The sequence below is a fragment of the Ipomoea triloba genome, chromosome 10 (genome assembly GCF_003576645.1).
Source record: "Ipomoea triloba cultivar NCNSP0323 chromosome 10, ASM357664v1".
NCBI lineage: Eukaryota > Viridiplantae > Streptophyta > Magnoliopsida > Solanales > Convolvulaceae > Ipomoea > Ipomoea triloba.
Genome location: NC_044925.1, coordinates 2683878 through 2745324, shown reverse-complemented (window position 1 = coordinate 2745324; position 61447 = coordinate 2683878). Strand labels below are relative to the sequence as shown.

General features: G+C 34.3%; 7 protein-coding genes across 10 annotated transcripts; 3 read left to right on the top strand and 4 right to left on the bottom strand.

Annotated features, from left to right (window-relative positions):
* Window positions 1–93: 93 nt before the first annotated feature.
* LOC116032032 lies at window positions 94–2368 on the bottom strand. Its single transcript, XM_031274419.1, has 2 exons — window positions 1759–2368; window positions 94–473 (listed from the first exon to the last, which is right to left on the bottom strand). The coding sequence occupies exons 1-2, from the start codon at window positions 2073–2075 to the stop codon at window positions 269–271; spliced, it is 522 nt and encodes a 173-aa protein (XP_031130279.1). The 5' UTR covers window positions 2076–2368; the 3' UTR covers window positions 94–268.
* A 2431-nt stretch (window positions 2369–4799) lies between these two features.
* On the bottom strand, window positions 4800–11846 carry LOC116032844. Of its 4 annotated transcripts, none has more exons than XM_031275573.1 (8): window positions 11354–11846; window positions 8929–9048; window positions 7820–7948; window positions 6212–6556; window positions 6080–6126; window positions 5643–5705; window positions 5332–5461; window positions 4800–5145 (listed from the first exon to the last, which is right to left on the bottom strand). In XM_031275573.1, the coding sequence occupies exons 3-8, from the start codon at window positions 7929–7931 to the stop codon at window positions 5123–5125; spliced, it is 720 nt and encodes a 239-aa protein (XP_031131433.1). In that variant the 5' UTR covers window positions 7932–7948; window positions 8929–9048; window positions 11354–11846; the 3' UTR covers window positions 4800–5122. The 4 variants fall into 4 exon arrangements, with proteins under 4 accessions (XP_031131433.1, XP_031131434.1, XP_031131435.1 ...); XM_031275574.1 differs by having other exon boundaries at window positions 8929–9044; XM_031275575.1 differs by having other exon boundaries at window positions 11405–11846.
* A 10959-nt stretch (window positions 11847–22805) lies between these two features.
* Window positions 22806–26619, top strand: LOC116032850 (putative disease resistance protein RGA3). Its single transcript, XM_031275584.1, has one exon. The coding sequence runs from the start codon at window positions 22841–22843 to the stop codon at window positions 26267–26269; it is 3429 nt and encodes a 1142-aa protein (XP_031131444.1). The 5' UTR covers window positions 22806–22840; the 3' UTR covers window positions 26270–26619.
* A 14257-nt stretch (window positions 26620–40876) lies between these two features.
* Window positions 40877–42050, top strand: LOC116032312 (E3 ubiquitin-protein ligase RING1-like). The gene is made up of 2 exons (XM_031274809.1): window positions 40877–41181; window positions 41591–42050. Exons 1-2 carry the CDS (start codon window positions 40877–40879, stop codon window positions 42048–42050), a joined length of 765 nt encoding a protein of 254 aa, XP_031130669.1.
* A 4375-nt stretch (window positions 42051–46425) lies between these two features.
* LOC116031793 (probable LRR receptor-like serine/threonine-protein kinase At5g45780) lies at window positions 46426–47509 on the bottom strand. The gene is made up of 2 exons (XM_031274100.1): window positions 47050–47509; window positions 46426–46919 (listed from the first exon to the last, which is right to left on the bottom strand). Exons 1-2 carry the CDS (start codon window positions 47479–47481, stop codon window positions 46587–46589), a joined length of 765 nt encoding a protein of 254 aa, XP_031129960.1. The 5' UTR covers window positions 47482–47509; the 3' UTR covers window positions 46426–46586.
* Window positions 47492–47926, bottom strand: LOC116031794 (probable LRR receptor-like serine/threonine-protein kinase At5g45780). The gene has a single exon (XM_031274101.1). It carries the CDS (start codon window positions 47924–47926, stop codon window positions 47519–47521), a length of 408 nt encoding a protein of 135 aa, XP_031129961.1. The 3' UTR covers window positions 47492–47518.
* A 2209-nt stretch (window positions 47927–50135) lies between these two features.
* On the top strand, window positions 50136–54085 carry LOC116031789 (disease resistance protein RGA2-like). The gene has a single exon (XM_031274094.1). It carries the CDS (start codon window positions 50168–50170, stop codon window positions 53744–53746), a length of 3579 nt encoding a protein of 1192 aa, XP_031129954.1. The 5' UTR covers window positions 50136–50167; the 3' UTR covers window positions 53747–54085.
* Window positions 54086–61447: the final 7362 nt, after the last annotated feature.

The window sequence follows — 61447 nt, the reverse complement described above, 5'->3', positions numbered from 1 at the left end:
ATATATATATATATATATATATATATATATATATATATATATATATATATATATATATATATATATATATGAGATATTGAAGAATTTTGCATGTTTTTCATGTAAAGACAATATTTCAACTTTTGATGGACCAGACAATAGTGTAATCAACATTGTACATCACTGTGTGTGTGTTTATGTATATATTCAAGTGGAGGCTACAACTTACACTTACAGAGAATCAAACTCAAGCTAAGAATGCTTTGCATCTTCGATCTATCACTTAATGTCAAAAGATATCCACTCGTAAAAACCAAGGAAGTAACAACGTTATAACCAGGCAGGCCATCAAGAAGTTGCAGAATGGCTGTCCATTCCAGCAACTCTTACCGCTTTCTGCAGCGCTAGCTCCCCCGTCGTTCCACTCTTCCATGAACCTCGCATCGCCCACGCCTCTCACGTTTTTCACCGTCTCCCCACATATTTCGCATAACCTGCACCCAAGATCATATAAGTGGACACCAAAACACAATCATTTGTTGCTTTAATCCAGATTGCTAAGTACAAAAGCTCAGCTGTTGAGGTTATTCGGAACAAGTGTTACACTTCTCGTTACTCCTTATTCGACATAAATTTCGTTAAGTTTGTACTAGTCGAGCAAGCATCAAGCCATGAACCAAAAACAGAAACGATGTTTATTGTCAACAAGCAAAAACCAGCAAATTGTTCGGTTTTTAGTGATCAGAATGTGAAATACACAATTATTTCAAAAAAAAAAAAGAATGTGAAATACACAACACGACACAGTTGCCCTACAAGGGTTGCTAGAGACTACATGACACTATCATACTTCAAACATCTTTATTCTCAAATAATATAAATCATGCCCAAGAACGCAATGTATACAACTTTTGTTAAATTATATTACAGCTGACTCATTGGAAGGCCCAAAGGATCCAAGAAGTTATATATGGTTCTGTCAAAGCAGCTGTTTCATGGTAACCAAATAACAACAAACAACAGCAAACTAACAATGTTTTCGATTCTAAACAAAACAGTGACTGTTTTAGTTCTTTCCCTTCCAAATTATATGACTGTGAAAGGGTGAAGATAGCTAGAACCTGCAATCATCTCTGCTATGAGGTTACCACTAATCAAGTGTTGTTTCAGCATTTTCTAAAAGTCATTATGCTTCAAACAATGGCAAATTAACTATCTTTAACCAAAAGTCTAAATCAAACTGATAGACAGATAACAAAAGCAGCCATAATTATTGAATATATTTTGGGTGATAAGGAACCCGCAGTCACTATCAGAAGGTGTGCTGTACACTCCACCCTATAACTGCAGTCACTATCAAAAGGTGTGCAGTACACTCCACCCTATAACTATAGGCCCTAGTTGACAAAAAACCACAAGAAGATAATTCAACCTAGACTGTCCATAGCTGACTCGAAAGCCAATAGGCAACTCCCATAGGGAGTCGGAAACATGCACGATTAAACCATACCTTCTGATCGTAGTTGACAAAGGACCACAAGGAGGTAAATCAGGGTACACATACACCACTCCCATTGAGAGTCGAAGATATACATTAGGTAAACTTCACCTTGTGATCCAAGTCAGCAAAGGACACGAGGAAAGGAAAGAAACTAACCTAGTTTGTCCATAGCTGAACCTCAACAGCTTGGTTGGGGTTGACCAATTATTGAATAAATTTGCAGTAACACATAAATGATGATGAATGTTGTGAAATTAAGAATCTAAATACATATATACCTGTTTCCTTTGAGCTTAAACCATGCCTCTGCGCAATGCAAATGGGCAAATCCAAGCTCCCCTTTACAATTACAACCCAGCTCAATAATCAAATCCTTTGAATTCTTCATATCTTTCGCATTCAAATGGCATATTCTGCACACCCTTTCCAAATCCTCCCCACAACAAAATCCCTCCTCCTCATCATCACCTCGCCTCACTGAATTCTCATCCTTTTCATCAACTTCAATCGCGATTCTCGTCTCGCCCACACTTTGCGCAGTCGAACCCAGTTCCGGATTAGCTTCTACCCGATTACCGGATCCTTGATGATCCATACCCGAGCCGAATTAAAGCTCGCATCAGACACCCAGAGAACAGAGTGGGGGACAGGATTTAATCAAATTTGGGAAAAGATTTAAAGGAATCTAGGCATAAATAAATACATGTAGATAGATAGATTCAAGATTACTTGAAACTCAAGGCACTTGGGGGTGGGGGGCAGTGAAATGAAAGGAAGAAGTGGGGGATAGAATCCAGTGATCCAGAATAGTGGAAAGGGATGGATCTGAAGGTGGATACATGTATCTTGTTGTCAGGGTGGGTACTGGGTTATACACTTTTGCCATGTTTTTGGACTGCTATCAAACTCAGAAAGAACCAAAATTCAAGAAAATGAATAAATTATGTTTAAAAAGTGAATAAAGAAATCCGCAGTCACGTATCTATTTCCAATAGTGACTTATATGGTAATAGGTACAAAAAACATAATAGTCTTCTTACTGAAATACAAAGAGTCAGTATCGTCCCATATAAGAGTGCAACTGGATGCCTTTAGACCACAAGATTTTGACACAATTAAGTTATTTTTCTTGCAAGGAGAGAATAATTTTTACTAAAAGATATTAATAATGGCTATTATGATGACGAGGGAAACTCGTAACCACTATCTAAAGGTATACATTAGACAAATTTTAATGGATTCCACAGGAGAAGGTGTTAACAAGAATCAAATTTCATAATTTTTAAGTATGATAATCATGTTCTACCTACTAGGTCACCTCTTTCTGGAAAATATTAGACTATTTTTGTCATTTACTCTATAGAACATAGTGCAAAACATGAGTGCAAGGAGTATTTTTCTTCTCCTTTTATTTTTTGGTCCTTTCACATTTAAATAAAAATGAATTCAAGTTATTTTCCTTTTGACTTAATTGTAGAAAAAATACAAACAATTATACATTGTAAAAATTATATCAAAACCTTTAAAACTTGGTGAAAAAAATTTAAACATTTAGTGACAATTATAATTTCTAACCCAAGACTAACTCAAATTTATTGAGTTTGCACATAAATTAGTTTTAAAAATTTTGAACATAATTTTATTTTAAAAAACATATTGCATAAAAATGTTTACTTGAAGAAGTAAAAGTTCAAAATTAAACTCTTCAAATAAATATTTTACAATATAAAAGTACCTATGAATATTATAGTTATAAGTTAAATATTTAAATCAAGAGAATTGAATTATTTTTAAAATTATATACTTTAATTGGGAATAATTGTCACAAAACACAAAAATGCATTTTTTAAATCAAATTTTAAATCTTTGGATATAATTGGCTCAAGACATAAATATAAGAATTTTTTTCAGCAAGTTTTAAAAATTTGAATATAATTATTACAAAATATAAAGGTTTTGATTTTCTTTTTCCGCCAATAAATCTTTTTTTTTTATCAATTCATTTTGGTTCATCCAAACGTGCTGTTAGATTTGAGGTTCAAAGGCTTCGATCACCCCACGTTGTTGAATCGAATCACTGTGTTTTGGTCAACCCTTTGGTCTTCTGTGGACTATACATATTACATAGTACTTTGCTGCGTTGCCAGCAGTTTCTCCACACATTTAGGTCTCCTCCTAATATTAATTGCATACGTCCGCAATAATTTGACTATTTTCCCTTTGTCGCTTATCTACCTATATTTTAATGATTTCCTTATTCATAATATTATTTATTTCAAATGGAATAGAATGAGTATGACTCGGCCAAACATTATACAGTAACTTTTTACATAAATTCACGAATTGTTTCAAGTCTTTCTGTTGAACGGTCCGAGTCATCCAAACTAATCCTCACTAGTCATTTGTGGGAACCGAATCCGAATTATCCCGGAGTTTCTTCCCCACAAGGAAGCTCATTTGCCACTTGAACTACCCTTTTGAGTTATTATAACTTTTTACATTAACTGTCCATACAACTTTTTTCTTTTGATGCAGAAAAGAACTGTGCAATGCGTAAACCCCGTTTAGTGATGTTGTTAGTCAACAAAAAATCACAAGAAGATAAATTAGCCTAAATTATCTATAAGGGTCACACTTGTGTGAGACCGTCTCACGGACCCTTGTTCGTGAGACGGGTCGGGTCGGGTCAAAGCACCATGCAAATGTCATATTTATATGCTCAAATATAACACTAATCAAGAATACAATTTTTGTTACTTATAAGAGAAAAAGTAATACATTTTTCATAATAAGTAATGTTGACAAGTGCCCCTTACTTATAAGGGTAAATATAATACTTTTGAGAAAGAATGTAATACTTTTAAATCGAAATGTAAAAATATTGTATTTTCCCTTAAAAGTATTATATTTACCCGTATAAGTAACAAAAATTTTATTCCTGATTAGTATTACATTTGAGCATATAAGTATGACATTTGTACATATAAGTGTTACATTTGCATCTTGACCTGACCCGATCCATCTCATGGTGAGACAATCTCACACAAGTTTTTGCCTATCTATAATTTACCAGTTCAAAGCCATTCCCGCTATGAGATAAACTTGAAATCTTGTGATTACCTCAAGACTTAATAGCCTAACTAACTTAACTGAACTTATACTTAAAACTATTAAATAGTATAAAAGTAATACATGTATGTCCAATTTTTACGTGTTACTTACGCGACATGTTCTATTTTATCCAGAAAAACAACAAGTCACAATTTTTATTACTCTCGTTTCTTTTTATTAATAAAATTTAAGACAAGAGTGAGTTTACTTCCCATGACTCCATATATCAATATCATACGGAGTAAATTTTAGTACAAGTAAGCTTGAGTACTTAGGCACAACATTTCAATGTTCTACAAGAACAATATTTACCAGAGCAATACATTAAAGCAGACATGAGACGCAAAAACAAGGCATAATATTTGCTTCAACGCATTAACTGAAAGTAAGAAATATGTTGCTTCAAAGCAAAAAAGCAAACATGAGACGCTAACAACTTAATTACAACACAGAAATCAGCCGTGGATTCATCAAATACAATGGCAGTAACTTCTTCCACCAATATAATGCCTACAATAACGGAGCCATAATCTAAGCTGAACCATCTTCTGATTCTGCAACATTAACTGATATGTTAGAACCGCAACAGCATAAACAGAATTCAATATAACACTTCATGGTAAATAGAGAACAGTACAGTTATCATTTCACCACTTAAAGAATATAAGGTTAGTTTCTGGAATTAAGGTTAGTATCTTGACAAGCCATACAAGATCGTAATCAGAAGAGTGCGTACGTACCGTGTATTGCTTCCATGTCTTCCTTGTAAACGCCAAGGGGTGAGCCATGTACAGACAGAAGCATCTCCCCGTGTTTGGGCTGCCTCAAAGTTTTCGGTGTCATCCCAACAGATAACCGGTGGCTATTTGCCTGAAATTAAAATGAAGGGTAAAGATGATTCCATTAAGATCTGCAATGTTTCTAACTTTCTATAGTATTTATCGTATCTAACTGATTTACTCTATAGCAGATACTACTCCATATTATACTTGAGTGTTTAAAAAGGAAAAGTACAGCAAACAACAATACAGAGATAGTGCAAAATACATACACCCGGAGTTTGGAGAAGATCCTGCTGCTCAAACAGTTGAGTCTCTGATGGCTCTTCTAGTACCTAGAAATGATAGTTTGAGAGCATGAGCAAAACGCGATAATTTATGTATAATCTTAGAAGCAGATGGATCATCAATACGAGTGAAAACCTATAACCTATCCTGTATGTCTATCATCCATAAGATGAAGCGCAATATAGTTCTGCAGCAGTGAGATGAACATTTGGAAAGCTACAACATGCTGAACTCATCTACAGAAGATCTATGAGCTATGTGGGTGCATGATCATCCAAGAAAGAAAACATAGGAAAAACACGTGAATTAAATGAGATAAAGAACAAAGATGATTGCTATAAATAACTAGAGTTAAAAGTAGAAAATTAGCAAAGGAAAATGGAAGCTACTGCAAAAGGTAATACTTAAGATACAAACATACAAATCCCTTAATTTGGAGATTCTCAGCACCGAAGATACTTGTTTTCACTGCCACCAGTAAATAAAATATATTAGGTGATTTGGAACCCAAATTTAATTTTTCTTATGTAAGAATTATCAACAACACTTATACCAGATTTATTCGAAAACTCAAATCCACCAATAGGTGGCATTGCTGCAGAACAACTGGGATAAACCATGGATAACCGTTGTAGAAGAGAAGCATGTATATTTCTTCCATCTAGTTGGTCCATGCTTAAATTACCATCATCTTTTTTCCATTGCACTTCATACATACCATCGTTCTCATTCCTTACAACCACCAGATTTGGGAGGTTTTCTCTGAAAAATTGCAACACAGGAACTTGCAGCTGTTCCTTGCTAAAGTTAGAGCGTAGCAACCGTAACATAGTACGTAATTGTTCAATCTGCACATCACGAAGAGCCCTGATTGCTGCACTCTGATGTTCAACAAAATCTGAAAATAAATACGGTGCAAGAGAAACTTCAGTAAAGTACAATCTCATTGAACACTAAAAATTTGAGGAAAGAATTGACAATGGCATGCAGGATGGTGCACAGCAAAATTAAAAGGTGTTTATGTCTCATCAGGGTGATTAATTGCAAATTATTAATTAAGTGTGCCAGCAACTAGAAAATTGAGCCATACATGACCCAGAACACAAGGTGAAGAATTTGAGTTTACACTCAAGGAAATTTAATTAATAAACAGTAAACTGGTGATGAATAATAGCACTGAAACATAAATGATTACATATAGTCTGCTCTGGATCTTTTAAAGCCATACAGTATGCATTAGCACTTAGCAGCTAAGATCAAACCCAAGATAATAATAGTTCAGTAGTACTAATGTTTCAAATTTGTTTCTCAATGCAAAGTTAGAGGATGGAAGCATAATAATGCCCACTGTAACAATCCAACATTATAATTAGACCTTGACACCTAGATGAATTCCAAACTGGTATGAAACTATGAACTGCCAAGAAACATGTTACAGACTATATTAGAGACAGGGATTACTTAAGTTGAGTTTATATCAAACTTTAGATGGTTTGGAACTGTGATTTCAAAAGCCACCTACTACTTAACGGAACAATTTTGTCATTTATCATGTGCCCGAGTGTATTAGTAAATGTATGTCATAATCCAGTTGTATTCTTCTTTTTTTTTTAAAGGAAAATTAGGATTTAAATAACAATAATCAATTTCCAAAAGCAAATATGAAAAGCTATATTACTATATTAGCAAGAATTCTCACACCTAAAAGTTAAGCACAATAAGCTACTAGAAAAGTATAAATTATACCACCATCTTCAGACACTAGTTCGATATAATTGTTCTTTGGATCAAAGCTCAAAATACAAAATTGAACAAAATGAAAACAACTATTTATGTTATGCAGCACCCCACATTACAACCACAGGAGCATTCCATGCCAACCAACCACCCTAATTTTCTCAATACACAAAGTTTTCCTTATCCCCACAGCAAAGCGGAGTTTCATACAGAAGGCCAAATGGTAGTTCTAAGCATCTGCATCTCTATTGCAATATCTAGTGAGCACACAGATGGACTAACAAAAGCCTTTTTTTTCTGCTTATCCAAGTGGTTTCAGATAAACTGGTAATTCACTGACTCAATCAACACAAGAGTCCTTAAATACACCAAAAATCACTGAGTAACAAAAAATAGAATAACATGCCATACAGAGCATAAATACCTTCTTGGTCCAAAGACACCTCTTTTTGCTTTACATCTTGGGGCTCCTCCTGCTTGGAGTTAGGAGCAGCATTTGCAGATTGCTTAACTGTTCTTTTACTTCTTTTTGGCATTGATCAGGAAAAAGATTCTAAAAACACACAAAGGTAACAATCAGTAGTCTGAAATGCATCCAGTCTCATACAAGCCAACAACTTCTATTATTGTTCTTCTTGGAGAGGAGGGGAAGAGGGTAGAATATAAAAATCGCAACATAATATCCCAAAATCAAACCTTTTTTATAATGGATAATAAGAACATTCCACCCATTATACCAACATTCTTAACTATCATATATAAATATCTAAACTTTAAAGAAAAAAGAAAGTGGTATCCTATATTTGAGCCATTTTTGTGTGTCGCATGTGGCCACACAGGGCACCAGACCACCAGTTGCATCCACTTCATGTGACTATAACTAGTAGTGCACAATTGCACACAAAGCCTCAACTTTGTTTGTGGTTTTAAGCCATTAGGATTATAAAGGTAACAGATTACATTTCATCTAGCTGTAATTGATGTACATGTTGAACAACAGTCTATAATTTGTAGAAAAATAATGACTTAAAACAATAATTAGTCCTGAGAAACTGCAAATAGCCTGAATAATAATCAATGTTGGCAACCACAAGAAACCAGATATTGGAAGTATAACAAATTACAAACATTCAATGTAGAAAATTGCAATTAATTCCATATTCCCATGTGTTAATTAAACTTTTAGGAAAAGGATAATCAAGATCTCAAGAATTCAAAAAAAAAAATCTAAAATCACTTATTCCCGTGTAATCGAATTGTAAAAACAATTTAATCCATTTCTCCAAATATTTTAAAGATTAGGCCTCACAATCTATAAGAACAAATAGCAATTTCTTAACAAGGGTGATTAGATAAATAAAGTAAGTGTTGCTAGAATTTGGAATCAATAACACAGCTATCCCCAAATCTCATAGAAAAATAAAAATGGATCTTAAAGTACTTGAGACTTGAGAGGCAACACTACTTCCAAAATAGATTTAACAATTGAATGAGGCATGAAATCAATAAATAAATTAGTAAACCATTTATTACCTTTGCAACAGTGCGCCCAATCACCGGTGCTGGAAGGCTAAGAAGCAGAGACGAGAGAGTGGGGAGACGACTGAGACTGAGAGAGGATGGTCTACAGATTTTGACTTTTTTCCCTCCTTACTTTCATTTTGAAAATAAATAAATAAATTTATGTATAAAGAGAAAATTATAATTTATGCCCCTTCATAATATCTCAATTATTAATGTCACCCCTGAATTATTAGTGGTGTAAATATTGCCCCTCAATTTTAAAAAACGATACATATATTGCCCCTCCCGTGGTATAAATATTGCCCCTCCTATCGGTACGGGAGGGGCAATATATGTATCGTTTTATAAAATTGAGGGACAACATTTACACCACTAATAATTCAAGGGTGACATTGATAATTGGCATATTATGGAGGGGCAAAAATTATAATTTTCATCTAATAATAATATAATTTTCAAAAAAAATATAATAATAATATAAATAATATCTAAAAACATTATAACACCGTTATTACTTATTACACATTTAACATCCTTGATTTATGTCCCTTTTTTGTATGCTAATAAATGTATACATTTTACTTTAAATGTTGTACACTTCAATGTTATTAGACAAAATTGTCTCTACTGTATTCTTGTTATACAAAATTACCCTTACACTGTTATAACATCATTACTTTTAAGTCCATCATTATTACCATACACTTATATCTATCATATCTTTTTCCTATTCTTTAATTATCATTTTATTAAAATCATTATATAATTAATTTAATGGTTGATTATATTTTAATTAAATTTCTATGAATGGTAAATCATATATGTGTGTATATTTTTCAAAAAAAAATATATATATATATGTGTGTATAAAATACATATACATTATTATTTTTGTATATATAATTCGAATTATAAATTTTAATTATTTGTATTTATTAAAATAAACAATTAATAAACCATAATCCATAATCACTAGTTAATCAAGATCCATAACCATATATCATTAACTCATAATTAAATCACCATTCCCAATAATCAAGGTCATAATAACATCATAGTATATATCATAATTAACACTAATCACACTAATTACCATAATTAACAATAGACTACTCTTTTAAAAAATTAAAAAAAAAAAAAATAGACCACTAATGATAAAAATACTCACATAAATAACCTCTAATCACCATTGTTAAACATCTAACCACCATTAATCAAAGTCCTTAATCAATCATCATCAATAAATCCTAAACACACCTTCAAATACAATTCAATAAAAGCTAAGTGTAATGCACAAACCTCCTTAAGCTTTGACAAATATAAACAATCCCATGTAGAAATATATATATATATATATATATATATCCAAATAAATCATAGATATACTCAAACACACATTCAAACCAACTTTCAAGTCACTAACAGTGATGAGATTAACAGTAGTTGGAAATTTCAGCTTGGCGCAGTCTGAAAGATTGATTCGGTAAAAATACTTTCCGAACTCCGTTTTACTAGAAATTTTTATGGTAGAACCTAAACTTATAGTACTTGATATCCATAAAAAGTTTGAGTCAATTTGATCTTCAAATAAACACAGAAAATGACATTTATACCCTTGGCAGTGTGCTGTCCAGATTTCCTTTTCTCCGTGGACCAGTTTTGGAAATTAATTCGGTAAAAATACTTCCCGAACTCCTTTTTACTTGAAATTTTTATGGTAGAACCTAAACTTATAGTACTTGATATCCATAAAAAGTTTGAGTCAATTTGATCTTCAAACATAAACAGAAAATTACGTTTCTACCCTTGGCATTGTGCTGTCCAGATTTTGGAAAATAATTCAAAAACAATACTTCTACTCCTTGGATTGTTATGAAATTTTTTATGTATGTTCTACACTTGATGAACTACATAACTGGAGGAATTGGCATCCAAATATCTTACTAAATACTCACAGAAATTTTCGTAAAATGACTTTGAAGCTAAAATGGCTTAAACTCCAAATCTGCATATTAAAGGCACTAATGTTTCATTTTAAATGTGTAGTGCACTTAAAGAATAAGACATTAAGACTCTAGAGCAAGATCTTTCAACATGAAATATAAAATTACTGGATTTCCAAAGCCTCATTAGTCTCTCTAAGAGGAAGCAGTTCACAACTTCAATATTGCATAGAAATCTGTTAGTTAGAAATTTCCTGTCCTATAACATGTTTTTCAAGCAATACTTGACATCTACTTGTACATGTTCAACCACAACATTCAATGTGCTAAAACGCCTAAAAGCAACAACAATTTTCAGAACCTTCACATCGATATGAAATCAGATTCACAAGTGTTGTACAGAGACTATAACCACCTAGAGTTACTCTACCAAAGAAAAGTTGGACTACTAAATATTCAATGAATCACAAAGTTAAAGTAGAGGAGCTCACCAAGGTCGCCGGAATCTACTCGTCGCTGCTCAGAGGAGGCCGGCTGCTCACCAAGGTCGCCGGAAACAGAGGAGGCCGGCGTCGATCTATTGCTGCCCGTCTGCTATTGGCGGCGAGAAGGAGAAGAGGAGGGAAGAGACGGAGGTCCACGGAGCTGCTACGCCGCAGGAGTCACACCGCCGTCGCCGCTGCCTGCTACGCCGATCTGCAGCCTTCGTCGAGAAAGAGAAAGGACGGGAGGGCCGTCCACCGCCACTGCCTCTCCGCCACTGATGCTGCTCCGTGCCGCCGGCGGGGAAGGGAGAGAGGAAACGAGAGGGAGAAGGAGAGAGAGACGAACCTGCCGCTGCCGAATATGCCTCGCCTACGCCGCCGCAACTGCCCACCACCGTTCCTCGTCGCCGGCGTGTTGAGCGTGAGGGAGAAGGAGAGAGAGAGAGAGAGAGGCTGCCCACCGCCGTTCCTCGTCTGCAGTTTGTATATGGTGAGAGAGGCTGCTGGGCTGCTGGAAGAAACGATAAAAGAGCATATGATTATAAACCTAGGGTTATTAGATTAGCGACGGAATTTTGAATCCGTCGCTATATCTCAAATTCCGTGATTTATTTTTAAAAAATCATGGACTCAACTCGTTATTAGGCTAGGGACGGAAATTTGGATCCGTCGCTAGATCTAGCGACGGAATATGAATCAGTCGCTAAATCTAGCGACGTATCCAAATTTCCGTCGCTAGATTTTTATTTTAAAAAACATTTGTCCGATCAGTTAATCATCTAGCGACGGAAATTTGAATCCCGGGTCGCTAGAGTATGAATCGCGACAGGTCCAAAAAATTCGCGCCCATTTAAAATAAGCAGAATAAACTCGGGAATAATGCCCTAGCGACGGAATACGTCGCTAGAGTATTATTCCCGGGTTTATTTCGTTTCTAAAAAAATGGGCGCGAAATTTTTGATAAATATCCGTCACAAGTTTATGCGCGAAAATTTACCGCTCAAATTAGCTACGGATTTAACGACAAAATTTTTTCGTCGCCAAATTCCATCGCAAATCCGTCGCTAACTTTCAATTTTTTAAAAATAAGTAAATTCGTCGCTAAACCGTCGCTATTTTGTCGTTAAATTAGCAACGCAATGAATCCATCGCTAAATCAGTTGTTATTTTCGCTTTTTTTGTATTGCAAGAAGATTATTTATTCAAATAATTTGTATTTAAAATAAATAAGAAGATTATTTGTATTTATTCAAATAATTTGTATTTATAAATAATAATTTGTGAGCACAGAGAAAGAAGAAAGAAGTTATAGGCAGACTTGTGACAATCAATCCAACTGAAGGAGAGCGTTACTATTTACGCTTATTACTGATGAATGTTAGGGCACCCAAATCGTTTGACCACATAAAAACTGTCAATGGCCATCAAATAGTAACTTTTCGTGAGGCAGCTAAAAATTTGGGTATCTTATCAAGGGATCATATTGTCGAGAAGTGTGTAAATGAAGTAGTATTATATCGGACGTCATTAGCTACTGTCAGGTCTAGAAAATGGATAGCACTTGCAACTGCAAGTTCAGGAATTGCAGCATCCATTCTACCCGATAGTCGTACAGCTCATTCTACGTTCAAAATACCAATTGATGGAGATGATAAGTATGTATGCAATATTTGAAAACGAATTGCAAAAGCTACCTTATTAAAAAAATGTAGACTGATTCTTTGGGATGAAGCTTCTATGGCTAACCGTCGGGCTATTGAAAGCATTGATACAGCGCTTAGAGATATTATGGACACTGATCACATTTTTGGAGGAAAAGTAGTTGTTTTTGGAGGTGATTTTCGACAAACATTGCTGGTTATTAGATACGGGAAGAAAGAAGATTTCATTGAAGCGAGTTTGGTTAAATCACCTTCAATCTGGCCAACCATCCAACGATTAAAATTGGTCCAAAATATTCGTGCAAATGAGGATCCGATTTTTTGTGAGTACTTGATATGATGAAGATTGGCGATGGAACTGAATAATTAGTTGGTCGAGACATGATTAAGATTCCATCTTCATTCATTATTCCATGTACAGATAAAGATAGCTCTCTTGATGCTATATTTCAATCTGTATATCCTAACTTAACATGTTTCGGGACTGATCCTTATTCATTAATGAGCAGAGCCATCTTAACACCTAAAAATGTGATTGCAGATGAAATTAATTTCTTAATAGATAGATTCTCGGGAGAAAGTAAGTGTTATGTTAGTTTTGACAAACCACTTGATTCGAAGTAATTGCATTGTAAAGATTATTTACACACTTTATCCCTAGCTGATATGCCTCCTCACAAGTTAATTCTAAAGAAAAAGTGTCCTATAATTTTATTGAGAAATCTAAACCCATCTGAAGGATTGTGTAACGGGACAAGATTGGTTTGTGATTCATTTGAAGATCATCTCATAAGTTGTTTGAGTGCAGTGGGTGAATACAAAGGAAGACATGTCTTCATTCCAAGAATTCCTCTTGAGCCATCAAATGATAAAAATTGTCCAATACCTTTAAAATGACACAATTTCCTATTAAAATTTGTTTTGCCATGACCATTAACAAAGCTCAAGGGCAAACACTAGATTTTGTTGGAATTTACTTGAAAGAGCCAATTTGTTGGGCCTTTTAGTTGTTTGTCCATTTGAACTAATGTTTTTTTTTTTTTTTTGAAAATCCATTTGACCTAATGTTATTGTGCGGAAAATAAGGTGTAATAGTTATACCATAGACTCGTGTCCATTTACATATTGAATGTTCATAATTACATACTGAATATTCACAATTTGAATTATGAACATTTAATATGTAAATTGTTATTTTAGACGCGAGTTCACCTTGTAATGTGGACTCGAATCCACAGAATAATTTGCCAATAAGGTGCAAACATGCACCGCTCGGGGTGTCGCTTCTTCATAACCATGCAGTGACATGGCAGCAACATTGTGAACACACATATATGTATATGAGGTTCATGTGAGAATTATAAAAATTGGAAATTGATTTGACCAATTCATTATTAATGTTTAAATAGATCATCAAATTATCAGAAAAAACAACTATTCAATCCAAATAAGTTTTTGAATAGTTCAAAATAATGAAATTAAACCAACATTAACATATCCTTTTCATTACTGCCTATGTGGCGGCCACTCATTACAATGTTATTTTTCATTTATTTTAATGAATTTAAATAAAAAATAAAAAATTCAAAACTCACTCATTTCCGTCTCTAAGTCTCATGTCTATCACTCGCCGGTGTCCCTATCGAAGTTCAAACATTGATCTTTATTTTTTCTTTTCTTTTTCAACTATTGTCTACAGTGAACTAAACTTGTGCGAGTTTCTAAAGTGCAACCCTGATGATACGTAGAGATGCACTAGGTATATTAATTGGACAAGCAATTTTAGTTAATGATTTTATACAAAGTTGACACCTACTAATCTGAAACTTTTAACAACCCAACCTAACAAAGAGAGTTGGTGCACACGAACTAGAAGAACAAATCAAAAGAACAAACAAAGAAGACAAAAGGAAGAAATTAAACAGCAATAACCAATCAAACCCCACGAAGACAGTATCAGCCCAAACCCAGGAAAGACTTTTTTTTTTCCCTAATCCTAAACCGACTTGGATTTGTAGAACACCAATGTAATCCTATAAATTTGCCTAATCCTAAGCAGATCTGGATTTGAATTGAAAATCCTATAAATTTACCCAATAATCTTCAAGCCTTCACTATCATCCATCTATCATCTCTTCTCCAACACATCACTATAATCAATTACTTAATTAACACCCTCGGATTCTCGCACAGTCGAGGCACCATCAGGCTCTCTTTTCAAGCCAGGCGGCGATTCAGACTCTCCTTTCAAGCTAGGCGGTTATCGGAGATTGACCCCAGCTTCGTAGCAATAGAAGTTTCTCTGAAATTCAAATACATATTTCTCGGGACCGACGGCGATGAATACAACTATGAGAGGAGTCTTGGCTGTGTCAACCGTTTCCTTTCCTCTTAGCCACCGCTGTTCCAGGCTGCACCTAAGCTAGCCGCCTATTTGGGAAACCAATTTCACCACTGGATGCCGGCATTGTCTCTGGGCATTTGCAGCATCCTCTCTGAACATATCGTGCACTCGGCGCGGCAAATTGGACCCGCCAATGGCAGCGCAACGGTAGTTACAGGCTTACAACATATACGGAGTATATACAATATACTACTCACACGCACGCGCTTTGCGCGAAACGTCATGCTTAACAATAAATAAATTAATTCTAATTTTTAAGTTATAATATATATATGTGTGTGTGTGTGTGTTTAAATGTGGTCGCGCCTTCCTGTGCGATCGGTGCGGTTCACACCACTCAATGTTAGAAAATGTACCACTCAATTTTAGAAAACGCACCACAATGAAAATACACAAAAACACCATAAAACACACCACACACCCAAAATAATGCACGATAACTCCACTGCCCCTAATGGTGCATTTGCTAACACTGTGTGGTGTATATTTGCATATATAGTGGTGTATTTTTTGGTGATGCGTACCTAATGATGCATATTTGTGTGGTGCATTTTCTAACATTGAGTGGTGTATATTTGTATACATAGTTGTGAGGCCGCACTGACCGCACGTTAAGGAGCAGCCATACCTAATTATGACCACATATATATATATATATATATATATATATATATATATATATATATATATATATATATAATCAACATGATACAATTATCATTCCAAACATGATAATGACAAATTAAACATTAACAGGGCGTTTGGTTGGAGGGAAGGAATTATGTGGGAAAAGAATTGTAATTTCATCGGAAAAGAATAATGTGGGAATAAAGTGTGATTTTAAATTCTAGTGTTTGGTTGACATGAATAAAATTACTGGGAATTTAAATTCCAATGTTTGGTATACATGGGAATTGAAAGGAAATAAGTAGTATAAAGTCCAAAATGCTCATTATTGTTGTTGTTGTTGTTGTTGTTGTTATTATTATTATTATTATTATTATTATTAATCATCTTATATGACAAGTATCTCTTGGACCCATTTGTATATTCAAACACCCAAAAAAATATAACATATTAAATTCAAAATTTTGTTCTTTAAAATGTAGGCAAATATGCTATATACACATCAAATTTAAATACTTGAGAGTATTGAGAAAACATACTTGATTATGGTTGGTCTAGAATGATTATTGCTTAGGAACGACGTTCTTTGTTGACAATAGTCGAACAATAATACACACTATCATCTAGAAGGGAAGGTGGGGCATTAATTTTAGGTTAAAAAAGGGAGGGGTAATTTTGTCTTAGGGCTCTCTTTTTTTCTTCCTAAAATCCATGGAATTAAAATCCCAAGGGGGCCATGGGATTCTAATTCCATGAAAATGAGGAAATTGCAATTCCGTGGAATTGCAATCCTCTCCAACCAAACTAAGGAATTTAGTTGCCTTTGGAATTATGCGGGAATTAAGTGGGAATGAAATTCAAATTCTACCAACCAAACACCCTGTAATAGTACATTATCAATAAAAAAAAAATTGTATGCATTGCTTTAGACAACAATCAATTATTTTTGAATGAATGAAAAATATACTTTTAAATATATTGTCATAGAAACAAATAAAAATCAATCTTATGTGTAGAGAATAATATTTTTTTTTGAGTACTACTAACTCGGTTACAATGTAGTATATGTTCATAAACTACTTTCTCAACCTACTGAAGCACAAAGAATCAGCACGAACCTGCCCCCTCCAACATGGGGTGCAACCAAATGCCACTACCGGATGCCACTAGACCATAAGGCCATTGGCATGTAGAGAATAATATGAATCTCTGCATCTTATAAAAGCTCAGTCATATTTGCCCACGACTTTTCCCGGCGATATTATTTGTATTATGTGCATTTATAGTTGTTATTTGCAACCAGAGAATGTCCTATTTTGCCCTTTGTTGTTGCCGGCGTTCAATCATCGATTATTGAGATGTGAGACCACAATGCTTAAAGTATTAGGCCTTCCTCAATAGTATTAGGTTTTCGAGGAGATTTTGCTTGTGTGATTAGGAAAAGAGAAAATATGAGTGAAAGGAAAAAAAAAAAACAAAACAAAATCAAAACTGTAAAAAAAAAAAAAAAAAAAAAAAAANAAAAAAAAAAAAAAAAAAAAAAAGAATTTACGTGTCCACTTGGGTGTGAGAGTTGCGCCACACGCACGTGAAGCACAACTCTCTCGTGACAGTGAGCTTCACCTTATTCTGTTAAAATCTTCACATTTACATGAGAAAAATTTCTTCAAAAATTCACCACATATTTATTAAAAATTTAAACATTAATTTTTACTATTCCAAAACCTAACAAATTCAACATGTAGAAGGTCTTATGGTGGCAACGTTAACAGCTCATTGTCTGTCACAACATATTGCTAGCTAGCTTTTGAAGTTTTGACATCCGAGTCATTACATCAATTTAATGAAGTGTTTTGTTCTTGTTCCCATCTTTCGAATATAGTATTGCAGTATTAAATTGTTGGGTCTGCCAAGCACCTTGTGCTCAAATGGCATGTAGTGGCCTTCCTCAAATGAAAGGTCATGAGTTCGGGTCTCAGTGGAGGAGATATAGAAATTGACTCTTTGTGCTTCAACAGGTTGAAAATAGGATAGATGAACAGATAGTTAGGGTTAGTTGTATTCAAAAATAAAGTTAGTGGTGCCTTTGTCCCACTTTTTTTTTTAATTTTTTTTAAAAATATTTTTATATTTTTTTTGCGTGTCTTTGTCCCACTTTGAAAGCTAAAATATTATAAGTGGTAGCTGAATTCTCTGCTCGGCATGTGAAGATGCAGTGGGGAAAGCTACAAGACAATAATTTTTGGGATGATTTTTTTTAAATTAGAGTAAACGTTGCTATTTCATTAAATCAAAACATAAAACGTTTACAACAACGATGAATGAAACGGTAAATCATTCCTTACAGTCAAACATAGAAATAATTTTTCTAGTTATGCTATAGAAAACTTGAATCGCAAACCGTTTCATAACTTGAAAACTAGGTTCCGGAGCTTGAAGTTTCATTAATAATCTGGGCCTTCGTCTTCATTCTTATGTGCATTGATAATATCACCGTCTAAAAAAACACACATAATCTTGTATCTTTGACCACACTTCCACAAACTGAAATAAATTGCTCAAATTAGGCTTGTTTTCATTGTTTTCATTGGGATGATTATAGTGGGAGGTAGGCTAAGGAGAACAACTATGTGACTGGATGTCTGGATGAGAGATTCCAAGATTGAAAATTGGATTCCCAAAACTCATTTTTATGACATTGATAATGCCCAATATTCTTATTAATTATTTTTAACCTAATTATTTCCTAGCCGAAATTAATGTATCAAAATATTAATTATATATTAACATAATCCTCTAATATTTTTATTTTATATTTAAGGTATAATATTATTAGTACAAAAATAGATTATCATTTCATTCTTCTGTGTAATTATTATGATATATATATATATATATATGGTGCGCTCCCATGCGAACTGCCGTCCAAGAAGGAAATGAGAACGCTTCACAGCTATCCACGTATCAAGATTAATGAATCAGATGTAATTTTAAAAAAAAAAACGACGCGGTGGCATTTTCGTAAATAACTCAAACTTTGATGCAAGTAATTGTGTTAGGCCATCCCCAATGGTGGCTTTTCACTTGCATTTGGAACAGTAAGATCCGATTGGTCAGCTTTTAGCAAATGGGAGAGAAGTGATTTTGTTGAAATCTTTCTCCTGCAAAGAGGAGTGTTTTGCAGGTTAGAATGGGTCCCATTTCAGAATTTTATTGCGCCTCACGCGTGCGTGAGGCGCAAAATTCGCGTCCAGGCGGGCGCGTAAAATTTTTTTATTTCAGTTTTTGTTTTGTTTTTTGTTTTTCCTTTTCTTTTTTTCCTCTACTCTTATTTTCTTTTTCCTAATCACACTTACAAAATCTCCTCAAAAGTCACACCTAAGCTTAACTATTGTGGAAGGCCTTATAAGTGCACCTAGTTTCACTTACAAGTGCCCATATTTTCACACATATTTTCACTTACAAGTGCAAGTAATTTAACTTGTTAATATTTATGCACTTGGGTGCAACCTAGGTGCACCTAATTATACTTCACTAAATACTAAGTACACTGAGCATAAACCTAGTTATAACATTAGGTGCAACTACATCTTGGATATGTGGCGCGCTGCGATTCTTTCTCAGTTCTCTCCTAGGCGGCCCGTACGCACCTGCACGCGATATATATGTGTGTGTGTGTGTGTGCGCGCGCGCGTGCGTGTGTTAGAATATTATTAGCATGGTTGCAGTAGGCGCTAGTTGGTGCCTAGGCGGTTTTAGGCGGCGGGCGACCTATAAAAACAAAAAATTAATTCATGTGTGTGGTTGTATGTCATATTATATATATATATATATATATATATATATATATATATATATATATATATATATATATATATATCTCTCTCTCTCTCTCTCTCTCTCTCTCTCTTTCTCTCTCTCTTACTTATCTTACTTATATAAATAAATAAATTTAAATATATATAAATATAATAATAAAATTACCAATGCCGACTCGCTCGAGTTAATTAACTCGGCTAACTCTGCCGAGTTGGGCGAGTTAACTCCGCCAAATTTGGCCTAGTCAGCTGCTAACTCGGCCCAGTCGGTCGAGTTAGACGCTAGGCAGCCGGCTACCTAGGAGCGCCTAGCGCCTAGACTGGTGCCTAGGCGGGGATTTTTGCAACAGTGATTATTAGTACATAATCAATTATAGTTTCCATTATAAAGTATAATTGATTTTGTACTAATAATATTATATATATATATATATATATATATATATATATATATATATATATATATATATATATATATATATATATATATAATATTAAAATATATTCATTGTCAGCTAGGTAGTCATGACATACTGCTAGGTGTCACTCATGACTTACGATTTATTTAATAATGAGTTATTAAATATTACTCGTTGCTAGTTTGACCATAAAACTAGAAAGTCACACCTTAATGGTTCGTGGTAATGCTGAGAACTTTAAAAGAAATTGATAAAGAGTTATCAATATTGAATTAATACATTAATATTTGATTAATGACTTAATTTAATATGGGTCACACTTGTGTGAGACCGTCTCACGAATAAGGATTCGTGAGACGGGTCGGGTCGGGTCAAAGCACCATGCATGCAAATGTCATACTTATATGCTCAAATATAACACTAATAAAAAAATACAATTTTTGTTACTTATAAAAGAAAAAGTAATACATTTTTCATAATAAGTAATGTTGACAAGTGCCTCTCACTTATAAGAGCAAATATAATACTTTTGAGGAAAAATGTAATACTTTTAAATCGAAATGTAAAAGTATTGTATTTTTTCTCTTAAAAGTATTACATTTACCCTAATAAGTAACAAAATTTTTATTCCTGATTAGTATTACATTTGAGTATATAAGTATGACATTTGTGCATATAAGTGTTACATTTGCATCTTGACCCGACCCGACCCGTCTCATGGTGAGACGGTATCCCACAAGTTTTTGCCATTTAATATTGGGTAGTTTTGGACTTTTAAGGCTAGCACCTTTGGGCCCAAACCCAAGCTATATATATATAAGGCTAGCACCTTTGGGCCCAAACCCAAGCTATATATATATATGTCTTACCCTATTTCTTATAGTGAGAAGTAGTACAGAGATAAGTCAAAAAAGAGTTTTCATGTAAAATCTCTGGAGTTCTCGCGTGCCCGACCGATGGACAGACTAGAAGCCGTACAATTGGACGGTTCAAGCTGTTGATTCTGTCAAAGCACGCTTCAATGGTAAAATCTTCTAACTTCCTTTTTACATAGAATCTTAGAAGAAGCGATTTGATGCTTCCGCTGCGTATGTATGAATTTTTCTAACATACCATACATAATATTATCAATTATATATGTTTATGTTATTACATAATTAATATGTCTTTTCTACACGGTATTATTATGTTATTACGTTAATATTAGTTAATTTCCATTTTACATTTTCTTACCAAATAAAATATATTAATTATTTGATGAATAAAATATTTAATTAATTGACTACAAAAGTTTGAGCGGAAAAATTAAATAGAAAGATTTTACTTTTATATATAGTTTAGATTACAATTAAATTATTTCTCTATATTTTAGTAATTAATATAATTACATAAATCATATTACATATCGATAATAATTACAGACAAGCAAGTCATATATTATTCAAGGGTAACAGTACTTATGTGAGATCGTCTCGCATATCTCAATCCGTGAGACGAGTCTTTTTTTTTTTTTTTTTAAATTATTAATGGGTCAAATCTTTAACTAATCAGTTAGATCTTTGACCTCATTAATCAAAGATCTGACCTGTCTCACGTATAAAAAACCCATGAGATGGTCTCACACAAGTATTTGTCATTATTCAATTAATTGAGTGACACTTTTGTACTAATCTTATAATCAAATAATTGTACACGTTCAATATTATAATTTTTTTTAATAATTTTATCTTTAATTTTATTATCTAAATATATAATTAAAAATTTATCCGTGTATAGCACAGATAATTGGACAATTATTTGCTCGAATTCAAGCAAGAATAACATTATAAAACATAATCGATCCAACCAATTTCATCATTTGCACTATATAATATTAATGTTATAATTTATATAATTATATATCGATCCAAATATTCTTAAAATACTATAACAAAATTAATTCCGTGCAACACACGGATGAAAATACTAGTTGAAATTTAATAACATAAAATAATATATGATTACTTAAATAATAATAAACAATTTAGAGCTTCCCAGTGCACTTCTATGGATTTTTGTAGAGTAGAAAAACTAAACATGGGTTTTTAACTAATGGGAGAGGAAGATTTTGAGGAAATCTTTTTTTTTCTACAAGCGAAAGTTTTNAAAAAAAAAAAAAAAAAAAAAAAAAAAAAAAAAAAAAAAAAAAAGAGGAACATAGTGTGCTTAGCGCACGGTCCCCATCAAGCATTCAAAAATAGGTCCAATACTTACACAGAGTAGGTCCAACACTCAAAAGAGTAGTCCCCATCAAGCATTCAAATCTTTCCTTCTTTTTAGGTCCCATACTCACAGAATCAGCCTTCACGGACTATATAGTTAATCAAATTTTCAAACAGATTTAATCAATAATTTAAATTCTTAAACATTATTCCAACTAAAATATTTTAATTAAAAAAATAATTAACCAAATTTTGTTGGTCTGTACATTAACCTATATTTTTCAGTTACCAAAATTTGCACACCCATACATTAGCAAACCTTATCATCTCTCAAAGTACCTTTCAACCACAGAGTCAACGACCATGGCCGACGCTCTCATCTCCACTGTTGTCGAGCAGCTGATCAACATCCTGAAGCACCAAGCCCAGGAGCTAAAAAGAGCTTTGGGTGTGGAGAAGGAGATCGCAAACCTCTCATCAAAGCTCGAGAATATCAGGAAGGTATTGGATGATGCAGAGAAGAGAAGCTTTAAGGAAAATGGCATCGAGCTCTGGATCGAAAATATCAAAGACTTCAGCTACCAAGTGGACGATGTTCTGGACGAGTGGAGAACCAGAAGTCTGAGACAACAGATCGAGAGCCCCGAGGCAAGTCGCAGCTCTTTCCTGCCTTCGCGTTCCAAATTCAAAAGGTTTGTTATGCATCGAGACATCGCCAACAAAATAAAGGAGCTTGATTCAACACTTGATCGGATTACGAAAGAGAAAGATCAGTTCAAATTTGATTATGCATCATCTATAACACACACTTCTGCAGCATCACACTCTGATCAAGAATTGATGCGAGTCACCACTGCGTTTGATGTGGATGCGTCACAGATTCAAGGTAGGAAATCCGATGCCAGTGCTTTAATAAGCAAGTTACTGGAGAATCCTGGAGAAGAAGAAGCAAGAAATGGGCCCCTTGTGATTTCCATAGTGGGCGCGGGAGGGATAGGGAAAACTACCCTTGCTCAACTAGTCTTTGAGGATGAACAGATCAAGACTCATTTTGGGGATGAAAGGGTGTGGATTTGTGTTTCCGACCCCTTTGACCAGATCAAGATTGCAAAAGCCATTGTTGAGTCAATCACTAAAAGCTCCACGGATCTGTCCCAGCTCCAACTCTTACTGGAAAAGATCAAAAGCACTTTGTCTGGGAAAAGGTTCCTACTTGTGATGGATGATGTGTGGACAGAGCAATCTGCGAAGTGGGAGCCATTGAAGAACTCTCTCAAGGATGGACTCCCCGGGAGTAGAATCTTGGTCACCTCAAGAAGTGAGAGGGTTGCTAAAATGATGGGAAGTGTGTATCTGCATCAGTTGGATCTAATATCTGACTCCGAAGCTTGGTTGTTGTTTAGCAGGATAGCATTTTCTGGGAGAAGCGAAGAGGATTGTGAGAAACTGAAAGATATTGGTCACAAAATTGCTCAAAAGTGCAAAGGATTGCCACTTGCTGTTAAGGTCATGGGAAGCCTGCTATGTTTCAAACACACTAGAGATGATTGGCAAAATGTTTTAGACAATAAAATTTGGGAGTCGGATGAAGTGGTAACAGAACTCTTCCCTCATTTGTATCTAAGCTACAATGATTTGACCCCAAAGATGAAGCAATGTTTTTCATACTGTGCTGTCTTTCCCAAAGATTATGAAATGGAGGTAGATGAGCTCATCAGAATTTGGATGGCACAAGGTTATGTGACGACGGAATCAAAAGGCAGGGAGTTATTTGGGGGTTTAGCAATGCGCTCTTTCTTCCAAGATTTGAAGAAAGATGACATGGATTCCAACATTATCAAATCTTGCAAAATGCATGACATAGTGCATGATTTTGCCCAATTTCTTACTAGAAATGAATGCTACAATATTGACCAGCATGAGGATAAGGTTGGATTTAAAAATCTACGTCATCTTCAGTCATGGGGTAGGAATATGAATCTCCCTTCCATTTGTGATATTGGAAAACTTCGTAGCTTTTCTGCTGAAGACCTTTCTCCCGCACAACTTACTCTTGATTTGTTAAATGGTCTGAAATCTGTGAGAGTATTAAGTTTGCATGGTTGTGAATTGGAAAAACTCCCAAAGAAGATAGGAAATTTGCTTCATCTAAGGTACATTGATCTAAGTGAGAGTGTTGTAAATGAGTTACCAGATGCAGTTTGTTCTTTATATAACTTGCAAACTTTAGATCTTAAAAGATGTCAGAAATTTTCAAGACTGCCGGATGGGATTGGAAATTTGCGTCAATTAAGATACATTGATTTAAGTTGTAGCAAAGTAGAGACGTTGCCCGATACAATTTGTTCTTTGGAGAACTTGCAAACTTTAGATCTTGGATACTGTAGCCAATTTTCTAGACTACCTGATAAGATTGGAGATTTGAGTCAGCTAAGATACATCAATTTAAGTTGGAGCGAAGTAGAGACGTTGCCCGATACAATTTGTTCTTTGGAGAACTTGCAAACTTTAGTTCTCGAAAGATGTGAGCATTTTTCTAGACTACCTGAAGGGATTGGAAATTTGATAAACTTGAGACACCTTAACATCAGATACACCAATAGGCTAGAGATGATGCCCCAAGGTATCGCAAAGCTAACTCAGCTTTGTAGTTTAAGTGAGTTTAAGGTGGGGAAAGAGTCAAGTATATTGGAATACATGGAGAAGCTGAACCAACTCAAAGGGGAGCTGTCCATATTTTTTTTGTGCGATCTGAATAACGCAACAGATGTGGAGGAAGCAGAGAAAGCAGAATTGAGAAACAAGAAGCACATCAAAACATTGTGTTTGAATTTCAGTGATGGAGTCGATGTGGGAATAGATGTGATGGAAGCTCTGAATCCACCTCCGGAACTGCAAACCTTGAAACTTAATGAGTACAGAGGAATCCACTTCCCTTCCTGGATTACACTGTCCCTTAATCTACGGATTCTTGAAATCAATGGGTGCGTAAATTGTTCATCTTTGCCTCCATTAGGCAAACTGCCTTCTCTGGAGACTCTTTCCATAGCGGGAATGAAAGAGCTAAGATATGTAGTGAGTGAGTTTTTGGGAGTAGCAGAAGTAGGTGGTGTTGCATTTCCAAAGCTGAAGAACTTGAAGTTCTATAATTGTCCCGAGTGGGAGGAGTGGGAAGACTTGAAAGAAGAAGCAACAATAATAATAATGCCATGCATAAGGGAGTTGCAACTAAAATATTGCAGGAAACTTAAGACAGTGCCACATCACCTCTTAAGTAGGCTGGAGTCTTTGGAGATCAAAGACTGCCCGAGAGTCAGTGTGGGAATAGATGCTCTGAAACCACCTCCGAAACTGCAAACCTTGGAACTTAATGGGTACGGAGGAATCCACCTCCCTTCCTGGATTTTACTGTCCCTTGATAATCTACGGATTCTTGAAATCAGGAGGTGCGTAAATTGTTCATCTTTGCCTCCATTAGGCAAACTGCCTTCTCTGGAGACTCTTTTCATAAGCGAGATGAAAGAGCTAAGATATGTAGGGAGTGATTTTTTGGGAGTAACAGAAGTAGGTGGTGTTGCTTTTCCAAAGCTGAAGAAATTGGAGTTCTCATATTGTGAGGAGTGGGAGGAGTGGGAAGACTTGAAAGAAGAAGCAACAATAATAATAATGCCATGCATCAGGGAGTTGCTACTATTTCATTGCGAAAAACTTAAGACAGTGCCACATCACCTCTTAAGTAGGCTGCAGGAGTCTTTGAAGATCTACTTCTGTCCGCGTCTCAAAGTTGAATAGATCGAGTGAAATATGTGACACTCCACATGCCGATCAGGTGTCAAAACGGTGACGTCATCAGTGGGATGGAAGTCGTACGTACTTCTAACTTTATGGTTACCAAGTTAACAGTCCGACTAACTTGATCATTTGAGCAAAAATTATCAAGTTTATCTCTTTCACACTTTGAATCTTTACTACTTGGAGGCTTGATGTGAATGTGTGAACTAAATATATCTTCAGTTTTGTTATACCTATTTATAATTATTAAAGTGTGTTTTAATAATTTGTCTATAATATAAATGATTTGCAAGTTGTGTATATTTATCAAGCTATGTTTTGAAGAATTGTTATGATATAATTTCTTACTATTGACTTGAGCAAGGTATACTTTGACATGTCTGAGCTTGTATATTTTATGACATGGGCCACTAATGTATGTATTACAAGAAAATTGTTTCTTAATCGGGTAAACTTGTTATCAAAAAAATTTTTTTTTTCAAAAAAAATCATCGTAATTTTTTTTATTGGTGTGAAATTTCTTATTGCGGCCATTCATTATTTTTTTTTGGAGATAAAAGCAAATTATGATGGGATAAATTACCATCAATAATAAGCATACAAGGAGAATGCATTTACCCATAAGTTATTTCCCAACCTCTCTCTTTCGCCACATTGACACAAACAATTTTTGTTATATGGTCACCTAATGGATGCATCCATAATGTTTTATTAGAGGTGAAGTGTGTAGCATATGGAAAATAATAGATGCACTCCTATAGAGTATAACTCTGATCACATATATAAATCTTATTAGATAAAGAAAATTGAAAGAATAATGATAGTTGTCCATTATGTTTTAGATTAATTAGAACGCGACACCTCAGTAAGGAGTAGAAAATGGAGTAGAAAGTGATAATAGATGTGGTATTATTCGTAGCATATATGTGATTGCAATTATAATAATTTATATTCAAATTTAGGTATTGTACCATCTGGGTCTATTTGCAAGAGGTTGAGAATTTCTGGTGGAAGTATTCCTCTATATTAAGACTCTACTAAAGTTGCAACTCAAAGATTTGGTCTTTAGAACAAATTTGCATCCCTTCAACTTTTTTTTTTTTCAGAACATCCTCGTTGGTCTTATCATTATTGTGACATAACCATTTTTAATCCTCCGTCTACAAATATATTTAAATGATATTAAAATAACATAATAAACCACTCAAAATTTTCCTTTTTTCGTATTGGTATTATTTAACCACTCAAAATGACGTTAAAAATCCCCTTAAAATTGGAAATTAATTGAATCAAAACACATTGGCTCAATATTCTACAGGATAAGAACACCAATAACATAGGCTCTGTTTCCAAGAATTTTTTTAGAAGCTTATAGCTTATTTTAGCTACTAATAAACTATAAGCTCTGGTAATGTTATCAAAATAAACTAGTAGCTCAAAATAAGAGCTTAATTTGAAAAGTTACTTTAGGTAGCTTTTAAAAAATAAGTTAGTAACTTCTTAACTTGTTTTTCATTTTTATCCTTATTATTTTAAATAAATGACATCTTTTACCCCTGCTAATTAAAATTATTTTGGCATTTTCTCTTCAATATGTTTGGTTGTAATTTCAATTTAACATTTGTGTGTTTGAACATTAATTTTTGTATGAACTGTAAATATATTTTTTTTACTTTATATATTTTCAAATATATGTTCTTACTATATTTTATTAAAATATATTGGTTTCATTATTTTATATTTTAATATTTAAACAAACATATTTAAATTTTATGAAGATGTCATTTTTAGCCTTTTTATATTTATCATCTTATCAAAAAGTTAATTTTACCAAACACTTTTAAGCATAACAACTAGCTTGCCATCTCTTCAGATTTCAGCTACTAGCTTATAGCTTTTCAGCTTTCAATTACCTTTTTAACTAGGTTTGCCAAATATATCCATAGTCTAAGGCAAATCTAAGGAATGAGCTTGAGTATTATATTCTTGGTGCTGAAAAAAATCATCATAATTTGTCTTTAATTTTCATTCATTTTCAATCAATTTTTCTTTTTACTACATGCTGTTATTATGTTTGTTAATTGTTACTCATCTTACTGGGTTATTAATATAAATAAATGTTTGTGTTATTATCATGAAAACGGTTTTATTACCAAGAAGAATAAAATGAGGATTTTGAGTGACTTTTAACGTTATTTAAACATATTTTTTATAGAAAACAAAAAATTGTCATGCCACAATAATGTTAAACCAACATGGATGGCCCACATGGGTAGCTTAGTTGGTCACAAGGTTGAAGTTTAGGAAGAAAGACCAACATGGATGTTTTGAAAAAAAAAAAAGAATTAAAAGTGGAATGACACATATAAATCTAGGATCAAAATAGGAAAATGACTTACTGTAATACTTAGAACTGAATAAACCAAAATACCATTGTATTTAATGTCATTTAAATGATTTTGTTGACTAAGGACAAAAAATGATCATGCCACAGTAACACTTGGACCAAACAGGAACATTTTGAAAAAAAAGGACTAAAAGTAAACTGATACCTATAGATCTAGGACCAAAATGAAATTAACACTTTTTAAAAATCTTTTTTTTTTTTTTAAATTTTATCTTCATCATCTTGCTTCACATTTAAGTTTGCTTGTAACACCCCCATTTTTACAATCCAAAAATTACTAATTATAGTACCTCCAAAGATAGAAAGTTTCCAAAATAGAATTTCCAATAATAGAAATGTCTTTATTTAAGTAGCTAGTTAGTAGTCACAATCCAACTTAGGAAAATAAATAAATATTTAAATAATTCAATATTCTCTTAAACCCGAGGTGATACCATCACATCTAAAGTACTATGTCTAGATGTAACGCTAAACCAAAAACATATTGTCTAATAAATCGAACATTTATCTATTACAACTTAGGGTGTGTTTGGTTCGCACATGAGAATCGGAATCGGTATGGGTATCAAATACTTGGTAAAGATAATGGATTTTGGTGGAAGTATTTTGCATTTTGGTAATATGGTGGAATGGAATGATTATTAATAGTTGGGGAAGAAAGGAGGAAGGGGAATGAAACCCTTATTTCATTAGCGTATGAGTTTTCCAATTAATGAGATATTCCAAACCCATAGTAATATTCTAAAAACCTATCAACCAAACAATAACAATCACTTTGATACCCATACCTTATGCCTAAACCCACCAACCAAACACACCTTTAGTCTTTCTTCTTGAAAACAATCTACCACTTTTGATCAAGCTTATGGCCATACTTTTTTTTTTTTTTTGACTACTACTGACTCTGTTACAATATACTTAATCAATTACCTGAAAAAAATATATAATTTCCAAAAACATAGAAAAACAATACACAAAAAAAGTTAGCAAAACTTTGTTGAGTAATGTTTACCCACCACGTAAAATAATATTTATCAAAATTATTTTTCTTACTAATAAATAATTTCAGAAAAATACTTAGCCACACGACTCTTTAAAATTTTCATAGTTCAAATTTCTTCAATTTATAAACTCAAATTCATAAATAAGGAGGAAAACCAATTCTATAAATGGGAGGGTACTTAAATAATTAAGTCTCAGTGAAACAGTTTTTACAATAATGTTCACTCGTAATATTCCCAATAAGGGTCACACTTGTGTGAGACCGTCTCACGGGTCTCAATTCGTGAGACGGGTCGGATCCATATACTTTGGGTCATAGAGTGTACAAGTAGATACAAAACAAAGGATGCATGGAGTTCTGTTGCGATGCTTATCTAAATGTATTGAGTACTGATGATTGTTCCGCATCTCTAAGGGCGCAGAAACTCTCTCAAAATTGATATTTCATAATCATTCATTAGAGTTTTTCTACAATTTAAATAATATTAATTTTGTCAATTAATTTTAAAAAACTAGTAAGAGTAAGTTCAGGAATAACGACTTGCAATTTAGAGTCACAGTAGTCATGCCATATTTTGTTGTAAAGTACAACATTTTTTTTTATATATATGAAGTATTATATATGATTCTTAAAGTATGGTATTTAAGGTTTAAAGTATTGATTATATATATTTTAGATTTGTGCTAGAAAGTATTACATCTAAGGTATAAAGTGTTACATTTAAGGCATAAAGTGTTAAATATATCTACCTTAAACTATGTATTGGATTTGTGTTATGAAGTATTATATTTAGGCCATAAAGTATTGTGTTTAAGGCTTAAAGTATTAAATATATCTACCTTAAACTATGTATTAGATTTGTGCATGAAGTATTATATTTAGGCTATAAAGTATTGTGTTTAAGACTTATTAAAGTATTAAATATATCTACCTTAAACTGTGTATTAAATTTGTGCTATAAAGTATTATATTTAAGCTGTAAAGTATTGTATTTAAGGCTTAAAGTATTAAATATATCTACCTTAAGCTTGTATTTAAGGCTTAAAGTATTAAATATATCTACCTTAAGCTATTAGATTTGTGCTATGAAGTATTATATTTAGCCTATAAAGTATTGTGTTTAAGGCCTAAAGTATTATATTTAGCCTATAAAGTATTGTGTTTAAGGCCTAAAGTATTAAACTGTGTATTAAATTTGTGCTATAAAGTATTATATTTAAGCTGTAAAGTATTGTATTTAAGGCTTAAAGTATTAAATATATCTACCTTAAGCTTGTATTTAAGGCTTAAAGTATTAAATATATCTACCTTAAGCTATTAGATTTGTGCTATGAAGTATTATATTTAGCCTATAAAGTATTGTGTTTAAGGCCTAAAGTATTAAATTTAGCCTATAAAGTATTGTGTTTAAGGCCTAAAGTATTAAATATATCTATCTCAAATTTTGTATTAGATCTATGTTATGAAGTATTATATTTAGGCTATAAAGTATTGTATTTAAAGCTTAAAGTATTAAATATTTAAATATATCTACATATAAACTGTGTATTAAATTTGTGCTATGAAGTATTACATTTAAGTTATAATGTATTGTATTTAAGCCTTAAAGTATTAAATATATCTATCTTAAACTATTAGATTTGTGCTATATATGAAGTACTATATTTAGCCTATAAAGTATTGTGTTTAAGGTTTAAAGTATTAAAGAGTTTATTACCAAAATGGTCCCTCGACTATTGCGAAATTACCAATTTGGTCCTCAACAATTTTTCTTGACCAATTAAGTCCCTCGACTTTGAAAAATTTAACCAATTTGGTCATCCGTTTATTTTTCTGTTAAACATTCGTTAAATCAGGACCAAATAGGTAATTTTGCTATAGTCAAGGGACCAAATTGGTAATTAATTTTTGGGATAAAATACAAATAAGTCATCGTACTATTTGGAAACAAGCAATTAAGTCATCCAACTCAAATAACCCCAAATAAACCATTGAACTCAAAAAAATAAAGCAATTGAGCGACTAAAACCGAAAAAAAAAGAGCAATTAACCCATTTTAAAAATTTCCGGCGACAAATTTCGGCACCGACAATCATTTCCAATGGTCGTTGCCGGTCGCCATTTCTGGCGAGGGCGACCAAAAATGGTCTCCCTCGCCGGGAAGGCGAGGTCGCCTTCCCTAGGCGAAGGCGACCAGAAACCGCCGGTTGCCGGAAATGGTCGTCGGTGTCGGAATTTGTCACCGAAAATTTTAAAAATGGGTTAATTGCTTTTTTTTGGTTGCAGTGGCTCAATTGCTTTATTTTCCTGAGTTCAATACCTTATTTGGGGGTTATTTGAGTTGGATGACCTAATTACTTGTTCCCAAATAGTACGATGACTTTATTGTAGTTTATCCCTTAATTTTTCACTTAAATGGTCCCCTGACTATAGCAAAATTACCAATTTGGTCCTAATTTAACGGATATTAACGAAAAAATAAACTGAGGACTAAATTGGTTTATATTTTCAAAGTCGAGGGACTTAATTGGTCAAGAAAAATTGTTGAGGACCAAATTGGTAATTTCGCAATAGTCGAGGGACCATTTTGGTAATAAATATATTTGCCTCAAATTTTGTATTAGATTTGTGTTATGAAGTATTATATTTAGACTATAAAGTATTGTACGTGTTTAAGGCTTAAAGTATTAAATATATCTACATATAAACTGTGTATCAAATTTGTGCTATGAAGTATTACATTTAAGTTATAAAGTATGGTATTTAAGGCTTAAAGTATTGATTATACATTTAGAGCAACAGCTTGTTGAGAAATCATCCACATACTTGTTTGATTCTTCTTCCTGAAACACAAATAATCGTCCGATCTTTATATGACAAGCTACTGCTCCTACGAACCTATCTACAACAAGCTTATGAATAAGAGGGAATAAAGGTTTTGCATTTTGGAATCATTAATATTGCAATGGGAGAAGAAGATGAAATCGAGTACAAACTAGTGAAATTCATTTGGCGGCAGTTCATAACCAGCAGGGTGAGGGTGAGGTAGAGTGCGCAGTAGCATTAGAGGCAGCTTGTCAACATCTTCATCGGACCTTGCAATTAGTAGCGAAGGGTGAGGAATCCTAAAGTTTGCATTTCGGATGCACTACAGGGATATAATCACTCGAAATTAAACATCGAAAGTTCTCACAATTATCAACCCCACGGAGCTCTAATAAAATTCAAACACACAAAGAAATGGAGACCACTTATCTCTCAGATCTACAACAACACTCTACAATTAACCTCCAATAAAGAAATGCAGAAAAAAAAATTTGCAAAAACAACTAGCACAACTACATGTGAGAAATTAAAGCGCAGCATTTGACAAAAGTTGTTGTTGTTTGCCAGAGTTGAAGGCTGCGGTAGAAATGGAGGCAGAGGAGATGGGAGGAGACGGAGAGGTGGGCGGCAGAGATACGAGGAGTGAGAGAACAACATGAGCGGATATGATGATATGAGAAAATCAATCTTGTGGCAAAGAGAGAGAGAGAGAGAGAAACAATGAGGTAGAGAAAGGGGAGGGTGAGAAGCACATATTGACCCGTATAATAAGTGACCCGACCCGTCTCACAGATTGAGATCCGTGAGACAGTCTCACACAAGTTTTTGCCTCCCAACAATAATACATAATGGACAGGAACATACCACTTTAAAGTTCCTAATGAGTCAGTTTTTACGTCACTACTCACTCCTCAAAATCTCATTCTCAGTGGAACAGAACAAATACCTTTAAGTGTGCACACCCCCAAAGAGTTTCCAGGCCAAATGGATAGTAACTAGTCCTAGTAGTCAAGATAGGTTTCTACCGACTACTACTCACAAGGTATTTTATCTTAGTGCATACAGTTTTTACGTCACTGCCCACTCCTCAAAATAACAGGACATTATTACCTCTTAGTGAGACAAGATATATTTTGACTGCTCACTTTTCAATCACAAATTTTGGATTTTCTCCCAAATCATAAATTCCATAACATTTCTCCATAATATAATTTCTTCAAAATAATAATAATAATATTCAATAACCCATAAAAACAAATTTTTACATGCTTAATAATAGGGTTGTGCATGGGTAGTGATGTGTAGCAAAAATGAGTGTGGTGAGTGTACGGGTGTGAAATGTCGTTCCGCTGAGGATTGGGGGTTATGGCACGCAATATGCAATCACAGAACTAGGCACTAGCATAAGGAAATCAACAAGAAGCTAAGCAAACGACAACAAGGTAGAACAAACACATATAAACAATAGATAAGTGCAAAATTAAGAAATAGGACTCAAGTTCGGGGCATTACCATCTAGATGCTTTAACACTTACGTTTGTGGGAAGAACATTAGCCCTAGGTTCTTAAGGCAAGCACTAAAGAATCAAAGTGTCCACAAGGATTAGAACAAGGGTTGTCCCATTCCCATGGTGTATCAACTCAAATTCTTGAAGAACAAAAGCTATTTAGCCCCAAATCTACCCCTATTTCCATAGAAGAGAAAATGGGTTTGAGATTGGGTTGGCTCAAGTCTTCCATCCAACTTCCATTGAGATGAAAGACTTTCCAAAGACAAACAATAATCATTGATCACTAACCATTGAAAGATAGAAATAAACCCAATTCAAACTTAAGAACCCTAAATGGGTTTCTTCCCCTTTTTCACAATAATCACAACTTAAGCATCAAAATAGATAATACAACCCTAACTCAAGCCCACAAACTAACTACTCATGATTAAATAGCATAAAGAACACAAAAACACAAGTAATAAACATAAATTTTGCAAAAGAAAAGAGATAAAGGAAAGAAAGCTTCTCTATTGAAATGGGTGGTGGAATCTTGAAATCCAAGCTTCAAATCCAAGATTACAAGCTCCAAAAGTGTTAAAAAAAAACATAGATCTAAGCCTAATCTAACTTAAAAATATGAAGGGGAGTGAATGAGAGTGTATAGGGTTCAACCATGGGTCAAGAGCGAGTTCAAAATGCTCAAAAAGAGTTTAAATACTGAACAGAGCAGGTGCCATACGGCCTCTCATACGGCCATATGCATGGTCGTGTATGCTTTTGTGCAATTTACAGTGCATTTCTCAAAATTTTGTGCAACTGCTTTGAATTATAGGCTATTTTTTCACCCTCAAAAACACTTTATTAGCCTTTGTGATCTTCAACAAAGTTGTAGCCCTTCAAGTTGGCTTTCCAATGGCACAAGAATCATCTGATTTGGACATTCCTAGGCTGATATATGGTCAAAATACCGAACAGTGGCAGATTTAGATGAAATCTGTAAGTTTGAACTATTTTGACCCCTTTGTCTTCCTTTTAAAGCTTTAATGTCTTCATGAGAGTTGTAGCCCTTTGAGTCTTCATTCCAATGGCACAAGAATCACTCAATTTTAATATTTATAGGCCGAGATATCGTCCAATCACTATGATGTCAACGTGCAGAAATTTCAACACCTTAACCTTTTGCTTCTCTTTTGTTTTAGTTTGCACAAATGATCAAATACCATTGAAAATACAACTCTTAGGCTCCCTTGGAAATGTTCCACCCATCTTTAGAGCTTCTCCTTGACTTCCATTAACTCCAAATTCATCCAAAATACTTGAAAATCACCGTTTTTGCTTCCAATGCTTTCCAACTCATACTCCTTGCAAAATAACACAAATAAGCACTAATTCTCATGAAATTTGGAATGATCTAAAAATAAAATGACTTAGTGAAATGGAGAAAAATATAGACAAATGAGCACTTATCAACTCCCCCACACTTAAACCTTTTCTTGTCCTCAAGCAAAGACAAGTAATAAATCACCATCCTTGCAATGAAATTGATCATACTCCCACCTTGCACAACCTATCAAACCACAATCCAACTTGCTACAACACAACTTGTTTCAATAATCACCTTAGCTTGGCACACAAGTTCCATTCCCAAGCCAATACCAAACACCAAAACCATTAAAGTGTGTGAGAATCTAGTGTGCAAAAATGCTAAGTTGAGATTATGCAAAACTTGGCTTTTAATGAGATCTCATAGGTTTGTCCTTCATACTCTCACTAGTTCAACTCTAAGATTGCATGCTAAGATCAAGTAGGACTTTTATTTGGCTTGTAACGGGGCTAAGGGTAAACGTTTTAACAAAGAAGGGGTAGGGAAAGTAAACAAAATGAGAGAATTTCACACCTATTCACAAACTAAGCTATAAGAGATCTTGACAATAAAGAGCAAAGGAGCACTCTACAAAGAAAACTAGACAACACTATCAAAAGGTGGGGATTTGACACAAAGAACAAGAAAGGAATATACATTTTTGCTTTTATTCACTTTTTTTTTCTTTCCCTTTTCATCATTTCAAACTTCTTTTTCAAACTTTTTCAAACATCTTTTTCTTCATTTTTTTTTCTTTTTCTACTTTTCAAAGACTTTCACTTTTTTTTTTTTTCAAAATAACAAACAAACTCCATTTATTTAGCAAAACCCCCACACTAAAACAAGACTAACAAGAGTGATGTAAACAAAGATAAGCTCCAACACGAATCTCTTCTAACTATTGAACAAGTGCTACATTCTCTCAAGGGTGGAAGGGAGATATATATATTTTTTTCTTTATGGCTAAAGGTTAAGGGAAAAATTAATAAGGGTAAAACAAAGAAAGACTAACATCAAGGGGAACAAGTGCTAAGCACTTTATTTAGTGAACTAAAGGCCCAAAAGGGGACAATTAGGGATAAACACATATTAACAGGGTAGGCTTTAAGGCTAAGGGTTAAACAAAAATGACCTATATCATTTCAAAACATGTAAATCTTAGATTTCACTTGGAGAGTAATGAGGCAAGTTCTAGCAAAACAACCATTACCGGAATCTCACATAAGCCTTCACTAGCAATGCACAACACACTAGATCAAGAATTGATTCAATTATTAAGTGGTTAACAAGACTATTGGCAAGGGAATAGATCAATCATGTAACCCCTTGGCTCATCAATCACAAGTTGAGTTGCAACAAGTTCCACCAAAACAAACCACAAACCAACAAAGAGGGAGTGATCACAATTTCAAGCTAAGAAAAGACAATTTACCCAACATTATGCACCATGAGTCATCCAAGCAAAGATTTAAAAAGTTCAAAAAAATTCAAAAATTACCCAATATTTGTCCTCCCCCACACTTAGAAATTACATCGTCCTCGATGTGAAAGAAAATAAAGCACATGGGGGAAAGGGTAGCACAATAAGCACAAGGAGCACAACCTCTACTATCTACACCAACTAAAGCACTATACACAATTAAAGCAAGTAGAGAAGGTAGATGAGACTCCCTTAATGAATCTTCTTTTGCCCAAGAATCATCATGAAACCTTCTTGGAATTGAGCATACTCCTTAGTATCATTCCTAGAGTCAGGAGAATATACACATGAAAGCACAAGTGAAAGCATGATATATCAAAAGTATAAAGAAAAATAAAGAAGAAAATAAAATGCAATAAAATGAAAGATAGCATGGGGTGCCTCCCATGAAGCGCTAAGTTTAATGTCGCTAGCTCGACTCAAACTTCCAATTTTAAGCTTCAAGAGATTGAAGGAGAGAGATCCCCTTCTTTCTATCCACCTTCTCCTCCAAATAGAGCCTTAAGTGGTGGCCATCAATGAATTCTTTTATGCACAAGTTCACCACATTAAAGCTCAAGCATTGTTCCTCCATGAACTCAAAATTCGACCATACTCTTTCATCAAATCCATTCTTAATCCAAAGATCAAATGAGGTCTTCTTCCTAAATCTCGGATCTTGATAATACTCATCAACTTGATTATTCTCTTGAGTTCCACACATTTCCTCTTCTTGAGGTTCCCCATCTTGAATAAACAATGAGAACCTTGGGTCTTTGTCATTCACCAATAAAAATTGAGAGTCCTTAGATATGAATATTGGCCAATGTGGGCCAACACTCTCAAAACCATTAACTCCTCCCGGTTCCCAAACTCTTCTAAAGTTCTCAACGAACTCCATTGATGGGATTTCCTCATTCAAGCCTTGCGTTCTCCCAACTACATTTTCCTTTAACTTCTCTTCAAATGGACAACTTTCAATGTGATCATCGCCACCATCTTCCATATTCTCTTCTTTTTCTTCCTCAACACTCTCATCTTTTGTTTCTTCCTCAACACCATCCTTTTCTTGCACTTCTTCAATTGGACCATCTTTTAGTTTCTCCATATCACCATTTGTTTGCAACTCTACACTTTCTTCCCAATTCAAAGTTTCCATTTCAATTTCCTCATCCACTTCATCATTATCATCATCTTTATTCTCACTCTCCTCTTCATCACCACCCTCACTTGGCGTGAACAACTCATGTAAAACCTCTTCATAAGGAAATGAACTTTGAATGTGTTCTTGAGTTGTCAAGCCTTTTTCTAGAGCCTTCATGTTTTCTAATTGAACTTGTAGCTCATTCATTTGCATAAGTATGTTGTTCATCATGAACCTCATCTCCTCATCAATATGTTGGCTTGTTTGTGGGGGTTCTTGATAGAATGACTCTTGAGGTTCCCATTGATTATTAGCATATTCTTCATCACTTGGTCTCATGGGATAGCCCTCATCCTCAATGTCATCATCGGGTACAATAGTGACTCCCCAACGCTTAGCCAATGCCAAAGTTTCCTCATTTATCCCATAGCTCCCCACACTTGGTGAATGGTTGTAGTGATCATATGGGGGTTGAGTGTCTTGGGAGTATGGTGTGTATTGAATGGGTGAGGGGTATGGATTTGGAGAGTAATCTTGTGGTGAGAAAGGATGTTGAGGTGGATTGTAGTCATGTGAATATTGAGAGTATTGGTCATATGAAGCATATTGGGGATCTTGGTATTGTTGAGGATAAGGACTATGGTATGGAGGTTGGGAATAACAAGGTGAGTCTTCGTGGGGTTGTGGTGGGTAAGGGTCTTGAAATTGAGCATCATAGTAATTATTTGGAGGTGGGGCTTGAATTGTACAAGGACTAATGGATGGGGCATTATAGTATCCTTGTTGAGACATGTAGTCTCCATACCCTTCATAGGATTGAGAATGGTAATATCCTCCTTGATCCATCTTAGAAAATCTCTTTCAATCAAATCAAATGATGTAGACTTGTAAGCACATTAGCAACAAAAACAAACAAAAACAAAGAAAAATCTTAGTCTCCTAAGATTCCTTAAACTCTAATGCTAACAAATAAGAAATCACATAGAACCACCAAATTTCCAATCCCCGGCAACGGCGCCAATTTTTTATGTGTAGCAAAAATGAGTGTGGTGAGTGTACGGGTGTGAAATGTCGTTCCGCTGAGGATTGGGGGTTATGGCACGCAATATGCAATCACAGAACTAGGCACTAGCATAAGGAAATCAACAAGAAGCTAAGCAAACGAGCGTATAGGGTTCAACCATGGGTCAAGAGCGAGTTCAAAATGCTCAAAAAGAGCTTAAATACTGAACAGAGCAGGTTCCATACGGCCTCTCATACGGCCATATGCATGGCCGTATGCTTTTGTGCAATTTACAGTGCATTTTTCAAAATTCTGTGCAAATTCTTTGAATTCTAGATTATTTTTCACCCTCAAAAACACTTCATTAGCCTTTGTGATCTTCAACAAAGTTGTAGCCCTTCGAGTTTTCTTTCCAATGAAGCAAGAATCATCTCATTTGGACATTCCTAGGCTGAGATATGGTCAAAGTACCGAACAGTAGCAGATTTAGATGAAATCTGTAAGTTTGGACTATTTTGACCCCTTTTTCTTCATTTTAAAGCTTTAATGTCTTCATGATATTTGTAGCCCTTTGAGTCTTCGTTCCAATGGCACAAGAATCACTCAATTTGAATATTTATAGGCCGAGATATCGTCCAATCACTAAGATGTCGACGTGCAGAAATTTCAACACCTTAACCTTTTGCTTCTCTTTTGTTTTAGTTTGCCCAAATGATCAAATACCATTGAAAATACAACTCTTAGGCTCCCTTGGAAATGTTGCGTCCATCTTTATAGCTTCTCCTTGACTTCCATTGACTCCAAATTCATCCAAAATGCTTGAAAATCACCGTTTTTGCTTCTAATGCTTTCCAACTCATACTCCTTGCAAAATAACACAAATAAGCACTAATTCTCATGAAATTTGGAATGATCTAAAAGCAAAATGACTTAGTGAAATGGAGAAAAATATAGACAAATAAGCACTTATTAGGTAGGATACAGACAAATCGAATTTCCCATCCGTCCATCTGATCGGTGTTCAAATTTAATTTTAGTCACCCGCCCCTTCACTTTTATATGCTATAACCTATTAGATATTTTATTTTGGATGATGTGTATCCAACTTCGGATTTCGGTTTGTAATCCGATATAATTAAAGTAATTTTAAAATACTTTTTAAAACAATTTTTAGGAAAAAGTTAATAAAAACTGAAACAAAATACTACTTAACTACTTTACAAATTACAAACACTGTAATAACTAATAAGACTATTCACTTTCAGCCTCATCTAACTTCTAAGTTCTAACTTTCTAAGTAAACAAAATAATTTACAACTTAGAAGTTACAATTCAAGTTTAACTTACAAAATTCTAACTTCTAAGTTAAACAAAATAAGAAGATACAACTTACAAATTACAATTTACAATCATAGCAATTAGTAAACACTAAGTGTCTTGACAGGATAATTGGGCATGCAGCACCGACCCGAATCATCAGCACTGACCTGGCAACAAACGGTTACCCGTTACACAAAGACGACATATTAAAGAGGAATGGTCAGTACATTGAAGAGGGGTTACTCCTTATCATCATTAGCAGCACTTAGTACAACATTACGCATCCGTTACTTACTAGCAAAGAGTCGTTGGCACTTGAGGATATAAAAGAGGAGTCTAGTTGGAGAATGGGGGGACTTCGTTTATGATATACAACACTAACAGACTGAACTCACTATTGTACTACCACTCAGTTGATAGAATTAATAATACAAAATACACTGATAACATTCTTACTGTCATTGGTGCTCTTGTTGAGAGATGAGGCCAAATCTCAGGCACAGCTCTACATATTACAAAAGAAGGCCGCCCTGGTGCCTTCCACGGCGTCGCTTCTTCCTCCTCCAGTGGCATCGCCTCCTCATCCACGATGCCGCCTCCTCCTTCTCCAGCGGTGCCTCTTCATTCACGGCACCTCCTCATCCGCTGCGTCGCATCCTCCTCCAATGGCGTCGCCTCCTCATCCACGGCATTGCTTCCTCCTTCTCCAGCGGCGCTACCTTATCCACAGCATCGCCTCCTCATCCGCGGCGTCGCCTCTTCCTCCCCTTGTGGTGCTTCCTCATCCACAACGTCGCCTCCTCCTTCTCCAGCGGCGCCTCACGACATCGCCTCCTCATCAAATGGCGTCGCCTCCTCAAACGGCGTCCTCCTCATCAAGTGGCGTCCAAAATTGTTAGTGTACGTACCTAGTGGTCATGGTCTGCCGTGACTAATTCCATACAAAAAAAAAAAAAAGGTCCTGTGCCCTCGGCATAGTGCTGGGGTGCACCTCAGCTCTGTGCCGAGGTGCAAAAAAAAAAAAGAAAAAAAACCTCGGTTGTGCTGACATGCAAGCCCTCAGCACAGTGCTGGGGTGCAACTCAGCTCTAGGCCGAGGTGCAGCACCTCGGCACAGTGCCCCTCGGCATAGTGCTGGGCAAACCTCAGCTCTGTACCGTGGTGCAAAAAAAAAAAAAAAAACTCGGCACAGTGTTGGGGCGCACCTCAACTCGGCACAGTGTTAGTGGAATCTCGGCGAGCCAACCGTTTCCTTTCTTCTCCGCGACCGTTCTTTTCGGCAGTCACTAGCATACTATTTCAGAAACCAATTTCACCGCTGGATGCTGTCATTGTGTCGCGGCGTTTGCGACAACCTTTCCGAACATATTGTGCAGACCGCCCAACGAATTGGACTCGCCAACGACGGCGCAACGGTAGTTACAACTTCTATTGAGGTCGTAGGGCGAGAACGACAGCCGCCGCCTACTTACATTAATGAGAATAATGTCGTCGATTCATCGTCAAAGCCAAGGGGTTTGAGCGCGGAGGAGATCCAGAGGTTGAAGGAAGATAGGTTTGAGAATGTCGGAGATGAATTGGCGGTCTGTTCTGTCTGTTTGGAGAAGTTTTTGGCGGGAGTGAAGATTTCTTCATTGCCCTGCTCTCACGTCTTCCACCATGGCTGCATATCTTCATGGCTGGAAAAATCGTCAAGCTACCCTATTTGTAGATTTGATGTCACCAACTATCTAGCAACAACTTGTTTCTATGAATGTAGTTAATACGTTTTAAGAGGTTTTTGAATTGTTTTATATTTGAATATCAACTCATAATTAGCTAGTGATCTTGAATTTCATTATACATAAAGTGAAAAACAATTAAGAGGCAAAAGTCCAGCTTGAATCTAGAGGATCCATATAATATAATTAAGGTTTGTTAATCTTCAAAAACTATTTTTGATTTAATATTAAATTGTGTTTTGAATGTCACGATATAAGTAAAGATTAAGGTTTGTTAATCTTCAAAAACTATTTTTGATTTAATATTAAATTGTGTTTTGAATGTCACGATATAAGTAAAGATTTATTTTTATGCAAGAACAAACTGTCAACCATGATGATTTATGAAAATATTACATATCAATATATTTTCCCTTTCGAGTCCAAAAGTAGTACAAGAGTGTGGACATATCCCTTATTTCTCACCGAACAAAACATGACTTATTATTTCTTACAAATTATCCATTATATTTTTCCTATAAAGTATTATATTTATGCTATAATGTACTCCGTATTATATATAAGGTATAAAGTACACAGTGCCGATAGATTGATTGTTAAAGGGGATTGAAATGGCCTTGTCATTATTTGCCACCGCCTGGGGGAGAATATTTTGTAACCTGTCAAAATCCCAAACACGGTTAGACAAAATTTTAATAAAGTCACTAACCTTGACGTTCGTGATATCCTCCAGGATAGACACGCTCTCAAGTAGACCTAGCGGTTTGTCACCAACCCACCAATCAGACCAAAATTTCATAGACTCACCATTTCCCGCACACCATGTTGCACCAATTTCAATGGTAGAGCGTCCCCTCATAATACTTCTACAACCCCAAGACGAATTCTTCGGACTATTGGCCGGAAGTACGTGCATCATTAATGTCAATGCACCGCCTCAAACCTAAACGACCAGCACTTTTAGGCTTGCAAATGTCTTTCCACCTCACAAGATGAATTTATTACTTATTATTAGTGTCGCCCCAAAGGAAGCCCCTACAAATTTTATCAATGTCATTGCGCACCCCAACCGGGAGTTTGAACACTTGTGCATTGAATACACCGGCATGGTTGAGAGAGCCGATTGAACTAACACCCTACGCCCAGCACAGTAAGACTGAGCGCATCTGCCTTCCAGTTTGCCAACTTTCTTTTCATCCCCTCAAGAATGTACCCAAAAGACTTTTTAGACACTCTTTGCTGAAATAGTAGGACGCCAAGGTAGTTCCCCAAATTATCAGAAACCGGAATGCCCGTAATCCTTTTCAATTTCATCTTAATACCAACACTCGACAAAATTGTCCCTACTACATTATTGTTAGGCAAAAGTACTCTTACACCATTATAACACTGTTACTTTTTAATTCGAACATTGAATTGATAACTACATCATTATTACCATACACCTATATCTTTTTTCATATTCCTTAATTATCATTTTATTAAAATCATTATATAATTAATTGAATGATTTATTATATTTTAATTAAATTTCTATGAATGATAAATCATATATGCGTGTATAAAATACATATATTATTTGTGTATATATAATTCGAATTATAATTTTTATTTAGAGTTAATTACCGATTTGGTCCCTCGACTATGAGGATTTCACCACTTTGGTCCTTGACTTTTAAAATTGTCCAATTGCATCCTCAACTATGCAAACGTTAACCAAAATGGTCCTCAGTATGTTTTTCCGTCTACTTTCAAGGGTAAAATAGGAAAATACAATCAGCACTCATCTTCTTCCCTTTTAATACATTTGAATTGATCGTTGATTGTGAATTCCAGCGGCCACGACGGCTTGAACTGATCATTGATGCCGCACATGGCCCCGTTCAAAACGACGTCGTCGAAGAGTCGTTTCGGGGTAGAACCGTCGCGGAGGAGGGTTATGAGCAGAGCAATCGCAACACCGAGGGACTTGGCGTAGAGGAACGAAGGCAGCTCTAACGGGACATGGCGGTCATGGAATGAGTCGAAGAACGCTACGCAATTATCGGCGACAGGGTTGATGTCCGGTATGTGAGCCCTCAGCCTCCCGTCGGTGTAGCCGTGGCCCTGGTGGTCGATGGCGAACCCTTGCTTTGCTATGTGCACGGCGGTGAGATGGATGAGCCAGTTGGAATGGTGATTTAGTGCTCACCCTAATGCTCCGATTCTGGATTTCTTTTTTGGAGGAAACAAACGAGACCTCATAGACTCCAATGTAATACCCATGCCCAAACCCTGCCCAAACCCGAATTTGACTCCGACACCACACCCCATTCCCACACCAAACGCCACTTAGAGATGATTCCACGGCGAGCCTCCCAGACCCACACCTTCGACCAGTCTCACTCCGAGTCTCCGACGCCGCACCCAATGCCAGTGTCGCCGCCGCCGGGTCCCACCATAGTGCTCTCTATTTTAGAGCAGTTTTCTTGGAAGAACTCAGAGACTGACGATTGCTTTTGCCTTTTGTTGTTGGCTTCCTTCAGATTCCAGAACTGATTGAGGTGAAGTGCTTTCCCCGTCATTTCTGTGTTCATCGTTGAGAATTTAGATTTTAGGATTTAGGGATTCTCTTTCTTTGTTCTGTAAACGAAGCCAAAATTTGAGATGAAAAAGAACACCTGAGAAGGCAAGGCCAATGAAATTACATTTCTATCCCTAATTTAAACGCCAAATAAACAGATGTTTATACCGAGGACCATTTTGGTTAACATTTGCATAGTTGAGGATGCAATTGGACAATTTTAAAAGTCAATGACCAAAGTGGTAAAATCCTCATAGTCGAGGGACCAAATCGGTAATCAACTCTTTTTATTTATTTGTATTATCAATATTTTAATATTGGGCATGAATTTTCAGGCATCGCGCGTACAAAGTGCTAGTACAATAATATAAATATCTAAAATCTAAATAAATATAAGATTTTAATATAGAATACTAATATTGTGCATCATTTTTGTGCATCATGCATAGACAATACTAGGTAATATAAATAAGGTAAAACGATACCTTTTCCACTAAATTATATGCTTATAGCATTTTTTCTTCATAAATTATTATGTATCCATATTAGTCCTTCAATAATTTTAGAAGTGATAATTATATTTTAAACCTTAAAAATAAGTATTTTAATATTTCATTTATTTTTCTTCGTCAACAATTTATATTAATTATATATGGGAATCAAAGTAAATGTAAAAAAGAATATACGCTAGTAACAAAATAAATACTTAAACACAAATAATTCATTAATGGTAATTAATTATAATTATAATATCTATACTATATATAAAAGCATCTGTTAAGAGATGTGAAAGTTGAGAAGCAATTAATAAAATATTTTCCTGTTGAAATCCTAAACATTTATGTTTTTGGGCATTAAAGATGTCAAATTTTAAATTTGTGTGATTTGTTTAAATCTTATCATTTTATGGTTTTACATTACTTTGAATATGCAGTTGTTTTATTTGTCTATTCATACCATGTTCAGATGTGAAATTATAGTTTCAAAAAAAAAGAATATTAAAAAAATAATTAACTGAAAATTAAACGGCACGTAATTTAGGCCATTTGAAAAAGTAAATTAATATTAATATTTGATTGAAAATTGAACGAAAAAGGAAATCTATTTATTTCGACAATTAAATTATTATAATTATATTAATCATATTAATATTTATGAAGGAAAAAGAAAAATGAATATATTAAAATTTATTGGAAATATAATTGGCAATTATATATTTTTATAATAATATTACTTATTAATTATATGGAAATGTATATTAAAATCTTTTTATGAATGAAAAAGAAAATAAATATTACACACGGAAATCTGTTATTAATATTATGCTACTAAAGTTACTAATTGACACAGGAATCAGGCCAAATGAAAAAGGAGATTAATAATAAAAATTCACTATAAATATAACATTGCTTTCCCTATGCAAAAATTAGTAACCACGAAATGAAATATTAGGAAAAAATTATGAAGAAAAAAGAAATGAAAATGAATATTTAAGAGTAAAAATGTCTATTTGATATAAAAGAGATAAAATCGCCAGTTTTAAAATAATTGAAAGAGTAATATGGATACATAAATAATTCAACAAAAAAAAAAAACACTATAAGCATATTATTCAAGAAGAAAAAAAATATCATTTTATCTATAAATATAATATAATTTGAGGAATCAAGGTAGGGACGGGTGCCGTCCCCATCCTGGTGAGGATGGGGAGAGTCCTGGTTTCCCCAAAAAATTCTCTTCCTAGCTCCCGTCATGGCGGGAATCGGTTTTTCATATGTATAATAAAAAATAGAAAAAATACTGCCAAATGAGAAATTAATCTGAATACAAATATTATGTATGGTTGCTCCAAAATAAAATTAACAGTACTAACCACATATTCTATGTGCAGACTATGTTGATGTGCAGAGAAGCTTACAAGCAAAAGCCTACCCAAAGACCAAAGTTAGTGTTCATCAACAAATGCATGCCTTATTGCATAGGCTAAGCACCAGAAAAGAGAGAGTGTGTGTGTGTTATCTAGGCCCTGAAAGCTCTATTGCCTCAATGATGAATGATGATTCCTCAACACTACTGAAATTTCGCGAAAAACTAAAAGCTCTTGTTTCAGAGGCAGCAGCGTTGCTCCCTCCGCCCTGTGAATCATCCACAACGGGGGGAGCCATCTGCCCCGCGATGCCTTCAAGGATTCGCGACACTTGAGACATCTTAGGACGCTGGTTCGGGTTCGGTTGTGTACACTCGAGGGCAACATCCACAGTTTTCTCTAGCTCCTCCGTGTTAAAGCATCCCTTTAGATCCTTGTCAACAATCACTTCCAGCCTCTTCTCGTCGTATAAGCTTCTCACCTGTGAAATCGAATGGACCATTAATGGCCCGAAGGCTTCAATCTTTCAGAACTTGATAACAGCACCATCAACTAACAGTCATTTACCAAACAGAGCCAAAATCAAGTAAGTAGGGGTGAAGTGAACTTACCCAATCAAGGATTGTGCCTTTCTGAAGCTGAGCATTACCCGCGTTTAGCGCCTTTAGCCCCGTAATGAGTTCCAAGAGTAGTATCCCAAACCCAAACACGTCGGTTTTTTCAGTAGACTGTCCAGTAGATAGGTACTCAGGTGCAATATGTCCTATGGTGCCTCGGACAGCAGTCGTGACATGAGACTCTCTGCAGTCTAAGAGCTTAGCAAGCCCGAAGTCCCCAACAACCGCCTCAAAGCTCTCGTCTAGTAGAATATTAGCAGCCTTGACATCCCTATGAATTATTCGAGGACTGCATTGTTCGTGCAGATATAGAAGCCCCCTTGCAGCTCCAAGAGCAACACGCATCCGCTTGTTCCAATCTAAAGACCGTTTATCTCGACCGATGTCTGTTAATGAAAGTGAACAGATAAATTGTCTGTTTTTCATGCTTCTACTATAAATTCAGAAAACTTGAAAGAAATAATCAGAGACAACTTTTTGCACAAATTAAACCTCGAAGGCGATCAGCAACGCTTCCATTTGGCATGAAGGGGTAAATAAGCAACCTCTCTTCGGGTGTCATACAGAATCCATATAGGCGCAGAAGGTTCCGGTGCACAGCCAAGCCTATCATCTCAACCTCGGTTTGAAACTGCACTTCTCCGGTGAAATTTGGATCTCTCAGTCTTTTGACAGCCACCACTGTCCCATTCGGAAGATACCCTTTGTAGACAACTCCAAATCCACCCTGTCCTAGAATGTTTTTAGAGCTGAAGTTTCTCGTCGCATTTTGTAACTCCCGGAAAGAAAACCTCTTCAGGTGGCCAATAGCAAATTCATAATCTTGTTTCACTGAAACATAAAAATAATTATCAGTCTCTGTTGAGTGCATTATTGGGAATGCTTTTGGTAAGGAAACAAAAAATCGTCTGTTCATTCAGAGGTACCATAAGATGTGAATAGGAAACGACGAGACCTGTGCCAATCCACCCATAAAACGAGTAGCATTACAGAAACTACAAACGTGCAACTGACCCCTATGATAGCAGATATGATTCGTCTGTGATGGTTGCTAACTTTCTTTGTGGAAATCGTATCTGCAGAACCAAACGTGTTATTCACTAGGTCCAAATTTTATAAAGTACACTAATTTCAGCAAGTATTGCATATACACAGTACCATTTACTGGTTTTGCAACACCCATACAAGATTGAGTAGACCATGAAGTGCAAAGAAATCTGTTTCCTGCAATACTATAACAAAGCATATTCCCTTAGTGTAGAAAAACAAGATAGCATGATTTAACTTTAACAAAGCATATGCCCTCTGAATGAAAGTAGTCCATTGAATACTTCACGCTTGTTAAGAGTTGCACATTGAAAAATAAGAAACATATGCGTTTATATGGTCATGATTTAAACTAGTTAATTGATTGAATTCAGGCTTTTAGTGAAATTTGGCTCATGTGCATTACAGCACAGATTCAAAGTCGAGTGATCTTGGCCCTATCTCTGATTCTGATCTAACAATAGCTGAACAGCTATGGGAGCATAACTAGGATAAGGTCGGGTCATGAAATGTGAATTATTTTAATAGCTGAACAGCTATGGGAGCATAACTAGGATAAGGTCGGGTCATGAAATGTGAATTATTTTAATGTTGACATGTTTAATTTAAATATATTTAAAAAATAATATTATAATTATAATTTTTATAGTGATAATAAATAAAAAAATGGGAAAATGGCATCTTTAGTCCCTGAGTTATAGGGGTAGTGTAGACTCAGTCCCTAAGTTATGGCTGTATGCGAGTTTAGTCCCTCAGTTATTCACAAAGTGGCGAGTTTAGTCCCTGGACATTAAATTTGACGAAAAAATTAAAAAATATTCAAAATTTGAGGGGTAAAATAGGAAATTCACATTTTATTATTATTCTTATATCAAAACCACTTTTACAACATTATTTTTCACTTCTTAGCCTAATTATTTTCAAGATTTTTCATTTTTAAAAGCATTTTAATAACTTTCAAATGACTTATTAGTAACCTGACTCTCGTATAACACACTTAAAACCTAGCACAAATAAAGAAATGCATGATCATTGTATTTAGGTGTATGAAACACACTATCCTAACAAGTTTTTATTTTTTTACTAAGCAACAAATGTAATACAATTAAAACTTTTGAGATTTTTTTACACACTATCCTATCTCAAAAGTTTAATTTTATTACATTTGTTACTTAGTAAAAAAATAAAAACTTGTTAGGACAGTGTGTTTCATACACCTAAATACAATGATCATGCATTTCTTTATTTGTGCTAAGTTTTAAATGTGTTATACGAGAGTCACGTTCCTAACAAGTCATTTGAAAGTTATTAAAATGCTTTTAAAAATGAAAAATATTGAAAATAATTAGGCTAAGAAGTGAAAAAATAATGTTGTAAAAGTGGTTTTGATATAAGAATAATAATAAAATGTGAATTTCCTATTTTACCCCTCAAATTTTGAATATTTTTTAATTTTTTCGTCAAATTTAATGTCCAGGGACTAAACTCGTCACTTTGTGAATAACTGAGGGACTAAACTCGCATACAGCCATAACTTAGGGACTGAGTCTACACTACCCCTATAACTCAGGGACTAAAGATGCGTAAAATATAGTGGAGTAAAATGTTCAGTGCATATAAAATTGAGAAAAAACTTAAAATTAATATGGAGAATGATTTTTGAGATTAAGTTAAATAGTAAATGATGGATGAGGTACATGTTTGAGATTAAGTTAAATAGTAAATGATAATGTCGGAAAAAAAAAAAAAAAAAACTGAGGAAAAAGATCCTATGCTCTTACAGTGAGTAGTCCCATCAAGCATTCAAATCTTTCCTTCTTTTTAGGTCCCATACTCACAGAATCAGCCTTGGCTATATACACGGACTATATATTAGTTAATCAAATTTTCAAACAGATTTAATCAATAATTTAAATTCTTAAACACTATTCCAACTAAAATATTTTAATTAAAAAATAATTAACCAAATTTTGTTGGTCTGTATAATAACCTATATTTTTTAGTTACCAAAATTTGCAAACCTTATCATCTCTCAAAGTACCTTTCAACTACAGAGTCAACGACCATGGCCGACGCTCTCATCTCCACTGTTGTCGAGCAGCTGATCAACATCCTGAAGCACCAAGCCCAGGAGCTAAAAAGAGCTTTGGGTGTGGAGAAGGAGATCGCAAACCTCTCATCAAAGCTCGAGAATATCAGGGAGGTATTGGATGATGCAGAGAAGAGAAGCTTTAAGGATAAGGGCATCAAGCTCTGGATCCAAAATATCCAAGACTTCTGCTACCAAGTGGACGATGTTCTGGATGAGTGGAGAACCAGAACTCTGAGACAACAGATCGAGAGCCCCGAGGCAAGTCGCAGCTCTTTCCTGCCTTCGCGTTCCAAATTCAAAAGGTTTGTTATGCATCGAGACATCGCCAAGAAAATAAAGGAGCTTGATTCAACACTTGATCGGATTACGAAAGAGAAAGATCAGTTCAGATTTGATTATGCATCTATAACACACACTTCTGCAGCATCACACTCTGATCAGGAATTGATGCGAGTCACCACTGCGTTTGATGTGGATGCGTCACATATTCAAGGTAGGAAATCCGATGCCAGTGCTTTAATAAGCAAGTTACTGGAGAATCCTGGAGAAGAAGAAGCAAGAAATGGGCCTCATGTGATTTCCATAGTGGGCACGGGAGGGATAGGGAAAACTACCCTTGCTCAACTAGTCTTTGAGGATGAACAGATCAAGACTCATTTTGGGGATGAAAGGGTGTGGATTTGTGTTTCCGACCCCTTTGACCAGATCAAGATTGCAAAAGCCATTGTTGAGTCAATCACTAAAAGCTCCACGGATCTGTCCCAACTCCAACTCTTACTGGAAAAGATCAAAAGCACTTTGTCTGGGAAAAGGTTCCTACTTGTGATGGATGATGTGTGGACAGAGCAGTCTGCGAAGTGGGAGCCATTGAAGAACTCTCTCAAGGATGGACTCCCCGGGAGCAGAATCTTGGTGACCTCTAGGAAAGAGAGGGTTGCTAAAATGATGGGAAGTGTGTATCTGCATCAGTTGGATCTAATATCTGACTCCGAAGCTTGGTTGTTGTTTAGCAGGATAGCATTTTCTGGGAGAAGCGAAGAGGATTGTGAGAAACTGAAAGATATTGGTCACAAAATTGCTCAAAAGTGCAAAGGATTGCCACTTGCTGTTAAGGTCATGGGAAGCCTGCTATGTTTCAAACACACTAGAGATGATTGGCAAAATGTTTTAGACAATAAAATTTGGGAGTCGGATGAAGTGGTAACAGAACTCTTCCCTCATTTGTATCTAAGCTACAATGATTTGACCCCAAACATGAAGCAATGTTTCTCATACTGTGCTGTCTTTCCCAAAGATTATAAAATGAAGGTAGATATGCTCATCAGAATTTGGATGGCACAAGGTTATGTGACGATGGAATCAAAAGGCAGGGAGTTATTTCGGGGTTTAGCAATGCGCTCTTTCTTCCAAGATTTGAAGAAAGATGACATGGATTCCAACATTATCAAATCTTGCAAAATGCATGACATAGTGCATGATTTTGCCCAGTTTCTTACTAGAAATGAATGCTACAATATTGACCAGCATGAGGATAAGGTTGGATTTAAAAATCTACGTCATCTTCAGTCATGGCAGGACACTGGTAGGAATATGAATCTCCCTTCCATTTGTGATATTGGAAAACTTCGTAGCTTTTTTGCTAAAGACCTTTCTCCTGCACAACTTACTCTTGATTTGTTTAATGGTCTGAAATCTGTGAGAGTATTAAGTTTGCATGGTTGTGAATTGGAAAAACTCCCAAAGAAGATAGGAAATTTGATTCATCTAAGGTACATTGATCTAAGTGCGAGTGTTGTAAATGAGTTACCAGATGCAGTTTGTTCTTTATATAACTTGCAAACTTTAGATCTTAAAAGATGTGGGAATTTTTCAAGACTGCCAGATGGGATTGGAAATTTGCGTCAACTAAGGTACATTGATTTAACTTGGAGCGAACTAGAGACGTTGCCCGATACAATTTGTTCTTTGGAGAACTTGCAAACTTTAGATCTTAAAGGTTGTGAGCAATTTTCTAGACTGCCAGATGGGATTGGAAATTTGCGTCAACTAAGGTACATTGATTTAAGTTGGAGCAAAGTTAAGACGTTGCCCGATACAATTTGTTCTTTGGAGAACTTGCAAACTTTAGATCTTGAAGGTTGTAAGCAATTTTCTAGACTGCCAGATGGTATTGGAAATTTGCGTCAACTAAGGTACATTAATTTAAGTTGTAGCGAAGTAGAGACGTTGCCCGATACAATTTGTTCTTTGGAGAACTTGCAAACTTTAGTTCTCAGAAGATGTGAGTATTTTTCTAGACTACCTGAAGGGATTGGAAATTTGATAAACTTGAGACACCTTAAAATCAGAGGCAGCAATAGGCTGGAGATGATGCCCCCAGGTATCGCAAAGCTAACTCAGCTTTGTAGTTTAAGTGGGTTTAAGGTGGGGAAAGAGTCAAGTAAGTTGGGATACATGGAGAAGCTGAACCAACTCAAAGGGAATCTGTCCATATTTTTTTTGTGCGATCTGAATAACGCAGCAGATGTGGAGGAAGCAGAGAAAGCAGAATTGAGAAACAAGAAGCACATCAAAGAATTGTGTTTGAATTTCAGTGATGGAGTCGATGTGGGAATAGATGTGATGGAAGCTCTGAAACCACCTCCGGAACTGCAAACCTTGGAACTTATTGGGTACGGAGGAATCCACCTCCCTTCCTGGATTTTACTGTCCCTTGATAATCTACGGAATCTTGAAATCTGGAATTGGGTAAATTGTTCATCTTTGCCTCCATTAGGCAAACTGCCTTCTCTGGAGACTCTTTTGATAGCGGGAATGAAAGAGCTAAGATATGTAGGGAGTGAGTTTTTGGGAGTAGTAGAAGTAGGTGGTGTTGCTTTTCCAAAGCTGAAGACATTGCAGTTCTACGAGTGTAACGAGTGGGAGGAGTGGGAAGACTTGAAAGAAGAAGCAACAATAATAATAATGCCATGCATCAGGGAGTTGGTACTATCTGATTGCAGGAAACTTAAGACAGTGCCACATCACCTCTTAAGTAGGCTGCAGGAGTCTTTGAAGATCGTCAGCTGTCCGGGAGTCAGTGTGGGAATAGATGCTCAGAAACCACCTCTGGAACTGCAAACCTTGGAACTTACTACGTTCGGAGGAAGCCACTTCCCTTCCTGGATTACACTGTTCCTTAATCTTCGGATTTTTAAAATCATTGGGTGCTTCAATTGTTCATCTTTGCCTCCATTAGGCAAACTGCCTTTTCTGGAGACTATTTTCATAGGCGGAATGAAAGAGCTAAGATATGTAGGGAGAGAGTTTTTGGGAGTAACAGAAGTAGGTGGTGTTGCGTTTCCAAAGCTGAAGAAATTGGAGTTCTACCAGTGTTGCGAGTGGGAGGAGTGGGAAGACTTGAAAGAAGAAGCAACAATAATAATAATGCCATGCATCAGGGAGTTGCTACTATTTCATTGCGAAAAACTTAAGACAGTGCCACATCACCTCTTAAGTAGGCTGCAGGAGTCTTTGAAGATCTTCCACTGTCCGCTTCTCAAAGTTGAATAGATCGAGTCAAATATGTGACACTCCACATGCCGATCAGGTGTCAAAATGGTGATGTCATCATGCTTTCAGGTAAGGCCTCGGCTTCTACTGGATGGAAGTCGTGGTAACCTTATGGTTACGAAGTTATCAGTCCGACCAACTTGATCATTTGAGCAAAAATTATCAAGTTTATCTCTTTTACAATTTGAATCTCTACTACTTTATATATTTTTTCGGCTTGATGTGAAGGTGTGAACTAAACATATCTTGAGTTTTGTTATACGAATTTGTAATTATGAAAGTGTGTTTTAATAATTTGTCTATAATATAAATGATTTGCAAGTTGTGTATATTTATCAAGCTATGTTTTGAAGAGTTGTTTTTTTTTTTTTATACCATAGACCCGTGTCTATTTACATATTGAATGTTCATAATTATATACTGAATATTCACAATTTGAATTATGAACATTTAATATGTAAATTGTTATTTTAGACGCGAGTTCACCTTGTAACGTGGACTTGAATCCACAGAACAATTTGCCAATAAGGTGCAAATATGCACCGCTCAGGGTGTCGCTTCTTCATAACCATGCAGTGACATAGCGGCAACATTGTGAACACACATATGTATATGAGGTTCATGTGAGAATATGCACCGCTCAGGGTGTCGCTTCTTCATAACCATGCAGTGACATGGCGGCAACATTGTGAACACACATATATGTATATGAGGTTCATGTGAGAATTATAAAAATTGGAAATTGATTTGACCAATTCATTATTAATGTTTAAATAGATCATCGAATTATTAGAAAAAACAACTATTCAATCCAAATAAGTTTTTGAATAGTTCAAAATAATTGAAATTAAACCAACATTAACATATCCTTTTCATTAGTGCTTATGTGGCGGCCACTCATTACAATGTTATTTTTCATTTATTTTAATGAATTTAAATAAAAAATAAAAATTTCAAAAACTTACTCATTTCCGTCTCTGAGTCTCATGTCTATCACTCGCCGGTGTCCCTATCGAAGTTCAAACATTGATCTTTTTTTTTTCTTTTTCAAATATACGGAGTATATACTTAGTCACAGGCAGGCGCTTTACGCGAAATGACATGCTTAACAATAAATTAATTAGTTCTAATTTTTAAATGGTATATATATATATATATATATAATCAACATGATACAATTATCATTCCAAACATGATAATGACAAATTAAACATTAATGGTACATTATCAATAAAAAAAATATTGTATACATTGTTTTAGATAGCAATAAATTATTTTTGAATGAATGAAAAATATACTTTTAAATATATTGTCATAGAAACAAATAAAAATCAATCTTATGTGTAGAGAATAATATGAATCTATGTATCTTATAAAAGCTCTGTCATATTTGCCCACGACTTTTTCCGGTGATATTATTTGTATTATGTGCATTTATAGTTGTTCTTTGCAAACAGAGAATGTCCTATTTTGTCCTTTGTTGTTGCCCGCGTTCAATCGTCGATTATTGAGATGTGAGACCACAATGCTTAAAGTATTAGGCCTTCCTCAATAGTATTAGGTTTTCGAGGAGATTTTACAGGTGTGATTAGGAAAGAGAAAATATGAGTAAAAGAAAAAAATAAGAAAAATAAAACAAAATCAAAACGATCAAAAAAATGAATTTACGTGTCTGTTTGGGTGTGAGAATTGCGCCTCACACACGTGAAGTACAGCTCTTTCCTGACAGTGAGCCTCACCTTATTCTGCCAAAATCTCCACATTTACATGAGAAAAATTTCTTCAAAAATTCACCACACATTTATTAAAAATTTAAACCTTAATTTTACTATTCCAAAAACCTAACAAATTCAACTAATATAGAAGGTCTTGTGGTGGCCACGTTAACAGCTCACTGTCTGCCACAACGTATTGCTTTTGAAGTTTTGACATCCGAGTCATTACATCTTAAAATAATATAAAGAGTCACTTATAATTTGCCCAAGACTTTTTCCAGTGGAATTTCTTGTACCTTGTGCTTTTGCGAATGTGCTTTGCAAACAGAATGCCATATTTGCCCTTGCAGATGATCGGCCGTCCAAATTCAGGCCGCTTAAATACAACTCTAACACTATTTGCATGGGCCTTCTTTGAATATTATATCCGCATGCTATGTATACACAATTTAGGATTCAATATTATATTATTAACATGCATACCCACTCCTCCACTAAGCAAACCAACTCCATTAATTTTTGTATGTGTATGTGTTGTCATGGGGAATAAAACAAAGAAGGGTGGGAGACTACTGCATGACTCATTACGCATTATTAACAATGGACAATACTGATAAAACAAAAACAAGATGCAAAAAAATGCAATAATAGAAGGGTTGGAGACCACAACATAAACAAGATCTACAAAACAAAAAAAAGATCTACAAAACAAAAAAAAAAAAAATAATGACAAGATTAAGAAGACCATAAATATATATAAAAAATAACAAAAAAAAAAACAATAATGACAAGATTAAGAAGACCATAAATATATATAAAAAATTAAGTGATTGGATTTTTTTTTTGTTGTGTCAGAATAGTTAGCCGCCACCATCAATAATGAGAAAGATAAGATCGCGTAAACCTGTTATTTGGTGAATACAAAAACAAAATGATAGGAGTGATTGGATTGGACAACCAAATTCACTATGCTTAAAGAACAAATCGACATTTAGGGTGTGGTACCACGTGACTCATGCTGCACTTACAAGGTATATAAAATAACATTGAAATCAATGCCAAAAACAGTTTTAAAAACATTCAATATAAATGGCCATTGTAACAACGCCATTTCCATACCAAAATTTTTTACGACCTTTGCTAAAAAAAAATCTTACAAAACCATTCTGGAATCACATCTACGCAAAAAAAAAAAAACTACAACGAATTTCAGGTATTTCTTTTTTACTGATTTACTGATGATGAAAAGCTAAGTTCCGAATTTACAATTTCCATACTACAATAAATGAAAACAATAATTTTGAAGGACATGAGATCTTACCAAATGATATCCATGTAATTTCCTAAACTGCTGAACTTTCATTGTTAGGCTGATATATCTATATATTTTGCTGTGATATGTATATTTCATCTTTGTTCTTCGTCGTATCATTACTTAAGCCACAAACATATATAATTATATACATCATTACTTAAGACACACATATATATACACAATTTACAACAAATCCTGACAAATTGTTCAACTTCATGCTTTAAAAATATAACAAAAAATTATTTAATCAACTTATAGAATTGGACACATGGTTTGCAGCTTTATGGTTTTAAAAAAATATTCTTATTTAATTATAAAGTACACGTATATACATGCATCTCAAAGAAAGCAAAAGATTGTCACTTTTTTTTTACTTGGGCACATGGCTTACAACTTATTTAAAATCTCTATGTTTTAAAAAAAAATCGTGTAAAAGTACACGTATATCCGCACACCTCAAAGAAAGCAAAAGATTATCAACTCTTTTTTACGCATATATCCATAGCTCAAACAAAGCAAAAGATTTCCAGCTTTTTTAATCTCTCTTTACTTGAGCTGAAGGTTAATACATACAGGAAAAAAATAGTATTCATCTTCCTACCTGATAAATTTTTTTTTCAAAACAGGTTATTGATCAGGTGATCTGTTGCTCATTTGTTTGAGTCAATTTCGATAGCCGCACTTCTCAAACTGTGAGTTAAAAATTACACCTTTGCACACCTCTTTTAACTGTAAAAACTTATTTCTATTCTTACAAAATTATTTATATTTATATTCATTTATGCTTATTTATTTTTTATGTCGCATTTAGCCATTTAGGTGGAATTTAGTTTGCTTCTCAGCAAATATTTAGCAAGTTATCTACTACTCATTTGTTTAATAATTTAAACCCCTACAACAAACAACAATAAAGACAATTAATTGTGAAAGTTCATATATGAATTTCAATAATGCTATGATACTTGATACAAATTTAATGCACAAGTCCAAAGTTTACATATAACGTATGGAAGTTAATTCATCATTATTGATATAACAATAGTTATCCCATTAGTAAACAAAAACATTAGTCTATTGAATAGACCAGAACTAAGCATACAAATTTACCAATTCAAATATGCATTCTAAGATTCTAATAAAATTGATAAAAGAAGAGGAAACCGTTATTGAAAAAGATATAGTACAAACTCTAAAAGCATATAAACTCAAAAAACTCACAAGACATATAATAGAGACTATGAATAGGGGTTAGCAAACGTTCGGTCGGTTACATAACCGACCGAATAACCGAATAACCGACATCACCTTTTTACCATCGTAACCGACCGAAACCGACCGAAGGTTGTTCCACCAACGACCGAAACCGACCGAATAGAGGGCTTCTTCTTGCTCCTTACCTTATTCGTATTCATTCTCCTGGAATCCCAATTGGCCGATGAACTAATCGGTAATCACGGCGGGCACCGACACGTAAATGAGGCAGTGAAGCCCAGTCCTCTGCACTGTGTAAAGTTCTTTTTCTGGGTAAGGGTGATAGGTGGGCCATGAATGTGGCTGGTGGGATATAAGGGTGCCAGAAGAACAGAAATGGTGGATTTGGAGTGGCTGCAAGAGATAAGATGAGGAGTGGAAGGTAGAGAAAGAGGACCGGAGGAAGGCTGCGGAAGAACGAACATGTGTTTAGGGTTTAACATGAGTGGGTTGTAATATTTATACTACGGGTTGTTGGGTTTGGGTTAGTTGGGTCGGATCATATTTGGGTTAGATTTGAAATATTAGAATAGTTCAGGTTACTAAAATGAGTTGGATTAAATATCAGACTTGGTTAGTTCTTTCTCAACATGCATTAGTTCGGTCTTAACATATAATGTTTGTAATTTAAAAAAAAAAAAAAAGAGGATAAAGATTATTATTATATACATCAAATTTAAATTTGTAAAAATAATTGTTTTTTAATGTGTGTTTAAACATATTAAATATGGTTAAATTTCAATTATTTTTTAAAATAATTATATATATAGTGTGTGTGTTATGTATCATGCAGGTAGAATAATTTCACTATCAATGTTGTGTTATATTTTTCTAAATTTGTATGTTATAGCTATCAACAAACTTTAAACCACTTGATATGTTATTGAATAATATTTTTTCAAATCATGAAAAATTTTATAAGGGTTTTCTAGAGTTAGTAGTCTAAAATGACATAAAATTTTGATTCAGTGATTCAACTTGTCGTTGCAGTAACTCTATAAATGCTATGTACACAAAGTTTTTAATAATTTATAATTTTAAATTCAAATTAGATTATTAGTAGTTTGTTTATTATGCATGTTGTTTTAATTTTTAATAAATATAAATTGTAAATGATTTTTTTAGATTTAGGATATTTTTTGTCTTATGGCATATAATGTAATACATGTATTTAAATTTTATGAAATTTTATTTTTATGTATGTAAAAAAAAAACAGTATATGTTATGTGTAATATTTTATATAATTTCATACTCATTGTTTACTAAATTTCATTGAATACTACTAAGTCATAATTATAAATTGTATGATTGTATTTATAATAGTATTTTCATTCTTATTAAAACATAAAATATTATGTATTTATAATAAAAAATATAATAATATATATTATTTCATTTTCAATAAATATATACGTAATAAATATTAATCCTAACACATAATTATTCTTTTTAATTTTTTTAGTTTTATGTTTGTAATAATATAGAAATGTTTTAAATTAATTAATAAATACAAAAGATCATAATATGTTTATTTAAAAAGATATAATTTCTTTCAGTGTTAATATATTATAGTTAAAAACAATACATGCAATTTTATTGCGTATTTACTTTTGTTTGATTTTATTAGTTTAATTTATTTTTAAAACTCTATCAACAATAAAATTATTTAAATATTATGGCATGCATTCCACTGGTAGATTGTTACAATTATAAAAAGTACATTTTCTATGTTTATAATTTGTAATTGTGATCATAGTTATATATCTTGAAAGTCGGGCTATTCTAGCACCAACATTTAGTGTGGTAAATTCTATAAATGAATAAATGAGTGACTTGAATGTAGTTGGAGGTATGACATATTTAAACTTAGAGATAGTGTCTCTGAATATGATTCAAATAATGGTATCCTTGCAAATGTACACACTCCTGAATTCCTAAATGGGTTGCGAGCCTTGAGTGTACGTAATCATTCATCAATATTAAAGATTGGTTCAAATGTAATGTTGTTAAGAAATATAGATCACTGATTTGATTTATGCAATGAGACTATATTAATTGGTTGTCACCAAATTGTCAAAACATGGTTTAGAGGCCAAAATAATCTCCGGTAACAAAGCATAAACTAAGGTGTTAATTCCTCGAATGACTATGACCATGTTAGATCTGAAATTCTAATTTGAATTCTAACGAAGACAATTTTGGTAATGCTTTCATATATAAGGACTATCAATAAAAGTCAATGACAAACACTATCACAATGTTGGATTGCTATTGAGAAAAGAATTTTTTCTCTGTGGTCAATTTTATGTTGTTACATATAGAGTTAGAAATCCCATGGTCTCAAAATTTTGATTTGTGGTGACTCTAAAATTTGTAATTCAACTACTAATGTTGTTTACCAAATTCTTAAAAATTTGAAAATATAAATTTCTTTGTACTCCCTCGGTCCTATTTTATGTGTCTGGTTCGGTTAACGAGACTTGACTGAAGTTATTTTTAATTCAACTTTTCATAATATTATGTTTAACATTAATATACAAAATCTATATATTTACAAACTACGCTAAAAGTACTGTTAAGCAAAAAAAAATCAAATTTAATTAAAAACAAGAAACATAATAAAGAAAATAAACAAAAAAGAAAGAATTGGTTTGACCAATAAACAGTAAATAAGACAGATAAAAATGGAGTATTACACTTTTAATTTAGTTTATTACTTTTAGTATTTATCTATATTAAATATCAATTCCTAATTTAATTGCAAATATATATGTTCATAATTGTATCATAACAAATCAATATCAATATATTTATTAAATAACAAAACCATATAAATAAATGAACCTCATATTTCATTTTTATATATGATATTTAATACTGTAACATTTATAGTTTTTAATAGCATAGCATAATTTTAATATTTTAAATATTTAGTCCGTGCATTGCAAAAAGCCAAAACTCAAAATCAAAAATTACATATACATACAACATACTGCATACATACGATTAAGTGTTTACTGCCAATTCACCAAAGCCATAAATCAAAATAAATGCCCAAAGTCCAAAGATTAATTGTTTACTGCCCATTCACCAAACTTACAACTCACAGGTCACAAACATATTACAAATTAAAACCAATAAAAACTAAAAACAGTTGAAGAAGCCATGTCGGCTTCTTCGTCCAAATCAGGATGTAGAAGGCAAAAGTCGTGGGAGAAGATGAATAGGTGCTAGCAAAGGTTTATCATTATCGATCATTATATTTTTTAAATAAAAATTATTTTTTAATTAAAAATTAACACGTCATCATGTTTTACTTCATTTTTTCAAAAAAGTTAACTTAATTGTAATAACTTGACAATTTTAAAGATCTAATTATTTTTTTGCATAAAGTTTAATTAAGAGCTTTAAAAAAAAAA

Bases quoted from the DNA above. Each gene is read 5' to 3' on its own strand.
- LOC116032032 (XM_031274419.1), bottom strand. From the start codon at position 2,075: ATGGATCATCAAGGATCCGGTAATCGGGTAGAAGCTAATCCGGAACTG. The intron at 474-1,758 runs GTATATATGTAT...TCTTGGGTGCAG, and splicing joins TTTAAGCTCAAAGGAAACAG to GTTATGCGAAATATGTGGGG.
- LOC116032844 (XM_031275573.1), bottom strand. From the start codon at position 7,931: ATGCCAAAAAGAAGTAAAAGAACAGTTAAGCAATCTGCAAATGCTGCT. The intron at 5,462-5,642 runs GTATGTATTTTG...TTTTAATTTCAG, and splicing joins ATCTTCTCCAAACTCCGGGT to GCAAATAGCCACCGGTTATC. The intron at 5,146-5,331 runs GTACGTACGCAC...TTAATGTTGCAG, and splicing joins AGACATGGAAGCAATACACG to AATCAGAAGATGGTTCAGCT.
- LOC116032850 (XM_031275584.1), top strand. From the start codon at position 22,841: ATGGCCGACGCTCTCATCTCCACTGTTGTCGAGCAGCTGATCAACATC.
- LOC116032312 (XM_031274809.1), top strand. From the start codon at position 40,877: ATGCCGCCTCCTCCTTCTCCAGCGGTGCCTCTTCATTCACGGCACCTC. The intron at 41,182-41,590 runs GTTAGTGTACGT...ATACTATTTCAG, and splicing joins ATCAAGTGGCGTCCAAAATT to AAACCAATTTCACCGCTGGA.
- LOC116031793 (XM_031274100.1), bottom strand. From the start codon at position 47,481: ATGAAAAACAGACAATTTATCTGTTCACTTTCATTAACAGACATCGGT. The intron at 46,920-47,049 runs GTAAGTTCACTT...TCGATTTCACAG, and splicing joins AAGGCACAATCCTTGATTGG to GTGAGAAGCTTATACGACGA.
- LOC116031794 (XM_031274101.1), bottom strand. From the start codon at position 47,926: ATGCACTCAACAGAGACTGATAATTATTTTTATGTTTCAGTGAAACAA.
- LOC116031789 (XM_031274094.1), top strand. From the start codon at position 50,168: ATGGCCGACGCTCTCATCTCCACTGTTGTCGAGCAGCTGATCAACATC.